At 33.1% G+C, this 60948-nt stretch overlaps 3 protein-coding genes across 3 annotated transcripts in view; all 3 read left to right on the forward strand.

Moving 5' to 3' along the window:
• The window catches only part of LOC147079886 (alpha-tocopherol transfer protein-like), a 7016-nt gene extending 660 nt beyond the window's left edge, over nt 1–6356 (forward strand). The window contains exons 2-6 of the mRNA XM_085948122.1: nt 794–953; nt 2235–2296; nt 3163–3356; nt 5629–5833; nt 6154–6356. Of these exons, the coding sequence (XP_085804248.1) occupies nt 794–953; nt 2235–2296; nt 3163–3356; nt 5629–5833; nt 6154–6356 (824 nt within the window). The remainder of the gene's footprint in view (nt 1–793; nt 954–2234; nt 2297–3162; nt 3357–5628; nt 5834–6153) is intronic.
• Nucleotides 6357–25456: 19100 nt separating this feature from the next.
• Nucleotides 25457–58741, forward strand: blot (solute carrier family member bloated tubules). Its single transcript, XM_085945759.1, has 10 exons — nt 25457–25644; nt 28015–28157; nt 29005–29048; nt 29907–29999; nt 31431–31688; nt 32104–32314; nt 34033–34249; nt 35008–35264; nt 46215–46452; nt 58641–58741. The coding sequence occupies exons 2-10, from the start codon at nt 28065–28067 to the stop codon at nt 58739–58741; spliced, it is 1512 nt and encodes a 503-aa protein (XP_085801885.1). The 5' UTR covers nt 25457–25644; nt 28015–28064.
• A 621-nt stretch (nt 58742–59362) lies between these two features.
• On the forward strand, nt 59363–60235 carry LOC147079888 (uncharacterized). The gene has a single exon (XM_085945768.1). The coding sequence runs from the start codon at nt 59363–59365 to the stop codon at nt 60233–60235; it is 873 nt and encodes a 290-aa protein (XP_085801894.1).
• The last annotated feature ends 713 nt before the right edge of the window (nt 60236–60948 follow it).

Genomic DNA, 60948 nt, shown 5'->3' on the forward strand with positions numbered 1-60948 from the left:
TTACGTATTTGTTTTCATTGAAATAAGACTACAATTAACAGATGGTGTTGGTTAGTTTTTAAAATTCAGATAAACCCTGCGAAATGTAAACCATAATAGGTAATAGTAAAAAAATACACGTCTATTTATAAAATATTTAAAATTATGTAAATAAATCATACATAACTTTGGACATTTTACAGATAAAGTATTTTTATCTACTATCGTTTGGTTTAGGCAGGAATTAATGAATTTAAAAAAAAAACAGTAATATTATGTGTTATAATGTATTCTGCATCCAACGAAAACAAATAAGTATGAATGAAAAAGTGTGCACAATTTTGTCGTAGGTATCTTTCAAAATATACCAAAACTATTATGGTTTGGTTTAGGCAGGGTTTAATTAATTTTTAAAAACACTGAAAATTGTAATCTTAGTTCAATAAAAACAAGTACGTATGACTAACAATGTTTAATGTGCACTACTTGTAGCGGATCTTAACAGCCTACCTCCACCTTTCTCCACTGATAAGTTTGTAATGTGATTCGAAACCAATAAAAGTAAAAAGGCTCTATTCATTTTCATAGCATATAATATTATGTATAGTCAAAAACTGTATGTATCAGATACTGTGTTCCCGTACCTATTCAGTAGTGTGTCATAGAATACGTACATACTGGAAAAGGGTGGTTTGATATATTTTTTTACAATATCGAAATATGTTTTTTAATAAATTTAATATATAATTATTACGATTCCAGTAGCGCATAATATATTATTAACCATAATTTAAAACTGTCTAACCTTACGTAGATTCCAGCTTCTTTCTACGTTTTTTGAGAACGAAAAAATTCAGTGTCCCAATGGCACAGGAAGCCATCGAAAGATATTTACTTCTTCGCCAATCCTTTGGCATTGCCTTCAATCAGCTCGACTACAAGATACCTGCTATGATAGAACTCATCGAACTGGGGTAAAAAGATTTCTTTATTTACTACATATTTACTTATAATATAACATTACATCTACATGCAAGTTTTTTTCTGATATGAAAATAATATTGTATCTAAAAGTAATCATTCAATGTACCTACATAATAAAATAATAAAAAAAAAAATTGTACCTTAAAACTGAAACTCTAATAATTGTAATAATTGTAGTTTATTTATTTTTTTTGATTTAATTTTACAGATTATATTTTAATAAAATAACGTTCTGTTGAGAATGCTAAGAATATAAGACGCTGGTGCTGCATGGTTTTAAAAATAAGTAATTTCAGAACAACTGGAGTATATATATATATATATACTAATTACATAATATAGTCTGACATATTATTGTTTCTATCTTCTTCGTAGAATAATGAAAAACTGACTTCCAGACTTTAAGCTCTAATATATACCTACATAATTTGCTAATCTTTTTAAGTATACGATACCTAATTCAATTCATTTAACATTTTGGGAGATCTAATATTAAATCGGTTTTTAATATTATTAGTTAGCTTTTAAAAATAGTAGATGTCAATATCGTAATTAGCATTGTTAATTATTAATTTTTGGTGGAAAGCTGTTTTCGTGAAATATTAAGAAATTTGTTACTTCTACCGCACATTTTATATTTACATCGACACTGGTTTCATCGATTAAGACTGAACTTTTTAAGAAAACAATATTTTATTGTGTAAACTGTTTCTATCACATTCGCCATATTTAAGAAATAATACACAAAACGTGAATCTATTATAATATATAACCAGCATCTTATACTATTTGTATTAACTGTAATAATTAAAATCAAATAGCAAACGCATTTTATGCCAAAACGCACTCTCGCCGAGACGATCCGAACAAAGCCGAACGCGAGAGTGAAGTAGGTGCGCGCTCGGCCCCCCTCGTACACCAAATCAGGAAACGTCTCACCAAGCGGCTCGGCGAGAGTGTGATCCAGCATTATAAATAATTATATGATAGATACTTCTAAGTGATTTTATGAACTATCATGAATTGAACCACTAAGTAATCGCTGATTTTCTTTAAAATATTTAGTTATTATTACTATCACAATATAACATACGTACAACATTTATTTTTTACTTTTATAATTTAATATAAATAATAATTCTATAAAAAATATGGTAGTTTCATTATACAATACATTTTCATTCGATATAAAATTACAGTAAAAAAAATATTTTCTTCTATTGGTATGTATTGGTATTGGTATTTCTATAACGTGTTATCTTGTGTTTTAGATATTGTTTTGCGAGTCCCATCAGGGATTCTCAAGGTCGCCGAGTTATCATTTACAGACCAGGTAAAGTTTTTGAATTATATAAAAAAATTTTGGACAGAAGCTCGGTAATCAAATCATTCAGTTATTCATTACATTGTAGTTAAACATCTTATATACCATATAGTATTTTTGATGATAGAAGAACTTAGAAATAAACAGTAATTAAACAAAATACATTAATATATATTTACTAACTTTACTTTTAATTTTTATTCGAAATTATTGTATTTTTTTTTTAATAAGGTTGTGAATTTATCCACACGTGTAATTTCCAATGGCTATACGATTATAACAACAGAAATTTTAGAAAATAAAGACTACAATATAAAATAATTTCCACCTGCATCGCGAATTCGAATATCGCATAATATGGAAAATTGGTGTATTGTTTTTACAATGCATGTTGAAATCCAAGCGATGGATTTAGTATATTTAGCAAATAGCTAACACATTTTCCTCTTAAAATATCTTAAAGATAACCTCCACTATATGAAGGCCAATATCTACTCCTCTTTGGAGCGAAAATGGTAATCTATTTTTTTATATTTTTAAAGCATGTCCATTGTTAATCATCATGGATTTACTACTTCTTGCTGAGACTAGTGTATTTTGTAGATTCTAACATTTACATAATATTATTTCTCATATAAAATAGATGACCCGAAAGACGGTCAAGGTGCCACATCTAATTGTGACCAATGCAAATTTAATATATGTGTCTACCTATAAACTTTCGTATCTATCAAGAAGTAATTAAATTTAAAAAGTAAACTACAGAATTTAATTCTCTTATAAATATTAATTATTCTCTATGCATTATTCAATGGTCATATTTGAACACAGTCCACGTCTGGCCGTCATCTGTTTTACAAGACACGGTTTTTCAGGAGTATTTGACCCCTACAAGTACACAAATCAAGACATGTGCAGAGTGCATGGCATCTGTTATGAAACCCTGATGGAAAACGAGGAGAATCAGGTCAGAGGTTTCGTTCATTATGCTGACGGTGGTGGAGTCAGCTTCCCTCATCTCACACTCTTCACACCAAGAGAGGCTGTGAGAATTGTAAAGAATGGAGAGGTAAGCGAATTAATTCGTAATACAAAACATAAATATTTTACAAATTTAACTAATAATTAAGAAAAATGTGTAGTAATTACTTAACTACCGGGTAGTCCCAGAAGTACCTGACCTGGCTTATATATAGCAATTGTTGTTTGAAAATAATGATCATGATAGAAAGTATCAACCTTATAAAGCCTAAGTTTGAAGTTTGATGACGCTACGTTGTTCAGTAATTATTCAGTCAGCCATCAACAATGAACGCTCTCAATAAATTTGTAAACATGGAAAAAATTGGAAAGCTGCGCCCAAGGTGGGTGCCGCGATTACTCACAATGGAACAAAAAGATCATCGTGAGGATGTTTCAATCGAGTGTTTGGCAAAGTTTCACAGCAATAAAGCAGAGTTTTTGCATCTATTCATAACCATGGATGAAACATGAGTCCATCACTTTACACCTGAGACGAAGGAACAGTAAAAAAAATCGACCGAAAGGGGAGAATCGGCTCCAAAGAAGGCGAAAACAGTTCTATCTGCAGGCAAGGTCATGGCGTCAGTTTTTTGGGATGCGCGTAGGGTAATTTTCATTGATTATTTTCAGAAAAGAAAATCAATCAACGGCGTGTATTATGCAAACTTATTGCAGCGTTTCAGTGATGAAATCAAGAAAAAACTACCGCATTTGGCGAAAAAGAAAGTTTCGTTTCATCAGGACTATTCATCAGTTCACACATTCGTTATCGCGATGGCCAAAATCAATGAGTTAAAGTTCGAATTGCTCATTCGCCAGATTTAGCCCCCTCGGACTATTTTCTGTTTCCAAACTTGAAAAAATGGCTCGGTGGTAAAAGATTTCCCAACAATGAAGAGGTGGAGTCTGCGGTTGATGGCTATTTTGAGGAGCTCGATGATTCTCACTATAAACAGGGTATCGAAGCTATCCAACATCGCTGGGAAAAGTGTATCGACCTAAAAGAATACTACGTAGAAAAATAAAAATATATTTTCCCAAATTTTTTGTGTTTTCTTTGTTAGGTCGGGTACTTCTGGGACCACGCTCGTAGGTACTACAGTACAAGTACAAATTTACGAAGAACGTTAACATAGTAATATTTTATTTAATATATATAAGTAGATACGTACAAAATACGATATTTAATATTTCTTCTATTGTATTATTACTTGCAACTTTTCTCTCTTAATTTTAAAACAAATTTATATAACATTTTAAACATTAAGATTTCAATTCGATGAATAAATTTATATAATAATTAATTGAAGAGCTGTTGGTTGAACGTATGTGTACAGGTAATCAAATTTAGTAAATACTTATACGATTATAAATTCTACATAAATGTTTTTAACATTCACAAACGAAGTCTTATTTTAAAACGATATTTGAACGTAGTAACAACAAAAAGTTTATGAAATATTATTATAAACCAATATAAGAAATAATAATATGTATAATATTTTTAATATTATTTCATTCATAAATATGGTGTCAAAACAGGTGCGAAGTATTTTTTTGTAGTTTTTGGTCACTCGTCCCCGTTAAATCATCAGCCTACCTTAATTTAATTAAGTACTTACCTATAATATACAACATAAACGATAGAGAAAATTGTCATTACAAAATGCCATATCTTTTTTTCCGCAATATGAAAGCATTTTTTTTATTTACAGCATTGCACCTCACTGAATGAAATATAACCTCGATACATTTTCATAATACATATTATATAATATGTATTAGTGTACAATTTTTACCAAAGTTGAGTAGATGTTTACTTATGTACAAAACAAATATGTATACCTATAATATGTACAGAACAAAATTGAGTAGGTATATAAAAACGTCTATCGAATGTTGTGCTATAAAGACATTGTACATCCAAATAGGATATAGAGTCAATGCTTCATAACTTTCCACTACGGTTCTGGGATGAAAATGATGCAATGTAATTAATATATGTTTTACATATATTATCTATTTATTTATTTATTACTACATAATAATATTATATTAATACAAGTGAATATCATTTGATCTAATTTTATATGAGGTAATCAGTCAAAGAGGAGTATCAGTATAGTAAAATATGTAGTTATAAAACGTAAACTTAACCTCCATACTTCGAATTTCAATCGATTCAAATCTTTCAACTTCAATTTTCTAAAAACATATTATAAAACTGAAGTCAAAAAATCCATACAAATGACATGACTGCTATGATTTTATAAATGACTGTTATTATATTTTTTTTGTTCAAATTTAAAAATCGGCAGAGAACCATCCCAATGAGACATAAAGAGATCCATGGCATGAACGTCCACCCCACAATCAAGTTCGCGCTGGACTTCGGGATGGCGTTGATATCGGAGAAGATCCGCAAGCGGGTGAAGCTTTACACCTGTGCCAAAGATGTCCAAATCGACAACAGTGTTTTGCCCAAAGAATACGGAGGAACCATGCCCATGGATGAGATGATAAGTAAGTCTTATGCAAATATGCAATATGCAAATAATATTAACATATCCTTTTTATAACGTCATTTTTATCAAAGATTGGCAACCAAATTGCAGTGCTTTGGTTCATTCGTATTAAATCACCAATGTCTTAATTAACTAAAGGAGAATTTATTTATGTCTACACTTCTGTTATTCCTTACATTATCCTGCATTATAAGGTAGAGTAGGTAATTAATACTTCTCGTTGCGGAAAGTATTTCGGAAGTAAAATTGTTGTCTTGGCTGATTGTTTCATCTTAAAACCTCGAATCCCATCTCATGCACATTGTGTTTACTCTTCAGAACTGTGGAAAGAAGAGCTGGTCAAATCCCGTGATGTCCTCCTCTCCAACGACAAGATGAGCGTACGACTGGAACTATTCAGCGAAGCAGCCCGTGAAGGAGCAGTTTCCGCCCTGAGGTCTTTAGACAACCTGTCTTGTGGTGCTGTAGGAGACCCTCTGCGAGGAATCACCGGAAACTTCAGGAAGCTGGAAGTAGACTGATGACAACGTCTCATAGTTTCGAAAACTCTCCTTTCTTATCTTTCGTTGTTCTTGTGATTGCTACTCCCTAGTTATTGGGGCTACGTATTGTAGAATGCACAGCACTAAAATGACAACATAGAAAAATACAAATAACAACTCAATTCCAAATTACGACTTAGTTAGAACATCTTATGTGGTAGAAAAATATATTGGTTCTTGTACTCTACTATCCAAAAATAATTCTGAAATTCAGATTTTTTAATATTGAAATATTCTATTACGGCAGAAGTTTGGTTACCACTCAGTATATTAAGTAATCATAGGTATCGGACGTTCTTTATTTCAACTTATAAAAATTAATAAGATTCGGGAATTGCGTATGTCGTTGGGTTAATGTCTTTTTAACCACGCCAGAATACTACTAGCCTATAAAATTGTATTGACTGCAACGTGGCCAATCAAAATATATAGTATGTACCGTGAGTATAGTATAATAATATATTAATTGAATAAAATATGTGACTAAAACGTCGAATTTCAAAACTTATTTAAATATACCAATATGTATATACATACTGTAGCAAACAAATTTGAATTGACAAAGACTGTTCTAAAACAACCACCATCCATTATTTACTTTATTATTGTTCGGTAAAAATGATTACAAAATTATTGTACGAATATCTTCGCACTGCAGAATAAAAGTCAGGTCAAGTGACAATTAATAATTGTTGGTAAATAAATATCTTTGATAATTTAGAAATTTGGTGTTAAAGCTAAATTCCAATAGAGTGTTCAGTTGGCATTGAATGTCTACTATGAATATTACTATGCTCTCTAATTTTTAAATATTTTTTTTATTAATCGTTAGATATATTATTCAATTGAAGGTACTAGCTGCAAAATCAGTTATTCACAGAACAGATAGTAAATAGAATTCCGATAGGATATATACCAATACAGTAAATTTTGGAGCAGGGCTTTGACTATGTGAGTGTCCTACGAAAATGAACCACGCATTATAGAAGTGCAATAGTGTGTGTAATACACCAATATTAAATGAGCGTTAATGCATAAACCGAATGCAGTTATCAGTATTCGACGTATTACGTATTCTTGACACGTGTTTAAATTTATTCCGTATTCTTCTTTACTCGAGATCGGTTGCCTGCTTCTCTTTACCCGTTAAGTTCTTATTATGAGTTCCCTGCACTTACCTCACAAAACCACTTTCGTATTGGAAATATAATATTAGCTTGCATCTCTTGCATACTATTACATAATAAGATATGCAAATAGCACAATATACTGACATAAAATAAATTCTAATTATCAGAAAAATCCTATTTTGTTATTGTTCAAATGGTTTATAGGTGTATTAATATCGGTCAATAAACGTTGTTGAATTTGCAACCAACTTCAAAGACAAATAAATGTATAACCACAGAACAGATTAATAAATAGAATTCAAATAGGTTGTCAGAACGAAGGACAAGCGTATTCTTGATACGTGTTTAAGATTATCCCATATTCTTCCACACTCGAGATCGGTTGCCTGGTACTCCACATCCGTTAAGTATTTCAATTCCCATTAATTATGTGTTCCCTGTGTACAACTGACTTTTCAACTAATAACTACATTCATTTGAAAGTATATTAAAAATAAATATAAATAATTAAAATATATTGTGATATCTAACGAGGCATATACGTCTTCGAGTGCTTTTTGTCAAATCGCTCGCTTGCCTAATGCACTTACTGCACGTTATATAATAATCTACTTCTATATATTATGCATATAATTTACTTCTACAGATAAAATAAAATCATTATAATGATATAATAAAATATATTTTGAGTAAATTAAATCAACATTCCATTCGACGGTGATATTATAAATCACGTCTCAAAACTTGTATGAGAAACTGTATTTTTTTCTGTGATTTGATAATAAGTTTACTTTAAAGAACAATATTAAATTACTTTTTGACAAAATTTTGAATTAAAACGGTTAATTTTGATGGAATAAATTCATGATTTAAATTACGGGTTATATGCCTTATTCAAACTATTAGTTTTGTAAATTTATTAATAATTAAACATAATTGTTATGGATGCTATTATCAACTAAAATTAATTTACAATGTGATGTTTTACCTTTTTTTAATTTTAGCTAGAATGTAATTATGATTTTAAACATATTTTTTTACTTGTATCGCACATTGTTTAATACATTCAGAGGTAACAACAAGGTAATATTATTATTCAATATTATTGTAGAAGGACGACCTAGATGTTTTCATTATTAATTCACTCTTAGAATAAGTTTTCATGTTATTTTTTGTTACTCATGTTATTTCATTGTGTAGATCAATGACATTAATATGGACGAAGCATCTAGAGAATAAAATGACACTCACTTTGTGTCGGGTCTGCCGGATGGCGAAATTCATATTTTAATATCGGTATCCTACGCTCAAATGAACATTCTGCTTGCAAGCGGTCTGGCGACACCGCTGGGTCTGCCCATACAAAATTTCTGACTGTCAGGTTTCGACTCCACCGTTATTATTGTGTTACAAAATGCCAATGTGCCTAGTTAAAAATTGTAAAAAAATCTACTAAACACTCCAAGAAAGATGGGATATCACTTTGCATGTGTTAGTATCATTTATTATTTATAAAATGCCATTTTAAGATATTGATGAATGTTTATTCAATGCAATTGAATGACAGGAACCATTGGACAGTCAGTCGCCTGTGATTCGCTGCGCTCACTTGCGTCTAATCTCCGAGAAGTCGTAAGTAACCGAGAATCTGTTTCTAACGCAATGAGTCATGACACTAATACGCCATTACAATAAAGGTTATATTACTATAAATTCTCGAAGCTTGTATCGCACAATGGAAACGGATACGTCAATGGTCACGTGACATCTACCTATACATCTGTGAATGACTTTCATGCACAATTTCTCGTGCGCGCCGGGTATGAAGTGAGTCGTCCATTTAATATGTCATTGGTGTAGATAATACAAACATATTTTCATCATCATGCTGAATTATTATTATTAAGCGAGCCGTTCATACCTTATTTGAAAATAAAACTATATTTTTATATTTTAAAAACGGTTTTTATTTATACTTTTTTCTCCGGCGCTATCCCAGGACATACGTAGATTATTAATTATTCATTTGAGAAAACATAACATTGTGGACATACGAAATCAAAATTTAGGACGTTCACAACATGAGATTTACATCGTAACAAATCGTCAGCTGAATGCAGAACTTTTTGTGCAGAGAATATTTTGAGACATATTACTGAAATTATGTACTTATTAATTTTATGGATCATTTTTTAGATGATGAAAAAAATGGTGCTTATTATATTTGTCTATATAAATAATAAATAAATGAAGTAGGCTGTTTAAAAAAAAACTCTCAAATAATAGTAATTAGTAAAAATATAAACAATTACTATATACAGTAAAATAAAATGCACAATACCTACATCATTGAAAATATCTCTAAATCCACAAACAGAGAGCGCATTGACTAGACTTGCATCCCTCGCTAATGGTGCCTGATAGGCTTGACTATAGGAAACGGTCCTGACACGGAATAGTTTATGGCTGCGACCACGTAAGTAATTGACAGGTGTATATAAATTTTAATTCTGTATTACGTCAGGATTGGAAACCATCCTTCGTGGTAACATGCAAAAATGTCTCGAGAGCAGAAGTGAGCTACGAGATTTAAGAGAGTGAAAAGTGAGCATGCCCCGTAGAAAGGCAGTCTGAAAGTAATTGACGAATTATTAAAGAGATTACGCCTAGATCTTGCAAGTCTTGTCGTATGCCTTTAATCCCCCTAAATCGCATTCTTTCCACACTTCGTTTTCCTTCGAGGCACTTGTCTTGTCGGTACGTATTGATTCATACGTTTCACATGTTTCAGATGATGCCAATAATATTGTACACTGAAAGACCTGTAGCTTCTGGGAATCACTATAAACTAGTAATGTCCATGTATCTGATAGTAATCAAACTACTGTATTTCAGTGAGTTTTATTACAGTACTCAAAATACTACTTTTAACGTCTATATGCAACGTCATGACAAAATACTGCCAAGTAACTAAAATTATTTTAAATCGGCTAATTAAAACTGTAACTGAGTATGAATAAAAACATATTATTATAAAATACTAGCTGAAGTACCCGGCTTCGCACAGGGTCGCTTCGTGGATACATTTATCTTAGATATTTAAAAAAATAATAATAATTAATTATCTTTTTAATATTGAAATATCTGTGTAATACAATATAGCAATATGAAAATAATTCTAATTGGAGTAAAGGTCAAACAAAAGAACACTAAATAAAATCGAATCCAAAATATGCAAACGTTATTAATAGTATTAATATGCAGGAAAAAAATCCAAAATTGGATGGAACAAACAAACAGCAGCAAAACCAACGCAGGTGTGCGCACAACAACTGACAAAAGTTTCATCGCAATCGGATTAATGGTATAGGAACGCATACGAATATAAAAGAAGATGGTTGTACTAATTCAGAAACCTTTGCGGGCGTGCGCACAACAACTGAACAAAATTTGATTGCAATCGGATGAATAATATAAGAACGTATACGAATAGAAGAAGATAGAATAGAAAAAAAAATAAGATGAAAATGGTTGTACCAATTCAGAAACCTTTTCGGGCATGAGAACAACACTTGATCAAACTTTCATTTCAATTGGATGAATGGTATAGAAACACATACAAATAGACGAATATGGAATAGAAGAAGAAGAAGAAGATGGTTTACTAATTCAGAATCCTTCGCGGGTTTTTGGCACAATTACTGACGAAAGTTTTATTGCAATCGGATGAATGGAATATTAACGAATACGAATAGAAGAAGGAAAAGAAGAAGATGGTTGTACTAATTCAGAAACCTTTGCGGGTGTGGGTATAACAACTGACGAAAGTTTCGTTGCAATCGGATGAATGGTATAGGAACCATACGAATAAAAGTAGATAGAACGAATAAGAAAAAGAAGAATATGGTTGTACTAATTCAGAAACCTTCGCGGGGGTTGGCACAACCACTGACGAAAGTTTCATCACAATCGGATGAATGGTATAGGAACCATATGAATGAAATAAGATAGAATGAAGAAGAAGAAGAAGAAGATGATTGTAATAATTCAGAAACCTTTGCGGGTGTTACCACAACAACTGATGAAGGTTTCATCGCAATCGGATGAATGGTATTGGAACCATACGAATAAAAGAAAATAGAATGAAGAAGAAAAAGAAGAAGAAGATGATGATTTTTCTAATTCAGAAACCTTCGCGGGTGTGGTATAGGAATGGATACAGGACAGACAGACAGACATTCATTTTTATATATAATATATAGCCTATACTCTTCGCGCCAGTGCAAGCAATAAGTTGACAAAGTTTTATCGTAATCGGATGAACGGTATGGCAGCGCATAAAATACGAACAAACAAGCAAACAAATATTGATTTTTATATATTAGATTTTTATATATAAGTACATTATTATATATTCCGACGTCCTAAATACAAATAGGTATCAATTATTTTCTATAATATAATGTTCACATTCATAATCTAAATTGATCAAAATGCTTGATGAGGTCTGAAGTCCGTTTACTGTAAGCCAGGTGGCAACAGCGGGACTTTTTATAGCCGATTTCGGCAACATAACCTAACCAATAATCCAGTATATCGGTTATTTTCAAAATTTGTTTGCCACTGGCTTCTACTAAATAGACGGGAACCCTTGAATAATTTGTAATTATTACTTTGTGGAGTATTTGTCATCTATCAACTTACATAGACTGGGGGTATACACATGGGACGGCAACCTTGTTGCCACGAAGGGCGCAATACATATTTTGAACATAGCCGGGGGCGCATAATATATAGGTACATACTTTTCTTTAAAGCTGATAACTATTAAAGATCCAAATAGAACTTAAAATCGTCCGAATCCCGAAAACCACAGAAATGTGCATTATTAATGGTATGGATTTCTATAAATTAAACACCATATTAATCAATCAATTAATATTAATAATAAGATACATACTTATTGACATAGATCAATATAAAAAATATATAACTAATATTTCAAGCTTTAAAATAAAAAATACGAATACTAAAAAGGTTAAACAATAAACCATGATTCAAATTTTCAACATTATTATAAATTCAAATTGTTAATATGTATTTTAAAATGGGTGTTCTTATATTTAAATATACTATACATACATATTATATTTATATACGAATTCATGCTACGCAAAAAAAATCAATTGCGACACTTGGCCCCGTAAATCTTCGGCTAACTTATTATTATAGTCATGTACTTACATAATTAGAATTAACGTCCTTAAGCAATTATCTGACTTTAAGTACCTATATCATGGTAGAAAACAGATACTAACTCGCAAGAATATGTCGTAACACAGTATCAAGATATTTTTAATGCACATTGTCCTAAATTAGAATAACAATTCTCTTCGACTAAATTCCAAAACATTTTATCATTAGGAATGTGCTTTTAATATAGTATCAGAGTTTATAGTTTTTGTATATTTATTATTTCCAATTCTAGGTCTAGGTATTACTAATTTCAAAATATGTTGAAATCATACTGGATATAATTAAATGAATTTGTAAAAAAATCTCACTACTTGTTCTAATAACATAAATTCCTCAAATCAAGAAGAAAACTCTTCTATGACAGTAGGTACTTGTCCATAATCTTTATAATATAATGTACAAATAAGGTTTTCTTCTCCCAAATTCTCAATAATATGTTTAAGATTTTTGGGAAATGTGATAATGATTTTTTTATTAGATGATCTTGAGGGCGCGTCAATTATTCTCCGAGGGCGCCGCATTGCCGATCCCTGCTATAAGGAACAAACATCAATGAGTCCAAATTCGGCCCTCTCCATGTACTACTTTAATAATTTTCCACTAATGAAATTCAATAAAACTCTTAATGTTATATTATTGATACCTAATAGAAAGTAAATATAACATTAAAATATTAAGTATGCGCTTAAATTGGTGACCACACAACTAAAATGTGAACGTGTTAAATAAATTCATAACGAATATGTATAAAAAATGTGGCCATTAACAGCGTGCGTAAAAACATTACGTGAATTGCGTATGCTGTTCTACTTAATGGTATATAATTTTTATGCAATGTTTTAACCAATAAAATTGTCAATACACATAATATCTACAGCTTTCACCTAATGAAATATGGTATATATTTAATGTCACATTGGCCAATGTGATTGCAAATATTTAAAGCAGTGTAACCAGAGTACCTATCAATATTGTGATTTAGACGAAAAAGATATTTAAAATTATTACAATATAAAAAGAACTTGTTATATACAACATTTTTAAATTTTGTGGTGAATCATATAAACTTGACTTGACTAGCTCAAACGATCATAGAACACTGAAATGTCATATTGACATTTCATTTTGATTTCATTTAAGTTGCTAGGACCATCGTATAGGAAAATTAATTCAATTCTACTTAAAAATGGCTAAAAGTAAAAAAATGCATTGGCATCGTGTTCTGATTATATTCTAAAAGTTTCAAATGTCTAGCTAGTCGGAAAGTTAGTTAAAAATCGATTGCAAGATTTGTACTGGACAAAGAACCACCGGACAAATAAGAATACGAGCTAAGAAAAACGTAATAATGTTTTACTCCAGGGCTACAAATACTTACCTACGTTTCTTTTTTATAATACCGTGTCTTTCCACTAAGAACAAAATACCAAGTAATGGACACATCCTGTATGAGCTTTTTTTATTTTATTTTATTAGGTATCTGTATCAAAAATATAATGTTTTCCTTTTAATGGGTACTTTTTAACTTTCCAATTGTATTGTTTCCAAAACGTCTTATTTTACTATAATACTTATCTGTATTATTGTACGACAACATCTTCTTGGCTACGCTTCTAGGCGCTGCTGTCTACTAAATAGGAGGAGCTTGTTAGTTTATAATGGAATTCCGGGTAAAAATGGGCGGAGCATGTTAGTTCACAGTTTTCACACGTAACCAAAAAGATGTCGTACAATACATCTGGCATTAAATATTCACATTTTTTCTGTATTAGAGGCATTAAGATGATAGTGTGTCCATTAAGACAACATAACCATTTTTTTTCAACTAAAAGATGCCATCCACATAATATGACGCCACGCTCTAGGGGGTCTGATATAATGTGATGATTTATGAAGAAGAGGGAGGGGGATCAGAGAAAATGTGACGTCATAAGGTAAACAAAAAAATACGGGGATTTAAGGATAAAAACATTTTTTTTCTGTTTTTCAACATTTAAGGGGGGTGTCAAAATGTGACGTAATATAGACAGTGGGGTAAAAGGTTATGTGACGAAATGTGACGATGGGGGGGGGGGGTAAAAATACCCAAAATCGTATGACCGTATGACGTAGATGACCTCTATTATCACACGTAGTGCTGCAACTTGCAGCATATTGCAACCCCGTGTGTATCAGCCCAAAGATTACAAATTATACGGTAAAAAGGCAAACTATGAAATAAATTAAATAAAAACAATATACCTAGTAATTATAATCTATTTATTACAGTATCAATTCATCAAATTAGTTTATAAGTTTGTCTCGTCTGGAAAATTCTAATCTCGCTACCCGATTTGGATCTTTGTCAAAATTAATAAAAGTTCAGCAAATGTTGCGTTGCGACAAAACTGGTGCTTTGTTGTGACGTTACACGCAAAGTTTTCTTTGCCGCTATCTGCGCCATCGCGCTTTGGTCTGAGGAAGACTTAAAATATCCGGATATCTATATATATCATTACCTAATATGGGCATGTTCAGTTAGTCGGTGCTGTTTTAATAGTTAAAATTCAACGCGATGGTAAAGGTGAAGTCAATTGACAGTGCGAATAAACGTGAATACTATTTTAGGCAATGCGTCCTTACGAAAGCAGAGTTGTCCCGTTATGTTCTGAGGAACGTTATAATTTTAATGTAGCATGCCATTGCCGAGCCGACATGCTATTCGCGTTTATTTGAATTTAGCGACCAACGGAGCGTAAATGACATTCAGGGACACAGCATTGCATAATATTATAAAATAATATTTTCTACTGTATCCAAGAAATAAACGTTGGTTATCTTTATATTATAAAGTATTACAACTAGTATATTATATTCTATCATGCTTAGTACTAAGAATTTATTATAGCAACTTAGCAACAGGTTAGTAAACAAAAATAATATACTAATTCTTCTTATTGTGCCTTCCCCTAGCAAAGGTCGGCCACCATCACGGCGATCTTAAATTTTTCATCTGCTACCCGGAACAGTTCAGTGGAGCTGCACTCGTACCAATCACGGAGCTTCTTAAGCCACGAAATGCGGCGCCGTCCTCTGCTACGCTTACCATTGACAAGTTGGGGAATACTGTACTTTGTCCTCTCATAATGAGGCCCTGTAGTTTCCCGGTTTTGATACTACGCAGAGCTTCTCGGTTCTTCCCCATTCACAATATACATAATTATGTCCAAATTTTTATGTTTTTAAAAAATCGAATCTTTTGAAAAGGGTTAAATTAACGTTAGTATAATATTATATGTGTTTGAACGTGACAATACCCTGACATCTGAACACAATAATATAAGATTTGTTCCATTTATGAGTATTTATTTAATTAGGACAAACCTCAGTCATGCGTATGCTCAAAAAAAGACGTTCTATATTTAAACGCCGTCTTTATCTATCAAAAAGTGTAAATATTTTTCTTTTCATGCCGATATTTTGCGATTTTCCCGCGCAAACAAGCATCATGCGAAATCGATACTTTCATATATCAATACCTTTTCTTTCGATCTGACGGCCCCTACTTATACTGAATTATTGACTTCATGAACTACCCTAATAATTGCTCTTCTTTCTTCTTCTTTTATATTACAATCTACATTAAAAACATTCTTAAAAAAATGTTATTCCTTCATTATTCCTTGATGAACCGTAGGTTAACACATAACAGATACGTGATATTTATGCATAAACATGATTGTACTAATTCTTGGTCCCAGGTTCTAATCATGGGTCTGGAAAATACACACATTATTTTTCAACTTGTACTGGAGTCAGAGTATGGTCCTAATAGGTTGAGCAAGTGGCTAACATCCATTTCTCGACAAAACAAAAATCTGTCAATACAAACCTGTACAATGTGGAGGCACAATTGATCCTATAGGATCAGACATGCTCAAAAGAAAGAAGACTAATTAATTCTACTCATTAATATTATTAATACAAGAAGAAATCGTCATTGTATAAAAAAATATTCCTACAACATTATTGTATTATCATTACAATGATAAATAAGTATGTAGGAACCCGGTTATAGAATAATACAGCGTGCACATTTATATACATTTGAAAAAAACTTTATGTAATATCTGTTTACTCCCTGGTTGTATAGTTTTAATCATTCTATAAGTTTTATTTCTTTTTTTTATCTCTGCCACTGACTTTCATTGGGCTTTAGTTTAATCCATAGCCAGACCCGTAATAAGGCTATTCAAAATATTAATTATTATGTGATATCCTATACCTTCATGAAAATAATTCATTTGAAATCTAAGCTAAAATTTAATTGGCCTAAAAATCCTATTGATATAAATTTAAAAAAAAAATGGTTAAACATAATAGTATTCCCCGTAACTAGCTTAATATATCCATATTTATAAATCTACTGTCACGATAAAAGATTTTTGGATTATGAGCATTTCAATAATTATTTTGATAAAACTGAAAATAGTTTAGTCTATTTGCCGTATTTCTAGTAAAATACATTTCAAGAGTTACAAATTAGAGATGGTAAAAATATATTATGTAGAAGAGTAGGTACGAGTACCATGTATCTTTAAAGAAAGTGTGTAATATATAATATGTAAGAATTATTGCTTTGATTTAATTGTATTTAAAAGATATGTTCACATCCCATCAATACAATAAATAAAATGAGCGTATCGCCAAAAATGTTTTTTTAAATTGCATGTCGGTTAAATATGTATTATTATTTATATATAATATTTTACATTATGTTGATATCATATATGTAAAAATGATAGAATCACCAATTTATTTTAAAGAAATAGAGCCCCGAACAAGATGTTAAAGAAAATCTTCTTATAAAAAAACCGGTACAAGTCGGTTTAAGAGAAGTCAGGCGGAAATCGCGCTAATTTTCATAGCCGATTTTGGCAAAATTCACGAATTCAAGAATGAATACCTAACCTAACCTAACCAATAATCCAGTATATCGGCTAATTCTTTTTTTGCCGCTGGCTTCCCTTAAACCGACAAAAACTAAAAAACCTTCGACATATTTGGCCGCAAGTCTATATTAACTTTTGTCATTTTATTGAACAGATTCGTTATAAGGTCTCGAAAGAATTATGGAAAATCTCAAAAATACTAAGAGAGCTGCTTATAATAACAGTATGTAAATATTTTATACATTAGAATATTTTATTCACTACACATTTACATGTGAAAATAAAACTCCGATATTTCGAAATAGTTAAAATACCACAGAGAAAGCAGTTCTCCTCTGGTTGCCCCTGGACTTCCTGAAAGGATTACCCACACAAATAAAGGTCTTGACGCATTTATTTACCGTCCACTCTACTAATCATAGACAGTCTCTTCAAACTGTGCCCACCCCAAAAATAATGTATAAATGGCGTTTGACAAAAAACCAAATCTTTTTCTCTGTCTTGTCCGAGAGATGCACCTAAAACCACTCTTCCCAAACATGCGTCATTGTCTTCAAACACATCAACGATGGTGCACCTATTTCCTGCAATCTCTTCGATGACACGTCGTTGTGATGCTTATATCTGTCACCATGTCAAAAGATAGCTGACTCTTGATGAAAGTCTAGTGAATCACAAAAAAATCGCCACATTCAAAATATCCGTAGAATGTGTGAGTAACATGACTATTGTTTATAAAATGGTTTACAATACGGTGGTCTTTGGACATAACCTGATAACTGCTTTTTTGATCGTTAAGAGTAAAAATTGGGTCACTACAGTATTATCTTTCATTTGGTAATAACCCGATATCTATATTTCATTTGAAATATTGAAAATGCTATTGTAATAATATGATGATATGATTAGTGACGTCCCTAGATAAAATGCCATGGCATCGCCATAATAAAGCCCCGTTTTTACAGTATTTTTATCACCGTGCACGTGTCGTTTCTGGTCACCATGGACGTCAAAGGTCAACGGAAGTAAACTAGATATCGCGAACCCAACAAAAAAATTATAGTCCTGTTAAACCTTTTATGTTAATTAATACATTTGGTTTCCAATCAGTGAGCTGATTTTTTTATGGAAATATATGTTCGATATTTTGTTACTAAGTTTAGGTAGCTATTTCTATAGCCCTTCGAGTAACTGCCGCCCCCATATATGTAAACAAACACAGCGGTTAGTTTGGTCAAAACATGACCAAAAACCTAATCATAGTTTGATCACTGATAAGTGACCTTATTTTCATAATTAGTGGAATAATTATTGATAATCTTATTATTGTCGTATTTTCAGTTATTTATTTTAAATGTTTTTCTCAACGTTAAGCAAAAAAATGAACCGAAATTTATGTGGCCAACTGTGGCCAACAATTATTGTGGCCAACAGTTAACAGGCTATTCCCATACACCACTGAATGAAACAAATATTCTTACTCTGATAATGAATTTTAGTTACGATTCGGTTCTGCGCGAAGCCACGGTATGGTGAGCAGCTCCACGTATCAACTCGTCAGCCCGCATTGGGGTGAATAATTTGATTATTCGCATCCATGTATGGAATCCGAACAACTTCAACACGTTCGTTGATTAATTATTTACCATACGCTTACTTTCAAAATGGACATTTCACCACGTCAATGACAAATTTTCATGTCAATTCTATCAATTTACAGCATTCCATTGAGACATCGCGTGTTGGAATCTAAAAATAAAATAATTAATAGAAAATATTAAACGCAATTAATTTGCTCGGTATCTTCTCCATAATATACAGGGTGCTTGAATAATTATTATAAAGTAAATACCTAAGACCACTCATATTTTAATAAAACATGATAAAAATAATACAATGCTACATTCTTATTTATGTTCTGAATATAAATTTAGTAGGCATTGAATAAATTATAAGTAAACTTTAACATACGAGTCGCTGGAGTCATAACTAATTATGTCATTTTGGAGTTGAATATAAAAAAATGATTCTAATGGCATTAATATATGTAAAGAAACATAGTTGGCTATCAAAAGTCAATTTAAACCATGTGAAAATCGTTGCCAAAGTTGACTGTTAGTGTCATAACTCAAATTTTTCAATGAATAATGTGAGTTCTGTCATCAAGGTTTTTCTAACCAATCAGGGAGCTCTATTTCTCATAGTGACTGTGTGTGTTGCACCCTTTGGAGTATTACATAATAATATTTTTTTTAAATGATGTAAATTGACTCACTCATTAATAATATTCAAGGGAGCTCAATACTTTTCTTTTAATTACAAAAAACAGTTCTCTGATAGTTTTTTGCGATAATCTCAAAACTTTATTGTTGGAATATGTGAGTTATAGGCGTAAAACCCACTTAACGCAGCAAGTAGGGCTCTCGCGCAAAATTTCACAAGTGGCGCGTAAATCATCGAAAATACAACGTAATCAAATACGCCAGCGCACACTGGATTTGACGACGCATTGTGCCCGCCTGCCCCATGAGTCATCGTTGTTTGGCTTTTTTGTGAACACCTACGATTTTTTATTTATTGGTTGAGCAACATGAACATTCACAGAAATATGTAGGTAGGTATATACAATATTTAAGAATAAGTGTGATGGTCACATTAATAAATAGACGTTGAAAGTATTATTACAATATTAAGAATAAACGAATCAGGAGTAAGAGAGTAAAAATCAGAAACAAAATGTATGGAGGTAAATTGACATTGCTACTTCTTCTTAGTCAATTTTCACCCCTTAGTTAGAGCAAGTGGACACCATGCGATGTCACCAAGGATCCTTGCCGCTTGTAAGTCTTTTCAAGAAATACTAGCATCCCGAAGCTCTCAAGAAAAGAAAATCTGATCCTTTTGTACAAAACAAGACGAATTCTTATGCAGTCTCGATTGTCATTTGAATGCCCTCGGTTTTGTTGTCTTTGGAACTAGTACCTATTCGTTATAATTTTATTTAACTTTAGGACAGCCTGTAAGTGATTAGTTTAAACAGTAAGCAGAGTAGCGTTTTAAGCATCGTATGCATTACTCACCTCAGTCTAGCAACAATCACAAACAAGTAACCACCCACACTCAGATTATAAACATATTATTTGTAACAATTGTTATTATATGGTGCTTGCTTCTTCAGTGTACATTTTGTAACCATTAAAATTGGTTAAAAAATAAATGTCAAAATATTACCTGCATAATTAACATTGTTTCGTGTCAACGTGCGGGCGGTGTGCGGTGACCGGTTATGTGATTTCCTAGTGTTATGAAATTGATATTGTTCATATATATATCATCACCCCAATATTACAACTAGATATTATATTTAATTTTGACATTATTGGTAAGTTAAATTTTAAACGTTGTCTCAATGGTGGCTTTACAGTTTACATAAATTATACATATGAGGCGGTCGCTTCGACAGAATATACCAATAATAATAACAAAACCTTTTCTCATAATCTACGTGTAAATCAAAGCATAAAATCCGATAAATATTCAAAATAACTATTGCTTATTTTTTAACACTTAATTACTGTTTATTGTAAATGCAAAATTTTCTAAATGTGTTATAATGCCAGTGCGTTGTCTTCTTCGTTTGTCGTTATCCTCCACTGACTGGAACAGTTGAATTAACCCCTGACAATTCTCTGCTGTTTCTTCCTGCACAGCGCATAATATCTGAGTAGCATCGGCAGATGAAATCCCATGGCATCGGCTATTCATTACAGCAACTGTCTGGACATGAGGATTTGATGTGTGGAATGTAAAAACTTGATCTGTAACCAGCTGTGCCAACAATAAAATAATTGATTATCGTATACACGCAGCATAACCTGGTCACTAATTTTCTGTCACTTTCTAATGACCAGCCTCTCCAGATTGTCGGCGCTCCTTCGAGCAACATGGCAAAATAAATTGAGTCTTGCTCATATTGCCGAGAGCCTATACTGGAAGTCCGGCTTCTTCAAAACAGTGTTCATATATTGTCTGTCACCATAAAAGCATATCCCTATTCCCTTAATGACTTCAAGTTAATTCCAATTTTATACGTAAACTTAATACAGCCTAGATATTTATTATTTAACTGGATTGGGTTAAATTTCTAATAACTTCATTGTATATCGTAATATATCTTTTTAAATGCCAAAATGGTCACAACTAAATATCTAAAAAAAATGTTAATATTTTAGTAGATAACTGTAGATATCTACTTCTCGAATTTTGATAGTAAGAGTTACAAAATATATAATATCTAAATTTTGAAAGCGTTATAATATTTATTTACATTGATTTATGTCACTTGTATTATAAATATAAAGAAATATAATAATATCATAATATTCAATAATTAGTATCGCGAAAGCAACACAAATTAATTTGCTAAAGTTGTATATTGTATTGGGGTGATGATATTGTATGATTATAGTATTATTATTTATTTATTGAGAAAAAGAAAAAGTGTATAGTGTTATAAGAAAAACCAAATTAATACAAACATATAATAATCAGTCACTTCCCACTTATAAGTAATATGTTATAACAAGTTGTTGTTGTAGAAAAGTGGCATCTATAATTAATCTTCTATGCATTGTTTGCATTGCGTCACAAACCCCCAGGATACGGTAAATATTATTATGTATTATAAAATATTAAATTTGATCTACACATCACGTTGATAATATAATATGTAGACCAAGGGGTATCGAACCAGCGGTCTTAAGAACGCACGTGGTTTATTTAATGAATCTAAGCTTTACAAAATAAATCATGTTATGTTTATTTATTATGTTTAAATTGTATTATTTTTATGTTACTTAATCTTAAAATGAAGCAAATAATGTATAAATAAGTTCTTTCCCATAAAAAACTATCACATTTGTTTACGTTAGTTATCACTTACATCGTACCTAGATGGATTATTTCAAAAATAATGAACATCTTGAAGTTTATTAAAAGAGCCCATATTACAGTACCTACCAGTGGTGAGAGGTGGAGGTAGGCTGTTAATATTCGACATAAATAGTGCGCAATAAACTTTGTTAATCATACGTATTTGTTTTCATTGGACTAAGGAGTACAATTTGCAGATGGTGCTGGTTATCTTTTAATATTCAACTAAATCCTGCTTAACCAAACCACAATAGTTTATGTATGCTATGGGTGGTCCGACAAAAATAGTGGACACTTTTTCAGTCATACTTATTTGTTTTCGTTGAAATAAGAATACATATTAATTAGTATTACAAATAGTGTTGGTCAGTTTTTTAAGCCCTGCCTATTATGTATTTTTTTATATTTTAATTTTAGATATTTTATAGACAAACGAATATTTTTTGTCTTCTTTTGTCTTGTATCAGGCACGGCTTAATTGGATTTTAAAAACTAACAAACGATATCTATACATTGGAGTCTTAGCTCATGAAAACAAATACGTTTGACTGACAAAGCTTAGTGTGCACTATTTATGTCGGATCTTAACAGCCTACCTCCGCCCTTCGCCACTGGTAACCACCACCACCACCTACAGCTAACTGTGGCCTTCCGAAATGAAAAGGTTTCCTACCCCTGGTATTAACTATAGGGTACAAAATATAGAGACTGTACCTACTCAGATAATTCAAACTATTGATGTCAGATTAAGTAATAAATGCCACAACTTTATACAAATTTCACAACGCATTCAAAACTAACTTCATTCGCATTGTATAATACTCGTACAAATGTTATTTATGTACGCTCTGAAATTTGTTGCAAAAAACAAAGATTTTGGTCATACCTACATACTGTGAACATATTAATTTGTTGCAGTGACCAAATAATAATTGTCATCAATAACAATGGTTTTGTCATTGATTGGTTTATATTTTTGAATAATCTTGATTGTAATGTATTCTGTATATTGATCTCTCCTGGTTAAAACATTTTTTAAAACCTGAGAGCTAAAAGTGCGGAAGTCACATTTTTATCATTTTTTAGTTAAAAATATGTATTCACGTTCTCTTAATGCTGAAAATTTGGGAGTCTAATGTCACATGGTTTTCAAAATACTTACATCTAAAATGACGGTAGTCCAATTATTATACGTTATAGCTGAAAAGTGGATGTCTAATTTAAGTCAATTATTTTTTGCTTTAAGCCAGCGATACTCAACCTGCGGCCCTTTAAGCTTTTATGTGCGGCCCGAAACACATTTATTATCAGGAACATGATTTTTAATTTTGAAATAAACGCTTGGATACACATTACTTTTGTTTATAATTTTTAAAATCTCAAAAATGTTTTGTAAAAAAGGGGGGTTTCATGATTTTTTTCGTCACACCATTAGTGATGCGGCCCGCGTTACTTTACAAATATATGTATTTGGCCCGAAGAAAAAAAAGGTTGAGTAACATTGCTTTAAGCTATACCTACCTAGCAAAAAGATTAATTGCGAAAGTGCGGAAGTCCAACATACAGAGTTTTAGTCCGAACGCGAGTGAGTATTTTAACTAGATTAGATTAACTATGCTAAAACTGCTCTCCTGCAACATATTGAATATGTGACTTACTAGTCGATCATTCACACCAATCTTACGTTGACATGGTGATAACGTGGCTAACTTCTGAATCAAAACACTGTATTTCAAAATGTGGGGGGAGGGCACCTAAAATATTGTAATCAAACAACGCACCGGGACTTTTTTGATTGACACTACACCACTTTTGGTCATGGTTTCTAACTAAACTGTTAGTAACCTAGGATGATCCACAAATTGAGAAACGCACAGTTTGCTACTGCACCACTACAAGCGCTATAAAAACGGAAAAAGTGATATACTATTATGTAAGGTAAGGACTGAAAAAGTTGAGAGGAAAAGGCTTTCGGAACCGTATGCTATGAAGATGGCGCGTGGTGAGGAAGTCACAACCAATAACTATACAAGTTGCATGATAATTCACCTAACGCATCATACTTTTGGACAGGCCATGTCTCAAGAATGGAAAAAACCCTGCTAGTCTTCTATATACTATAAGGGAAAGTGAGATTCAGAAGAGCAACACTGTGATAGTTGGACTATGTAGAAAGAAACACAAAAGAAGTTCCTGAGGTTAACGCAATGGACAAAGTTTCCGGCAGATAAAGGGATATAGAGATGTTTTCTGGAGTCAGCCAAGACCCACATTGGATTGAACTGCCAGTCATGATGACTATTGTAAACACCAGTGGTAGTCAACCTGGTCCCTACCGCCCGCCCACTAGTGGGCGTTCCATGGTGGGCGGTAGGGGTTTGTAAACCTATGGCAAAATAATGAAAAAATGCCTGTCTTTTATCCAAATATTTATATAATTAAATTTAATTTTATCAGACTTCATGCAGACAGCATATACAAAGTATAAATAAAAAGATAGATTTGACTACAGTAAATCGTTTTATAAAGATTTATTCTGCCAAACTTAGCGAAAGTCTGACATAAAGTAGGTATTTGGTAAGTAATTATTATTATATGCTTTAACTTGCTGTAACTCTTTGCTTCATAAATTTTATAAAGTAAACTTACTTCCCTACTTTATATATCACCATTACTGTGGAACCGGTGGACGATTAGAAAATTGTACTACTAACAGAGATATAAAAGTGGGCAAGTATACACTATCTTTGTTTTCTATTGTTCCATGCCTGCACCTACAGAGGTCTCAGTGGTATCGCTGGCAGGCCACGGCATGCTCTGCGGCAATAGCGACCGGACTATCGAACACGGTGCGACTGCCTCGTGAAGCAGCCAGTCACGGACTCCTGCCATTCCTTACGGCGTACACAATTCTCGGTCTTGTCTGCGGAATTCCACTGGTCTTCCTCAAAATCGGACTCGGTAGATTTGGTGAACAAGGAGCTATAAAAATATGGCGCGCAGTTCCTATTCTAAAAGGTGATTATTTTTTTTAATAACTCAGACCAAAGTATCTACATAAAAAATTTGCTATCCTATAAACTATTACGTTTTTGTAATTATGTGTCGCAATTACTACGAGAGTTTGCTTTTGATTGATTTCAAAAATCTATTTACTCCTATTAATTTTATGACTTGTATTATTATTTTTTTGTATTAGCCAAAGAGATATCAAAAATTTTTCCTGCCCCACAAAATCAATAGTTTTGCCTCAAATTTGTTTGCGTTTTTGCGTCCACATGTTATATATTAAAACAACATATTGTGTGTAATCATAAATAAAATATTTATCATACACGAGATGACACAAGAAATAGCTATCAATGAAAAATTTAAATAGCCAAAAACAATAATATAAAATTACTATTTTAAATTAGAAGTAGCTTTTACATCACCACATAAGTACTTATTTATGCGTGAACCAGGATTTAAATATAACGTGGGCTGCTGCCAAAAGTTTGTAAGTCGATAATTCAGATATTTAGAGTAACCAACGGATTATGTGTCTATATAATAAATGTGTATGCTAGAAAAAAAAATTAAGATCATCCGATATACGTGCACATAAAGCACAAATACATTAGATTAGCATTATGCCTGATTTCAGAGAGCATGTCAAACTTTAAATTCCAATTACTCCATAACATGATTTTGAAACTTACCAACTTTTGGCAGTAACCCCCCCGAATTATGTTCATAACTGCTTCGTATGAAGATAAACATTCTAGCTCTCAAACTGGGCCATTAGAATTTTGGATCCATAGATTTCTGTGTATAAAATAATGTTCATATTATTTCCATTGCAGTGTATCTAACTTGATTTTTAGCCTCACTTGTCCTCGTTCAAACATCATTAATATGGAGAAAGAAGTTACGACTGACTATCTACAGGAAATATATGAAACAATATTTTACATATTATATTTAATAAAGAAACAGTTTAATTAAATATTTTATTTCGTAGATCATTGATACACTAATATTCGTTAAATTCTCATGATATAAATTATTTTCTAATACTTCGCTAAAGCGTTATCTGGAAACATATAAACATTTGGGTATATTAGTTATTTATTTCAATTTATGTATGCTATTTTAAGTTACTGTGATATTATTTTGCACGCTATTTATGGAAAATACACCATCAATTACAAACATATTATTTTACCTACATAATAATACTCGTATATCATATAATTGCTTGGAAACATAAATTAAATTAATACTATAATGATACTATTTCGTTTGCTACTGTGCCGTGACCACCGTCGCTATTTCCGATGAAAGAGTAAAAAAAGAGTAAACACACATTGGTCACACATTCTTGTTTTTCAGTGAATTTGCATATTATATTATTTCATCTGCGGCGAAATACAAAAATTTGAGCATTTGTATAAAAAAAAAACATTTTACACATATTCGGCCCAGGTAGGTAAAAATGGACGTTTTATGGTATTTTCAGAGCATAATCCTGGACATTCCTTAAAAGTTGTAGATTATCTTATTTTATTATTTTGAAACCTTATTGTCCTTTTATATTTATTTTAAACATTTGATGACTGCATAAAGTATTTTATTACATACTATTTTATTACACTTGTCAAATTTGGTATAACAGAGATTATAAAATATAATTTTTTATCGTAAATATTTCACTATAAAATGTTAACATTAATTTTACTAATGGTAAATGCATTTAAAAATTAATAAATCTAAAAATTCTTAACACCGCTGCACATGGATGTACTGAAATATAACTATATTCTAAAACATTAGATCGAGAAGTTTAAATGAATACTATTTTATGTAATAAAAATACTTTATGCAGTCATCAAAAAATGTTTGAAATAAATATAAAGGATAATAAGGCTTCAAAAATATATAAATAGATTATCTAACAACGTTTAAGGAATGTCCAGGATTATACTCTACCATAAAATCTCCATTTTGACCTACGTTGGGCATGTGGGCCCTTAACCGTTCCCCGATTTATCGCTTTCCTCGATCTATCATCTAAATATTATGGTCCCGTCACAAATATTATCCCGATTGACCGTTTTTGATGAATATTTTTCATTTCGTTTAGTAGGGAATAAGTCGCAACTAAAATGCCCCCCCCCCCCCCCCATGAAGAAAACTAGAAGCTGAGAAACTGAAAATAATTCAAGACGTCGAAAAAATCTAGGAGAAAAACGAGTTTCTTTTTATTTATTTTTTTTGTATATCCCGCATTTATCGTTTTTTTCTAGGGTCCCTTGAAAATCGTAGGATCGGGGTTTCACTGTAGTTACATAGCTAAATATTTGTGTTATTTATAATTGTTCTTTATATATTATTATCTTTATATAGGTCTTGGATATGCAAAACTGTTTGCAAGCTTTTTGTTAGCAGTTTGTTGCATGATATATATAAGTCTTGCAACAGCCCTCCTTATTTGGACGGCAAAAGGACCTATCCCACTGGCAGAATGTAGAGAACTTCACAGAGGCGAGGTAAGACAACAAGTGACTTTATATGATTTTTTTCTTATTATTCAACACTGAAACTGAAGATTACTTAAAGAAAACATATTATTTAAAAAAAAAACCTCATAAACCTATTAGTGAAATCCGAGAGAACATGTTGGATCAAGTGAACTCGACTTCACATCTTTCACTTTCCGGGTGAGTACTATATTATTTAAGTTATCGATGTGTCTATAATTCAAGTGAATTATTTATAATAAGTACATTTATCTGAAACTTCAAATTCCGCTAATTGAAATTAATATGCATTTTATACACTCTAACATTCTTACATCTTGTGTATATTATAGAAAAATAAAAATTATTATTTCATTATTCACAAGTAGATACAAGAATAGTAGATGTCATTTACCTTGATTATTTAATTACAAAGCTGATCTTCTGTCAATGTGCGGTATTTGTACCCTAGTTAGGCGTAGTTCTTAGAAATAATTCGCATGCATCGTAGATGAATCAATAGCTACCAAAAAAACGCACCCGGAAAATTAATAACATGTGTTCGAATCCCATTCGGTCCAATCTTTTTTCATGGGTTTTACTAATAGGTAATATTTCTGAAATACAAATTTTTATATTAAGTAGTATTTTTGGTCTCTAATTATGAACGTAATATGTTACATATTGGAGACTAAAAATAATAGTAAATAGCCATATTATGGCTCCCATAAATGCCAATCTGTCACGGGTCAAAATACAGTGTTGTTATGTTACATTTCTCCACATTCGTTATTATAAATTCATTTAAATTTTAATGTAAGTTAATAATTAATTATATTATTACGTGAGTTTGTAGTAATCAACTGTTGTTTTTCAGAATGGATATCAAATTAATGGAACTTCTGGCCAAAAATGTGTCAAGTAAGTATGGATTAATTTTATTTTCATGCCGATCATTGTTTTGCCTAAAGTATCTATCAAGTATCTACCTACCTAACTAAGACGTGTTGTGTAACGTATCAAATTAATTTAAGTACCATTCTACGTCATCACCGATATTTCAGCACTATCATAATTAATGCGACAACCCGGGTTAGGTTCTGGCCATAGATCGGAATACCATGGAGCACCGCGGAGCACTGATGCACCGCTAGCTTGTTGCAAGTGCACCGCGAAAAAAATGTTAAAAGCAGAAAAACCATGAAATAGTGAAAACCGACAAAGATCTAATGTGATTTCGACTTTAACGAAAACATTGCCAAGGGAATTATTTCCGCTATAACAGAACTTTTAACTTTATTGGATGAAAAGATTGCACATTACTATCCTTCCTTAAATATAGAAAATTATGGCTGGATACGAAATCGATTTGCTACGATTGAGTTATAAATTTTTGTACCAAGAAGAAGAATTGGCCATCTGTACGGATTTTTTTTTATTTACCTATTGATATTTTTTGACCGATACTTTGATACTTTTCTTTCAATACTGACATGTATCTGTATTGATACTTTCTTTCGATATGATATCCCTAAGTAGATATATTATAGTCCAATATATATTTTCCCTTGTTTATATTATAGATTATCGTTTTATCAATTTTTCTAATTCAAACTAATCTGTTACCTCCCCATCCGTTCTTTCTTCCTCTGACAGACTGGGACCCTCACTTATTTTTATGTTACATTAATAATTTTAATACTCAATTTTACAAGACAATTATTGTTTTGATTTATTTATTGTAAATATCTAGACTGAAACTTTTTTTTTTATTTCTAGTGAAACATTCCTGAAGCCAGTTTTTGAAGACCCAATGTGGTATGGGATAATTACCGCAATCATGTTTACGTTATGGCTTCTTATACCCCTTTGGTAAATATATTTTTTTAATTAAATATTAACTATTTTATTATATTAATGGATATTGTAATGAACGAAAGTCATAAAAATTAAAATAAGGAATATAGTAATCAGTGTTATCACTCATCACTTCTCATTTAAAATCAATTTCTAGATGTAATAAATCAATATTATTTTGTAAGTAATTTGATAACCTATCGTTATCATGCGCATATTGTAGTTCAGTCCTTCCCAGCCACAGAACAGATTAATAAATATAATTCAGATAGGCTATACCCCATATAGGCCATTTTGAAGCTGGGTTTTGAATGTGTGAGTGTCCTATAAAAATGAAACACGTTATATACGTGTTGCCACCTTCAAGTACACCAATATTGAATGAGCGTCAGTGCATAAACCAAACTCTATGCTCCACAAAGAGCACATGGAAAAATAATTATTATTATTATATGGCCGATTAGTATATCGATATTATTATTATGAAAAATTTACACAATGAAATAAACTTTTTAATTATTATCGACCCATTGCAAAAAAAAATACAATCTACACAGATTTAAAAATACATACTCTTCTGTATCCAGGCAGGTGCGCCCACAGACATATTTCTAAATTCGTATAATAGTCGGCTTGTGTATAGAATAGAACCACTAAAACACTTTTTAGATAATAATTGTTTATATTTATATGACCCATAATTAAATTCCACTGTTGATTTTGGTTAGTACAGTGCCAAAGAACTTAATATCGTCATCATCAGAGGCCCGACAACCTGGTGTGGGTCTTGGCCTCCTCCAACAGCTCATTCCACCTGTCCCTATCCAGTGTGGCTGCTTTCCAATTTGGTACCCTTAAAACGCGGCAGTCATTGGCAGCTCCATCCAACCAGCGAATATTTTGCCTGCCTCTTCTTCTACGCCCGATTGAATTGCCGGACATCACTCTCTTTGCCGGTTCATTGTCATTCATACGGTACACATGACCTAGCCATCGCAGTCTCCCAATCTTAATTGATTGAACTACGCTGCAATCTTCGTATTATAGAGCTCAGTATTATATCTTCTCCTCCAATTGGTGCCGTCCCTGATTTGTACCCTTGAGACCGAAATGAATATAATCATAATAATAAATTATGTGTTAGGTACATCGGCGCGCGCAACTTCGTCACATGCCAAAAATACACTCTGATCTGTTTTCCCAAACGCACGAAAAGATGTATAACTTCAAAAAACACTAAAATTTTGATAAAACAAATTAGGAATTTTTTAACTAATTTAGGTCCTAGACCCTTGAGAGCTACTCATAATTATTCTTGATCAATACAATTTTAAGATGACGTTTGTGGATTCTTGGTGGGAACGAGCGTATATTTTCTTTCTCTTATACAATAGGAACTTTTCTTTTACGTTAAAATTGTTTCATAACGAATTCCTTATTTTTCAGCTTAATCAAGATACCCCAAACATTTCAAACATCTTTGTATATATTAGGAAGTGGATCAATATCGTTGGCTATAGGAGTAATAATATTTGGGGAGTCCAGAAAATTTAAACATATTTTTGATACACCCAATTGGGAGCTCATGATGTCCATGAAAATTTGGTACGCTGCTTTTGTACAACTTCTGTTTTCTACACATCTTGGATTTGGATTCCACATTACTGCAGCAGGAAGCATTTATTGTAAAAGCGATGTTTTATGGTAAGTACTTGTAAAACTCAATTATGTATTTATATATTATTATTATGAGTGCCTGTCTCTGAAGAAGTGGGTGCCCGCCACTTTAGATGCCGCATCTGACAAAAATCACATTTCTGACATATTATGAACGTTCCAGGCAGGGAAGATAAAATTATACTACCTCAATGTTATTAGTATTAACTTACCTAGGGCTTTTTTAACATGTTTTTTTGTTACGAGAATTAAATATTAGCCACTTGTTCAACCAATTAGGTCCATACTCTGACACCAAATATAAATTAAAAAAACAACACGTGTATTTGCCTGATGATTTTAACCTGGAATCCACATTATAAACAGACGCGTAAGCCGCTCAGCCATCGTGGGCGTATTTATAATAGATATATATTTATTTGGTATTTTATTCTGTTTCTAGGAGTTCTGTAACGTTTATGGTGTTGAATTTATTAATCGGTTGGCTAAGTGTAATAGTATGGTTTTGCAAAGAAGATTCGAGTACTAACCGAGAAGCATCTTTTTTAATGATCCTGGTGATGATTTACGATTCTTCAGTCTTCAAGGATGTTAAATCCATATGGCCTACTTTTGCATATTCCCTATTGATGTTCTCTGGCTTGTCCACAGTGGTAAATAAAATATTATTATATAACTATATCTAACTAGGTGTAAATAAAAAAAACTTTTACCCATCACTGATTTAATCAGGATTGTGCCTAAATAGCATATTTATTCATGTCTTCATATAACAATAATGCAGGCACATATTGTACAAGAATTTGCGTACAATTCAATAATACTAGTGACCCTTTGTGTGTACTTGTGAATGGTGGTTTATTCGCGGTTTAAATATAAGTTAAGTGCATGCCCAGCTATGTAAAATTCGACCAGGCAACCCTTTTGTTGGGTGGAAATGTTTCTGGCTATAAACTGAAGCCATTTTTTATTTATCATTCTAAAAATCAAAGAGCCTTCAAAGGAATGGATAAGTTTACTTTACCGCTACATTATTATTGGAATAAAAAGAAATGGGCGACACAATGCCTTTTTCAAGATTGGTTTGACAACTGTTTCATTCCAGAAATAAAGAAATATTGTGATGAAAAAGATATAATGGATGTTAACCACTTGCTCAAACTATTAGATCCATACTCAAGATCCAAATACACATTGAAAAACACTGAAATTTTTTACCAGTCCCCAGATTCCAACGGGGGACCCATGACGATATCGCTCAACCATTGTGGGCGTTATGTAATCAATATACTCGTATCAATACTAAAATAGACATACTTTGCAGAATAGGTTGTCTGATGAAAACCTGAAAAATTATCATTATTTCAATGGAGGTAGAGTTTATTGTTCAACTACTTTCAAATGTAGTTTCGATAGAAAACAGGCCAGACTAAGTTTGTACAGGCAGATTAGTTTACAAGGTACCTACATTTTATTTTTCATCCAGATATTATAACAATGCGTTTGACACACAGTTGGTAGTGTACATCAAATGCTTATTCAAAAATCACTGCAAGTTATTATTCTGAGGCGACATACATTTGTGTGGGCTCTGACCATGGCCCCCACATCCTGAAGCGGGCCCCCAGGCTAGGATCTTTGGCGGGCCCCTCTACCTATCGCTAAGGATAAAGGCAGTGTGACGCTCTACAGTAGCGGTAAAATTAATATATTTTAGTATTTTTTTGTATATTTTATTACCTACATCCATTTGAATTATGGAGTTGTCGGATATCGATACGCAATTAAAAATTGCATTATCCAACCACATAATTTTAAATTATATCATTAATGAAAGTAAATAGCGCCTCAGTTGACTTTTTTTACTATTAGAGCAAATTGGTGATGTGTGTTTATCTCACTTATTTGGTCGACTTGCCACACCGGGCCCTTCCTGAGCCCAGGCCCCCAGGCTAGAGCTCTGTCAGTCCACCTCTGGTGGGAGCCATGGCACTGATCATATACCTCTTTTGAATGATAGTCCACTGCCATCTATAGTTTATTAAATCCATAGAATGCAGTGGACAGTCTTGCATTTACAACATGATAAAACTGTTGGTTGTGTCTAAGTTGAAGAATACCTTCTTCTATATCGATGAAGCCTAAAAATAATATGAAAGTGAAGCAATAAAATGACTCCAATTAATTTTCATACAAACTATGAAGAGATATTGGCACAGTTCATTGATGTCACATAGAAAAATCACAATTATGACAAACGAATTTGCTCACATAAAGCTCTAACAGAAGATGGCTTTCTTCAGATTACGTCCTGAGTTTTGTTTTGGAAAGTCTGTGAAATAAGACATGTTATTGACGTTTATTTTTTTAGTTGGCGTTGATTTACCCGATAATATGGTGTATCCATGCCGAGGCACATTGTAAAAAAAGTACAGTGGGCTGGACCGTTGCCATGACTGGTGTGTTTATATCGCTGACAGTTTTCATTTTCGGACTTGATGTAATTACACTTCTTGATTTCGACGTCATACCCATTTATACAATATTCTTCATGTTTGTCGAGTTGTCTGGACTATTTTTACTTTATGGTGAGTTAGTTATCTACGATTTTTATTTTTAATTAACTGGTACTATGCCTTCAGCGAGTTATCTCGCTGTATAAGGCTGTGATCGACAGGCCGCACATACAAATTTCGCGAGTTATCTCGCCCAACTTAAAAACTCAAATTACTGGCCACTGTCGATTGATTTGCATAATCTATACAATTAAACACAGTGATATCTGTTTGAATAATTATGAAATACTACGCCACAAATTATCAGTATTACAGCAATTGTAGTAAGAGCTTCGCTCTACATTCAAATTGTATCGTTAAAAATCTATGGTGTGTCAGATTCTGCCATAGCAATATCGTGAGGCTTAGATACGGTTAAACTTATAGTTATAGTATAGAAAAGTATTATAGCATGTCCTCGTCCACTAGTGGATTGGTCTTTTAAAATAACATCTATAGTCCACTCTTTGGATGCCCATATACGTAGGGACGTAAAAAAGGTATTGATACATTGATAAAGATACTGTCTTTAGACACGATACCGATACCAGGGATCGATACTTTTTCTTTCGATATGACGTCCTTACATAATATAGGTACCATAATTTATTTACCAATGATGAAAATTATTGAGGACCCCAGCGAACAGTAGGACCCTAAGCCGCCCTCAAAGGAAATAAGTTATTGTTATTGATCTTTCGGTTGAGACAGCCTGATCTTTAACGAGGAAAGATTATTCCATATTTTTTATACTGCGATAAAATTTATTAAAGATTGTACTTATATTTCAGGTTTCAAACTCATCAAACAAGATTTAGAATTCATTATTAACAAACCCATAAGTTACTTTTGGTTTGTTTTTTGGGGACTCATACCGGCTAGTCTCCTGATGTTCACAATATGGAAATGTTCAATTTTTATAAATAAATGGACAAATAAGCAATGGACATTTTGGCTGCTGATATTTTTGATGGTCGTAGCATTGGTGAATGTGGTCATTTGGGCCGCTTGGGTCACGTATCGGAAAGAAGACTATGGGTTAATGCAGGTAACTAATTTATGAACTTCATTATACAAATTTTTTTTCATATTTGACAGGTTATTTACAACAGATGTCTCATTCGATTTTGAAACCTCATAATACACAATGCCTTGAATAACTCACCACACACACACATTACTTTTTTTTGGTGCATTTCAGCTCAAGATGTAGAGAGGGATGTTGCTCCAGGGGTTGACTATTGTCGATTTCGCGTAACATTGTTATAGACGATCCACTTTTCATCATCCGTTACATTACCGTTTACACTAGAGGCAGTGATGCCAACCGTACTATAATTATAGTACAATACTTTAATTTTGATTTCGCGAAAAATTCAAAATACTATAATTCTACGCCAAATATACCAAAATACTATAATTTTAAAGGATTCAAGACGAAAAATGTTCCTGTACTATATATTTTTCAGAAATACTATAATTTTTACGCCATTGTACTATAATCAGCATAGAAAAATATGGCAACACTGACTAGAGGTGAGTTAAAAATACTGTCGCCAGTTTGCGTACTCAAGTCTCAGAATATACTGCCCATACTCAGTACGTGTGGTCCAATACACTTATTCAAAGAAACTTTTTGGAAGTTCGAATGCATGTCGATGAGATCATTGCCGCGACTCGCTAGTTGGTACTGTTGGTAGACTTTAATTTAAGACAATAAATGCGCGCGAGCGAGATAGCATAATACACGTATGTCTAGCTATGATATACTCAACTGTCATTGCTCTCCCTTTCTCCCCAGTTGTAAAGTTGGTATAGAGAAGGGCAGAAATGGTGACATGTTCGTTTTATAGTAATAATATGGAGTTAGTTTAAGGTGAAGCCTTTACTGAGCCTTTTTTAAAGAGGCACCTAGCGGACAAATACGAAGCTTGCAATTTGAGATCTTTTTTTGATTATTTACAATTTCAACTGTTAATTAGTTTTAATTAATTAATAAATATGTATCTGAAAACATTAAAAAGAAAAATATTTTTTTTTGTATATCAAATTTTATTTATGTATGGTCCCAATATTGAAGCTTGATTTGATATAAATAAAAAGGATTTCAAGTTATACACATTTATATTTTTTATAAAAATCGATGTTTTTTAAAATAGATATAAAAAATATTAAAACTATGAATTAGTCAAAATTCTCTTAGGTGATACTTAGAAAACTAGAAATTTTAATAATAAATATGACCATAATATATATGTAATAATAGGGTGCGGTCCAATTCAACAAATTCAGATTTTATTACATTTTTTACAATTGTAAGTTTATCTTTGACTTAAAATGAAAAAAAAAATTTTTATGTTTTCAGATACATATTTATTCATTAATACAATTGAAATTGTAAATTATCAAAAAAATATCTCAAATTGCAAGCTTCGTATTTTTCCGCTAGGTGCCCTCTTTAAAAAAGTCTCAGTGAAGACTTCACTTCGCCTTAAGAGAAACCCAGTTGGATAAAGCTACAGATAGTAGAGTTGCCACTTCATAACTTTGCACTCCAGCTCTATTTTTACATAATGTATTATAATCTATTTATTTATTTATCACTACATATTATATTAATACCAGTGAATATCATTTGATCTAATTTTATGTGAAATAAACAGTCTAATAAAGAGGCGTATCCATAGAACAGACAATAAATAGAATTCCGATAAGCACTCAATACATTACATTTTGATGCAGGGTTTTGAATGTGTGTCCTACAAAAATGAAACATGCATTATGCACGTGCAATAGTGTGTGTAATACACGAACATTAAATAAGCGTCAATTCATAAACCGAGAATAGTTGTCAGTATTCGACGTATGACGTATTCTTGACATGTGTTGAAGTTTATCCCGGATTATTCCTTACTCAAGATCGGTTACCTGCTACTCCTTACCCGTTAGGTATTTCAGTTCCCATTATTTCTGAGTTCCCTGGGCATATCAGTGTAGTAAAAAGTGCAAAGTTAAGCGTATACGCTATCCATAGAACCCAAAGTTAAGGAGTCCAAAAATTTAATTTGAACTCGCTTCACCATAAGGTTGTAAATTGATGTGGCCCAAACAATTGATTCAGTCTCAAGCCGGCTTCTAACTAAGCAATTATAAAGGATTTTTAAAAAAGTAACATCCAAAATAACCCGTGAAGTACGTAAGACGAAGCCTATATATAATTATTTATATTATTATATAAATATTTGTAGCGCCTTTTCACAAATGATAACCATATAGCCAAAAAATCAGTTTACTATCAATCGAAATGCCAAAATCTCTTACAGAGGAATAATAATATAAAATATTGCCTTTTTCAATACCAGTTTGTTACGCCTGCTCCAATGACATTATTAATGGACGACGCACTCAATACAGTAACTAGCAAGTAAATTCGCGCATTCGCATGTATAGGTAGACGTCACGCAATTTCCATTATGTGATATCACGCATCGGGAATTTATAGCAATATGACCTTTATTGTAATGGCGTTAGAGCAATGTTTCTAATCTCAATGTTCATTTGAGCGAACCCGTTCGAACCGAACCATTCGGCAGACCCAACAAAAAGCATCAGGAATTTATAGCAATATCACCTTTATTGTAATGGCGTTAGAACAGATTATGCCATTCGGCAGACCCGACAATAAAGTGAGTGTCATTTTCTTTTCCAGATGATTCGTCCATATTAATGTCATTGGCCTGCTCCAATCTAATATATTATTATTTATTAGTATCTATATCAGTTGGAGTTGACGATAATCGTCCAAGATGATAACTTCCATGAAGGGTTTCAAGTCATCAGCAAAACATTTTTAATAACCATTGCTGTCATTCATAAAAATCGTAAACAGCAATGGCCCCAATTTGCATTCTTATTTCAATGAAAATAAATAAGTATTACTGATTAAGTTTAGTTTGCACTATTTATGTTGGTAATTTTTGAGATTTCAAGCATTTTTGTGATGTGCACCGTAGTCCTATTTTCTTGATTTGTTCTGAATATAATTTTTATTACACTTGCCAGAAAGTGTTTCACTTATTTTCCATCCAATGCGTTTTCTTTGATTCAGCAACTTTTTGTTTCTATTTACTTTCCAACTGCCCGCGTTGTTTTTTGACAACTAGAGCTAGTCTCTACCTGAAACTAGTTAGATTGATCTTCTGGTTGCATAATATTACACCCGGAAGAACTGATAATCAGCTTGAAACTTTCTAAAATCCTTGAAAAGCTTAAAATCATTTAGCGGAGCTTTGACTTCAGCTCAATATTCAGTCGGGCCAATTGCAATTAATTACTGTATATCGAAAATATTGTTCTATAAAGCATTTATTAATGATTAATGAACAGGAGTGACAAGTGTCCAATTCTCATTAACAATCTCGAAAATCATTTTTAGATCACCATCTCGAGGGCACAGTGACACAATCTTTCCCGGCACTTGCTTCTGGTGATTTAACATTGTTTGGCCCATTACATACATATTGCTGATCAGAATAGGGTACCCAACTCACCCACACCTTTTATACTACCATTAAAAAACAATAATACTAGGTAACGTCAAAGATGACACAAAAAATAACCTCACTTTTTCAACGGAGTTTTAACTAACTTTTATAGATCCCATGCAAATATATAATGCACATAGGTATTTTATATAGTTTTCAATCAATTTCAATCTTTTTCAGCTAGTGTCGCCTATCTATACAATAGTGATTGATAAATAATCAAAATCACAAAAAAAGAGCTAGATCACACTAGATAATATACCGTAGACCAGTGTTGCCAACTAAAATTTTCAAACTTCAGTAGTTTTTTTGATTTTTTCTTCAAAATATCAGTAGATTGACAAAAATATATGAAATTCAACGATTGTGTTTAGTGAAAGCGTGCATATTGACATAATCTCACAAATGTATATTGAAAAATCACGTAAAAGTGAATTTTATTCATCACAAATATCATAATCTCCTCTTTTCTTGACCAAAATTTCAGTAGATATGGCAACACTGCCGTAGACATAGACCAGTACCAGTGCTGCCATCTTTTCAAAGTGGAATTATAGTACAGAGCCTCCAAAATTATAGTATTTGGGGAAAAAATATAGTACGCGTTGTTATCTGTTGAAAATGTATAAGTTTTTTATTTCTCAGAAAAAAAATAACGGTACGTCTTCCGACTAAAAATGCCTACCGAAGAATTCAAGAAATTTAATTTTAAACCAAAATCAAGGGATTTTTTAACGTTTTTGGAGTAGTTTTTTCCAAGTTTTCAAAATCTTCTTATATTGCGAAATTCTAGTAGGTACTTTAAACCAATTTATCAAACGGAAATAACGAAATTTTAGTACTTTTCACATATTTCTTCCGGTATTCAAAATTATAGTATTTCGGGCATACTATACTTGTTTTATGTCGTATATAGTACGCGGACCAAAATTGTAGTACAAATACTATAATAAAATTATTATAGTACGGTTTCGCAACACTGACCAGTACTGAGTACTGCCACATACTGCCAACGTGCCATCTGCCATCTCTTGTCGCCATCCGCCGTGTTGTCTTCGGTTGAAAATGCATAGCTACCAAAGAAATTGCACGGTGCCAGAGTCTAATCTTTTTGATACCTACCTAGTAGGTTTTTTGTTTCTCACAAAAATGTACCTAATGAAGAATTTAAGAAACTCCGAAGACTTCTTCTTATTAAGGACCTCTTTCAGTAATGAATTTTACCGGTGAATTAATTTAAGAAAATCTGTTTCAAATCAAAGTCCGGGGATTCTTTATTCCTATCGAAGAACTTTTATTTCGGATCGCTAAATTTTTCTCTATTGCAAAATATTATAGTAGGTACCTAGGTACTTCGCAACAATTTTATAGGACAGAAATATTAAAATTATACCTAAGTACGTGCGTACCTATTTTAGTCGAAATTTTTAATGTAGAATAATTAATTAAATCTTCAAGAAAAAAAACGTAGTCATGTGGTCACGTCACAATTTATTATTCATGCTTGATCGAATGATTTGGTTGGTAGGTATATTATTACAGCAATTTGCTATAAGTTGCTCAATATCCATTTATTCATCTTCATCTTAATATTATAAAAGGCAGTGGCGCTAATCTTTTTAATACATACCAATATTTTTTATGGCCGAAGATTTTGTTAAATTCTATGAAAAATATTTTTTCGCCAAAGGAAGTTCAAGAAATATTTCAATTTTGATTCTGGACGGAATTTTTTAGATATGTTGTGACCAAAGAGAGTGAAGACTCCGTCCAATCTCTTTGTTTTGATTGATCCAAAACTTTATTTTTATTCATCGTGAAAATCAAGCATTTTTGTACTCTAACCAAAGAGATTATTATCTTATTATTACATAGCTTATTTTCTAACGTTATCTGGTATTTTTTTCTGAATGGTTGGCAACACCAAAAAGTCGGTGGCGGTGTTGCTATTATAGTATTTGTACTATAATTTTGGCCCGCTTACTATGTACGATATAAAATTCTGAAAATACTAAAATTTTGAAAATTCGGAGAATAAGTTCGCAACAGGATTTAAATATAGCTAAAGAACTTAAAAACGGACCTGCACAGAAGCACACTTACTTTCGTGCGCATATAGTAGGTGTGTAAACGCTACGTATGCGTATGTGAAAAGTCTGTTTTACACGATACAATAATATATTTATTTCACAGTTTTCAATGAATACTCCATCTCGATCGGGGTATTACAAAAACCTTTACAAATGCAAGCATGAGAAATTATTGTTTTTAATATTGTGACCGAATAATTTTAAAAGTAATGAATAACAGTACAATTATTAAAATGATAGGTAGATATATATTTTTATGGTAAATGATTTTCACGTTTTATAACAACTTTACCAAAAATACCATTTAAAAGACATTTTTGAAAATTATTATAAAAAAATGTGATGGGGTCATCGATATATTTTTAATATGTATACCTACCTACTGTTCACTTCTACTTATGAAGTCATAATTTGTGTTCTCCTAATTATCTAATTAATACAATATACCTGCAGCAATATAATCAGTTAATGTGATTTTAATGATGCATTTCCTTCCAAACTCAATAATTACTCAGTATTAATTAACCCAACTATCATAATAGGTATCTACTAATAATTAAGAGGTGAAATTTATTATTTTAATTTATTTTTCTATTGTTAATTATCGAATTCTACACGTGACTAAAGCGACTTTCTTTTATTACCGAGATCTTGTTGTGGACAGTAGTTTAATAATGTATTCATAATGAAAGTAACTTTGACGATTTTCTACGTCTGATATGGGCCGTTTCATTATTAGACACGTCTCGTGTACTTGCCGACAATTAATAGCCGAATACAACTGAACATCAAAAGGTTCAGATTTATGTTGTCGGACTATAAAAAAAGCTCTCATTAATAAATTAGTTTACGTCCAATTTTGTTTAAAAAAGGTCTCGTTAATCACTCAACGTATAATTTTTTGAAAATGCAGAAAAGTATTGGTCATTCAACAAGTAGGTAGGTACTATATTTTTTGCCGAAATACTATAATTTTTTAGGTTCTGTACTATAATTCCACTTATAAAATATGGCACCACTGTCCCACCCAATATCCATAGAGATAATAGGCATTGGGCGTACAATAGTGCAATTGTCATAATATTATTGTAGAGTCATTCATAGATAATATTATTATATTACGTCGTTAGGTATATTATTAGTCTATGATATACGTCCATCTTTCTTCAAATTGCGAGCGGGTTTTCCTGATCACGTCAATTTAAGTGTAACGAAATCTTCAGTAAATATTTTTTGCGTAGTTGTCATGGAAGATGACGATTATTTAGATGTCGATGATACTTGGTTCGCCCCCGATATCAATTGTGACCCTTTCGATGGCGGTTCGGACTCCATTTTTGATGAAATGTGTGAAGATGTTGAGGAGAGCGATAATGATGATTGTCAAAATATCTGCGAGAACCGAAGGACAGAAAACGAATCTTCTGAATGGCTGGAAATAAAAGCTAATTTCATCGGTACCATTATCGGCCGCGGAGGCAATACTATCCGAAACATCAGAGCGAAGAGCCAGGCCAAGGTCACCATACAAAAAACCCGATATTTGTCTGATCAGCACACGTCCGTTTTGTTAACTGGTACACCGAAGGCAAGGGTTAAAGCCAGAAAGATGATCTTGGCGCTGCCTAACTACGAACCATGTGGAAAAAACGAAAACCATCAGGAGTTCGACTGGGAGAAGGTCGCCGCAGAGTGCCTGAGGCGGCGGGACGAGTTGTGGGCTAAGCTTCCTCCAATTCATAAACAAAATTATACAGAAGATGCAGAAGTAGCCGGAATGTCCGCAGAGGATGTCACTGCTTGGCACCTGGCTACCGATAACATCGTGAATCGCGTGATCACCGACACTCATGCACAAGAGATAATGTCGATACCCAATCCAGTCATCACATTTGAGCAGGCCTTCGCCTCGTACCCCGAGATTTTGGATCAAATTTATAAGCAGAATTTTAAGACTCCATCACCGATCCAGTCGCAAGCCTGGCCTATTCTTCTAAGCGGACAGGATATGATAGGAATCACGCAGACCGGCATCGAGAAGACCCTCGCTTTCATTCTGCCAGCATTTATTCACATCGTAAAGCAACCGATACCCATGGAGGACCGCCTCGGCCCGAACGTCCTCATCCTGACTCCAACGCGAGGGGCTGCCATCCAAATCGAGAGAGAGGTCAATAAATACAATTATAGGGGAATAAAATCCATCTGTCTCTATGAAGAAGGCAGCGGAGAAGATCAGGAAAAGATTAAATCAACAAATATACTCATTGTGACGCCGGGTAGACTCCATGATATGGTTCAGGCTAAAAATATTAACATAATGACAGTCACATACATTGTTTTCCACGAGGCTGACAGAATGCTGGATATGCGATTTGGTCCAAAAATTCGAATCGCTTTGGTTAACATCCGTCCTGACAAACAGAGTATTATGACTTCGGCCACGTGGGCTACCTCTGTGCAACGGTTGGCCAAGAGTTACATGAAAAATCCCGTGCAAGTCATCTTTGGAACACTGGATCTGGCACCCATTCACAGAGTCAAGCAAGATTTGTTGTTCTTCAATGATGACATTGAAAAAAAATTCCACGTTCTGGTGGATTTCTGCAGGACGATGGAAACCAGGTTTAAAATCATAGTGTTCTGCAGCCACCGAGCGACAGCTATTCATATATCCTCAGAGCTGGGTTTGATAGGTATTGAAAATCAATGTATCTACGGCAGCTTAGATCAATGTGAAAGAGAGCAATCCTTAGAAGACATGCAAACGGGCAAAGTTCAAATTCTCATCACCACGGATATTACCAACAGAGGAATTGAAGTTGAAAATGTTACACATATCATCAACTACAATTTACCTCAAAATTTGGAGGAGTACGTACACCGTGTCGAGCGGACAAGATGCTCTGAGAACGCTATCACTTACATTAGCCACTATGACTGGGACAGAGCTAAAGGACTTATCAAGATTCTCAAGGAGGCGGGGCAGGTGATCCCCGATGAGTTGGTCAACATGGCAGAAGGGTTCAAGAGGAAAATGGCTAAAAAGCCTGCCAAGGAAAGACGTAGTCAATTCGAATGGCTATGAAGCCGGAAATCTTAACTGTGGTTCTTCGACCAAATTTTATGTACCTATATAATAATTTATAATAAATAAGTAAACGATAATAATGTGTATTATTAATTCCTGCTTGGTTTTGAGTATCTGTGTACACCTCTACAGAAAAAGTTTAAATGCATTGAATTTTTATAATATTCAATTTCAACACTGAACGAGAGTTGTCCAAGAATTAAAGACCTTTATTATTTTAAAAATCAGGAAAAATTTATTTTTATAAGAAAAGCTTACGAAATTTAATGAAAAATATCCCCACTATTTTTCAATGTCGTCCCCGTTGCGATCAATGCACTTGGTGAGCCGTGGCACAAGTACTTGATTCCCTTGTCCTCAAAAATGTTTTCACCTCTTCCTCGGCATCCTCGTCGGTGTCAAAGCATTTTCCGGCCAAATGTTGCTTCAGATGAAGAAAAAGATTGAAATTACTCGGCACCAGGTCGGCTATGAGCAGGATGACAGAGGACATCCCATTTGAATGAGTCCAAAAGGTTCAAAAAGACCTAAGCGTTTTACACATGATTTTGTTTTTGAACTTCCATCAGCATTTTGGGCACCTATCGAGCACATCTTTGCGTACCCCAAATTTCCCCTCAAAATCGTTTGTATGGTAGACTTACGACATCTGAGACATTGAATTAATGTTCATATTGAATCTAATAAAATTGGAGACCGTATAGTATACGGTTATCTCTTTCCGATAAGAAAGCTCACGGTGAACTGTGGGACAGTGAAATATTCTACATACAATTTACATGTAAACGTATAATATATGGATGACCCTACATTGTAGATATTATTATGTTATAGTCCTTGATGAGGACTTTTCTTTACACATTGCAATAATGTTGTGGTACATAGCTATTCAATTCTAAATTAATATTTTTTTTATAAATTATTCTTCTTCTTCTTCTTTGCCCATATCCGCCCCTTAACTGGAGCATATGGACACCACGCGGCGCCTCCAAGAATCCCTGTCGCTCGCCAGTCTTCTTGCTTCGTTCCAGGTCAAACCAGCATCCCGTAGCTCCGCCGTATACACTCTGTAGATTGTATTTAGCGGCCTTCCAGGACGCCGGAATCCGGTCGGCTTGAAGAACAGGCAAGCCAGGTTAAAGTTCTCTTCTGGCATCCGCAGCACGTGGCCGAGCCAGGTCCAACGTCGCCTCTTCACTTTCAGCGTGATGAGAGGCTGCTTGGTACGTTCTCTTATCTCCTCGTTGCTCCTAAAGTCATACCACCGCACACCCAGTATTCGTCGCAAACATCTGTTTTCGAAGCTCAGTATACGGTTGCTCTGAGCCTTCGTAAGGTGCCATGATTCGCTACCGTAAAGCAGCACCGTCAGAATGCAAGCGTCGAATAGGCGGCATTTGGTTTTGACCGAGTACAATCGTGAGTCCCAGACATTTCGCATCGAGTTGAATGTTGCTCCAGCCATTCCCATTCGGATAGCGAGCTCTTTCTGCAAAATGCCATCTCCCATGATGTGTACCCCCAGGTACTTGAAGCTGTCGACGCTCTCGATGCTCTGTCCATCGCTAATCAGAGGGAAATCTGGATCAGGACAGGTGCTATTGCACAAGACGTTGGTTTTCTTCGCGTTGATTTTCAAACCAACGCGAGAGGAGTTGTTATGCAACCTGTCGATTGTCTCTTGAATGCCCTCGATTGAGTTGTCGAATAGGACAGCATCATCGGCGTATTCCAGGTCGCATAGCTTCACCGTGGGGGTAACAGGTATGCCTCGGTCGGGTGGTATTGACTTCCGTAGTATGAAGTCAAAGAGAATGATAAAGAGAAACGGTGCAAGGACACAACCCTGTCTGACTCCGGTCGAGACCCCGAACCATTCCGTGACAGTGTCTCCAATTCTGACACAGCATTCGCTATTCTCGTGCAGGCTTTTGATTATGGCAATGATCTTGGGAGGGATCCCGTATGCTCCCAGTATCATCCAGAGGGAGGGGCGGTGCGGACTGTCGAAAGCCTTCTCATAATCCACAAAACAGCAGGCCATCGGACTGTTCAACTCATGGCTCTGCTGGAGAAGACATCGAAGGTTGTGGATTTGGTCTGCACACGCTCGACCAGGTAGAAACCCGGCTTGGTTTTTCCTGAGGACGTGCATTATTGGGTCCCTTATTCTCATCAAAATGATGTTTGCCAAAATCTTTCCCGGAACACTGAGTAGGTATTATAGATTAGGTATTATTAATTAAAAAATTACTTTTAATGTCCTCTTCCAGAAACTGACAGCAGCAATAAAACCATCTCGAAAATGGGGACCAGTAGATGCCTTATCCAGACACAAATGGTTGCAGTACAAATCGTCTTTAAAAGGATCAAACTCGTGCCAGATCAACGTAAGCAACAAGGCGAACCAATTGTACTACAAGCAGCCGCACACCTGTCGGAAAATCGACTACCCGACTATGGGATACATCAAGAAAAACTTGAAAGTAAATGAATCAAAATCAAAAAATGGTTTACATAAGAAAAAGAAACATAAAAGGGAAATGTGTAACGAAGAGCCTCACAATTTTTTCTGCGATACAGATCGACATAACATTTACCAATGTGAAGTTAACTACTATGCGCATTCCTGCTGGATGAAACAATATTCTACGTCTGAATTTTAGAATAATTGTGAGCTTACTGCTCAGATGACATTGATATTATACTGCCAAGGGTCTAACCAAATATAAAAGACATATATTCAAAGATGTTGAAGAAACCCTTCTATGGTTTCCCTATCAAAATATCTGAAGCAGGATCTTGTTTATCATTAGTGCCATTTTTCTATATAATATCAACCAACTGCTCCTGTATCACTTCAGTTTGTATGAAAATTAGTAGACATGAGACCCTTTTTTTGCTTCACTTTCATAATATTATGTTTAGGTTTAGAAGAAAGTTATGTTTAACATTTTTGCATATATCGTGCTGAAAAAACTTGGCAAGGAAATGGGACTATTAACTAAGCCAAGATGTAATTTAATATGACTCCTCTAAGCTCACCATCCACAATTAATGATTAGGTCATCAAATCATATATTACAATTTATGCATCGTCCGCACAAACCGATGTCAGCCAAGAATTACCGTATCAAATGATTGATACTACTGTGGTTTACAGTTACAAAGACACTTCAGATCCGCTCAAATAAAACCATAATAAACTCATAAATCAGTTGTATAGTTCCTATATACAATAAGTTCTCCTGATCAGTGCCACGGTCGAGTTAATTCGCCAAAGCATGTATGTCGCGTTAGGCCATGGATGAGTTAACTCGCAAGTTCTTATAAACACCGTAACCTCTTAATTAACTGTTCATGTATATTTTCTAAACAATATTCATGATTTTAGTACGAAAATATTCACGATAAACTCGAGAAACATGTTGATTTATTAAGTTTTTACAAATATTTATCATTCTGTTCCTATTTCATATTTTTTAAAGGATTTATTTTATTCCAAAAATAGCTGGCTTACAAGCTTAGTGTCCACCTAATAAAAGTTGGCTGGCAGTGATAAGGTTAATTCAAAATTGAATGATTCAAAATTGAGCTAATGATATTTTGTTCCACTGGTGGTTTCCCACGCTAATTTATAATCTTGATCAGTTCCTATCAGCCCTAAATTGGTATGCAAAGAGTTTCAAAATCATGACGAATTCCAGACCACATTAAGTTCACGGTAAAGTTTGTTCCAAATGTTGTTAAGTCCACGAGACTATGTTGACTGCCAATCAGAATTGGGTATTAGCAAAAATCAAGATAGCTGCTCAATAGAACTGAGAAACGAAACCGTTAAAGTCATTGGTCATAAAATATTTTAAGTTTGATCAATTAGTTTCAAATTTCGATAAGTCTGTCATTGTTTTTGTAATTACTTCTTTAATGCTATGAAAATGATGCATTGTGTAGTAAATAGTTGTATTATAACAACAAACTATCATAATGTCACTGTATATTATGTTTCTGGCGATTTTGACGGAAATGAGATATTGATACCACGTGATGCGCATTTTTTTTCTCTACCGTATGTATTATAATATGAATTATGGAAAGATCAAACCAAAAATTAAATCACCAAATAAAATCTATATTAAATTAATTCTATGTGAGAGCATCCAAAATCATGCACGGTAATTAATCCTATGTGAGCGTCCGCCATAGATCAGTCTTAAAATAATCTTATGTGAACACAGCATGTGTATACATGATTCAACGTATTCAACGCGGTGCATATAGAATTAATCCTATGTGATAAAAACAAAAAGCTACGATTTTACCATTTAATAATAAATATATTATAAAAAAAAATATGATTACTCAATTTTAATTATTTATGATTAGCATCTTCAAAAAATATTAAAGCATCTACTTATATCATTTATGATTATTGATTATTTTTTAAAACAGTTTTTTTCGATTATCTCAAAATATGACTCAAACCACATAGGAGGTATTTAAAAGACAGCGACGATAAAATAAAACCAATGATAAGTTTTCATAAGATAAGATTTCATTAAAATGGACCCATTGTATATAATATGAACTATACGATTCAAATCAGGCACCATATAATATTATACTGACCTACTTAGTAGTCAAGTAGTTGGTTTTATCAAAAAAATATGAGGGCGCTGGATATCTATGATAGAACAATATAGAGAAAGTTATTCAGGTATCGTATGTGAAGATCACTGGATTTTAAGTGATTCTTTTATTATTTCACATGTGACAGTGGGTGACTCTGAAAGTTATAAAAGAATAGGCTCTGCTTCAATGGACGCGAATGAGGTGGTGTTAGCTTGTAGTAGATAGAACAGAATGGAGACGTTTCTTGAAAGCTGCCAAAACCGACAATATGTTTCACTTCTGATAATGATGACCAAATACTGTTGTTTTAATGGAGTGTTTAAGAATAGATTATGAATGTTACCAATGTGTTCCATAATAATAATGAATTAGCAAAAATAGAATAGCAATCTTAAACGGATGAAAAACCATATCTGTGTGCAAAAGGAAAATAAGTCTTAAAAATTGAAATATAATAATATGCCAAATTAACCAAAACACACCATAATATTATGTGTGAAATGAGAAACTGTAGAAATGTAGCTTACATAACATTATGTACAGAACAGTAACGAAGGGTGGAGGTAGGCTGTTAAGATCCACCATAAATAGTGGTGCACATTAAACATTGTTAGTCATATGTACTTTACTTAGACTACAATTTACAGTGTTGTTGGTTTTTAAAAATCAATTAAACCCTGCCTAAGCCAAACCATAATAGTTTTGGTATATTTTGGGCAATACAAAAAAATTACACACACTTTCTCATTCATACTTTTTTGTTTTTGTTAGATTAAGGATACATATTGCACATATTGTTGGTTAATTTAAAAAATTTATTGAGCCCTGCCTTACCAAACTATAATAGATAAAAAATATTATTATATCTATAAAATATCCAAAGTTATGTATGATTTGATGGCATAATTTTAGATATTTTATAGATACAAGAGTATTTTTTGACTACAATCTAGCTTGGTTTCATAGGAAATATTGAATTCTAAAAACTAACTAACACCAGCTCTAAATTGTAGTCTTATTTCAATGAAAACAAATACGTATGACTGACAAAGTTTAATGTGCACTATTTATGGCGTATCTTAACAACCTACCTCCACCCTTCGCCACTGGTAAAGATTTATGTTCTTTTGCCTCCTGAAAAGTAGTGATTTTAAATTTATCTCTCCTTTCCTTGTTATGTAATCAAATTATATCATTATTATACCTGACATGAACAACTTCAAGAATAATTAAACCAAATAGCGTGTAAATTTAAAAAAAAGATGATAATGGAATCATTGTTTTGCTGTTGCCATTTTTTTTTTGTTATATACATGAAACTGAAAACTTTCTTTTCTAAACTTAATCGTATAATATGTAAATAATCAGACTTTTCAGTCAAAATAAAAACTGATCCACAATTACTAACATTTAGATGACCTGTCTAAATACATATTTGACTTATTTGAGACAAATACATTATTCACAATCCAAAGTTTTTGCATATTTTTCGGCGCATGGTAAAATAATCAATTATAATATTATATTCGTCATCTTTGTTTGCGAGCTTTAGCCTCATTCAATTTGGCACCGCCACAATACTTAGATTTTGGCCGCCCCCTTCCATATCAGCAGATCTTTGTAATCCTTCCCCACACTATCTCAGTAGCAAAGTGTTGATCTTATTCAGTCACAGGACAAGTTTTTAACTAAAAGAACATTTTTTTTAATAATGAAAAGAAACAAGACTTTTTTGAATCCATTTAATAAGAAATTTTACAGTGAATAATTTTAAATATTAAAATTATAAATCAGTAACAGTTGACTCTCCTAAATCATTTTATATGTTGCTTCTCTATCTCTAAACTTAAGAAAGACTGCATTTAAGATTATAATACGAAAAAAAGCATAAAAATATAATATTATCATTATAATACCAATAGGTATACCTAATTCATATATTTAGAAAAATATTACCCATAATCAGCAATGTAAAATAAATCAAAATGTAAATAAAAATATATTGAAGGAATAAAATCATTTTAAAATTTAAGTACATACTATAATCCCATTACAAAAGTTTTCAATATTTTATAATACTTAAAGAGCATTGGTGGAATACAATGTTAAGCTGGGAATAAACAAGAATAAATCATTGAATATTCGTTGAAATGCTTCAGTGCAGGGTTTCCCAATGGCGAGCTGGCGAGCACATACCCCAAACATTTTTAAGTGCGTCGGCTGACAAAATAACATCTTAATTTCGTAACGAATCTGTAAAAATATAGCAAGTATATTTTTTGTCTATTAGGATTTGTTAATATAATTATTATGAGGTAAGTAAATTTTACAATCGATGTCTGGGTATGTATAAATTAAAACACATTCGCGGACATAACGTCTATAAATGTCATATTCTGTTAGATGTGATATAACAGGACGTCCATTGACGACCTCTACTGTGGAATGGAATAGGACACAACGTTTATAGAAATCGCATTTTGGATTAAAACAATATGTTCCCTGTCTACTTGTGTCACAGTGTGAATTAGATAATGTCGTATCTTAAGACTTCATTTCTATATATGTACCTAAATCGAAAAATTAAAAAAAGTAAGTAAAACATTCTTAAAACAATAATTTCAATGTGTCATATCACTAACATTTATTAGCTAGCACGTGTCTGCGAATGTGTTAATGTCGATTAGGTAATGCAAGTTGGTGAAAACGTGAAAAAAAAATTTCATCCTCAAATGGGAAAGTTATGGAATAAAAATTACCCTACAATATCATATTATTTCTTTGCTAAATCTTGTAAATTCTGATATAGTTTTATAATAATATAATATTTTCTTTTGTTTCATACAATAAAAAAAGTGGTCTACTTACGGCTCAATATTGCTTGCTTCTTATTAATCTTCAAAAATCTGTATTAATTGATTAAAAAAATAAATTGGTTATTCGTTTAATTGTAAGTATACTATTTCCACTCTTCAACATTATGGAAGTTTCATTGCAAAAAGAATGTGCCTACCCCTCACTCAGTAATCATAAATGTGCTACTGATCAAAATCCAGTTGGGAACCCATGCTCTTATATTATGAGTGTGAACGACACGGAATTCAGACACCTGTATCGCTTGTTTAAATATTATGTAATGCCCATGTATGTCACCACCCTAAGGTAGGCAAAATGTGCGAACAAAATGCATTCAAGTTACACAAATAATTGCAATGGTGAATGATCTAGGCACATTTAAATATGTACAATTTTGTTTGAGCTATGAAATCAAAACACATTAAATATGGCGCCATCATTAAAATGAATTTAATGTAACAAGTATCTAAAAATATATATTGATTTGATGGCATGGGGGCAAGTTCAATAAAATGCCAACAATGAATAGAGCCAAATTTAAAAATGGCAAAACAACATTGTCTTATAATTTACTAGTAACGTTAAATATAATTGTTTTTTTTTTACACAGCAATAAGGACATTAATTCGATGCTGGCGGGTATATAATACGACTTATACAAGTAATTGTAATTATTATTAGTAATATTGTATATGTAATAAATCACGAATCATCACTCCACTCTCCGCCCTGTGGAGGCCCATAATCTAGGAGTGAAAATGGCAATTTACTTTTTTAAATCACAATATTTTATGGTAGGTACAGATATTGGCAAACTATAGATCAGTAATTTAATTTTTGTTCAAAAACAATACATATTACTTTCTATAAAGATCATGTATGAAAAGCTCAAGTAAGGTAAAATGAGCACTATCTATTGTATCATTTGCTTATTCTTTTTTAGTAGATATTATAAATAGATAGATTTTGTTAGTCATCACTGACCTATAGTTTGACGATATCTCTACAGATTGATTTTTATTTAGGATTTCGTCATTGAGCTGTTTAAAAACATGTGGCAAAATTTTACTACAACAAACTACTTTATAAACACAAAAATTAAGGTACTTTCAAAATATTAAGTCTCTGAATAACTTGATATATAACAGGTAGTGAGGGGCTTGTCACCATTGAATGTTTGTAATAATGCCGACATGATACCTACATACATTGGAGGTATTATGGTCTTATTAAAATTAGACATGTTAGCCTGCTCTCACATCTAATCTCGCCTTGTCTGCCGCACAGCAATAAATCAAACCTTCTAAGAACGTCGATCCGTTGTTGCATATGAAGACTGGGCACATCTACCTAGTGACAGTCACACGTAACCTTCGAAACGTATAGATATTTGGATGTGACGATTAGCGAGCCGGTATAGGAATGACCAATTCGTAGGTGTTCGTATGCGTCCTGGCGTCTTCGACTCGCAGCCTTTTTTTCAAATTAAAAAGTCACATTTGACCAATCTGCAGACCTCCATTTGGCAATGTGTGTTTTGTGATGATGCCACATCGACGTATTAGATTGCAGGTGAGACAAGTTTTGATGGGAGATAGAATATTGACAGTTTTACTACACTATGAAGTCTAATATAAGGGAACGCATAATATAAAAAAGTCGATTTGAAAAAATTGTCACATCATAGATTTAAACAGCTCCAAGACGATTTGTAGATTATTGCAGATTAATTATTTAAATAATGCTTGACATTTTATACCCGCCTATATTGAGGTATTTCTTACACAGGGTTAATTAAAAATTTAAAACATTCTATTTAACGAGTAGTGATTTTTTTATCAAACATTGGGGAACATTTCTTTATAATAAATACAAAGCACATTATAAATATATACCTATATTATAATCAAAACAAATAAATTTAATATTAATGATGAGATGCATCAATATGAAAATGGCATCATGTTAAAACATAAAGTGCTAATTTAAAATTAAACAACTATTGGCTAAGGGCGGCATCATTTAATAGCGACTTATAAATCCCTGAAGCAAGTCCAAATACTTTTGCAAGGTACCTACCATAATAATATAAGTACGGGTGTTATTTTAGCATGGAAAATTATTTAAAATTACTACTAATATTTTTCTTGTGAAAGGCAAAAACTTGTTTATTGCATTCATGTTATTACATAGTATATACATTGATGCAGGTAGATATTGCGAAAGTCTTTTATTAAGGAATTAACCATTACTTCTATATTGTACGGTAGTTTGCAAGATTCAATTATATTATTGCTCAATATATTGCAACATGCAAAATGATTTTGTACCTATATTTTCTTTTGAAAACATTTTATAAATTACCTACATTCAGTTTCTTTAGATCACAAGGTTTACGGTGGAATTATGACAGTTAATAAAAGCAGTGAAATCAGTGTGTTCAACAAAATACCTTTAACTTAATCTAACTTAAATCAATAATAACTAAGGGTCTAATGCATAGAATGTTGACGTTATATAAAATAAACTATTTATGAACCCTATGCATAGATGACAGTTTAGCGAAACAATCAATTCAAATTGTTACCATTTTCGAAATAACAATTTTACTTTGAATTATTAAAATATTTTTATGAAACTGCACAATATAAATTTTATTATTAATTGGATAATTTATCAATATTTTAATTGAATAAATGCACGCACGGCTGATAAAATATTTCTAGCATTTGGACAAAACTACTTGAATTACATATTTGTATTGTAACACTATGTCAGTTGAAGCATGTGTAAAAAGTCTGTTTTCTATAGTTTCAATATGTAATACATTTTTAATACTGCTAATCCTTCATGTTTGCATATCGGTACTCAATAGAATTTCGCTTTGACAGATATAAGTAAATAACATTCAAAACTATATTTATTTGATTTGTTTATAAAACATAATTATGAGAGTTGTGACTGTGGTTAATGCATAAGCCCACTTATTCACATAAGTATATACTATGCATCTGGCCCTAACAATACAAAATAAACCATGTCATGTTATCTTAACTTAAATTAAACACAAATTATAAACTGCAAAATATTTCCTAGGAATAGTGCTACAAATCATGTAGGTATACTCTTTTACAATGGTGATCTAATTTATTTCCTATAAAAATTACATACAATGTGTAATTGATTTGTGTCTAAAAATATCTGCATGGTTAGTGATGAAAATATTCATACAAAATTAAAATCACAGGAGGCCCTCGACTTTCGAACGAACTACTTTTGTACAATTCGCTATTTCGTACATTTGTTAAAATTTAGATTTTTGTTGATAATGCAAAAACTGTGCACTTCCATGCAGTCGCTCCAATCTCCTCCGCTCCCCCTCACCTTCTCAAATACGTAAAAGGGTGGTATTTAACCATCTCTTGACAAGTTTATAAAGAAAACACCTGATTGCTAATACGTTAACTTAATTATACCCATTGATAAATAAATATTTTAAAGTACACTTTTCAATGTTTTTTTTTATATCCCTATACTTTTGAACACATTTTCAGGAACCAATTACATGCGAAAGTCGAGGGCGGCCTGTATTGCAAATTAAATCTAATAAGAACATACCTACGCAATATGACACACTATAGCAATAATTTATTAATTAAGAACAGATTTTGATTTTATTTACTATTAATCATCATTTTTTAATAGTTGCATTACTTTCTCAAATAAATTTATTCAATTAGCCTAATATTTTCTTTATTTATTTGGTTTTAGCATTATAAAAATTGTTATTAATATTGGAAAATTGAAATAAACTATTGAAAACTAAATTTTAAACTGCAGTTAGGTATTTATATCAGCAGTACATACATAGTTAAAGAGTACTAATATTAAATTATTACACAATAATAAAGTGACTAGCTAATTAAAAAAAAGAATATAAGAAAAAATTATAATAATATTATGTATCACTCATATGTACTAAATGGTAGACAAAATGCAACACCAGTGTAAACTAGGTACCTATAATTAAAATTTCTTAGATTCCTACATTTCAATAAAATTAGTATTTTTTAAACTCATTTTTTGTATACGAAAATTAAGTCACGGTATTATTATATTCTTTATATGTGCTCGCCTAGATCAGGGTTTCCTTAACTGAACGAGGCTAGTATAGAGACCGGCAAACTGACGAGTTATGAAAACCGCTGATCTAAAGCAATATAAATGTCAATATCACATTAAAATAACATTTACATTTTCAAGATTTACACTATTTCGATGACTATAGATAATTTATAAGATAAGCTGGCCAAGTTCTGATGAATCTCAAATCGGAAAAAAGCTTATATCAATTGAAAAGAATATAGATTTCTTTAAACATTACCCTTTAAAATTTGTATTAAAACAGAAAATAAAATATAATATTTCACGTCGACGATATTGTTTAGTCTAAAAACATCTATGGAAAGTTTGACGTGTTAACAAAATTTATAATCAAAGTTAATATACCAATGGCTTAGTGGCTTAAGGCCCCGTCCAGGGTGGACGCATTCGGCGGATTGTTGAGCGGCATGCGCAACTCAAACGTATAACCGTATAACCAAAAAGACATTGTCTACGAACATTTTCACATACGGTTATACGTTTGGGTTGTGCACGCCACTCAACACTGCGCCGAACGCGTCCACCCGACGTGACGGGGCCTAAGCGTCGGCCTATAACGTCGTGGGTCCCAGGTTCGAATCCTGGATCTGACAAATACACATATTGTTTTACACAATTTGTGTTTGAATCCAAGTATGGACTTAATAAGTCGGGCAAGTGGCTAACGTCCATTTCTCATAAAAAAAAATCTGTTAATACAAACCTCCACTATGTGGGGGCCCATATGATCTTATTAGGATAAGACATGTTCAAAAAAAAAGTATACTAATCTAGTTTTGTGATAAAAATAAGGTGCCGTCCATAATATAATATGTCACATATAAGAAGGGAGAAAGGGGTCCGATATATTGTACTGATTCGTGACGAAGGGATAAGGGGGATTGTAGAAAATATCACAAAACCAACAAAAAAAATAGACAAATTTTAACTCTAAGAATAAAATATTCGCAAGAACATTATATTGAAATCGATCATTTCCGAAAGATCTGTTTTTTAAAGAATGTGATGTGAATTTTAGGGAGAGGAGGATCAAAAATACCGAAAATCACGTGACATCACTTATGGATGACCGGTAATATCTTAAAATAACAATAACAAAAACGTCGGTTAGATTTGAACATTATAAGACGGGCAGATTAATAGTATTATATATTATTACAAGTCTGATGTAATACATGGTGAAGGATAAGATTAATGAAGCATTCATTTTGTACAAAAATATTTAATTTCAATATAAAATATAAGAAAACAATATTATTATTTCATCTATGCCCAATATGCCTAAAGAAATAGGTATACCATAAGTTAAATTACACGAAAGAATTTTAAATGACACGTATTTTACTGGTAAGTATTTAATGAACATTTTAGCAAGTATTTATAGTGAATGGTGAGTCTGTAGCCAGAAGTCAGAATATTAGGTTTAGTATTAATTAATGTTGCCTGTATAGTATATATTCGAGAGGAAAGATCCTGAAAGAATTTTTGGAACCATAGAAGAATATTTCATTTGGGGAACACGTTACAACTAGCTCTATCGCATGGTTGTGGAGCCAAGAATAACACAATTTTGTTTCTTACTACGGATGGAGGAAACAGCCCCCAAAAATACTAATGACAACTAACATGGAGGGAAGAAGAAAAATTGGAAGACCAAAGTAGAGATAGCTTGATTGCGTCAGTAGAGACACCCAAGATCCACAAAGGATTGTAGATCCAATGATGATGATGTATAATAAATATTAGGTCATGTGTTGGTATCATTTAAAATCTCCAGCGTTGTTACCGTAATAAAATAGTTTAAGACTCAAATGTACCACAATTAAAAATGCGCATTAATGGGATCCTTGAAGAGACCAAATAAAAAATATACGTTTAACAAACCAAATCAAAACAATGCATTAAGCATAATCGATTCAATTACTTACTGATTATTTTATTGTATTATTAAGTGCACAATTATTATAAGGGTTTCCAAAAATTGTGTGTCCTACAATTCCAGATTACGTTATCGACGTTGAAACGCCAGTTAGTTATATATTGACTCAGTTCATTAATACTTGCGACAGATTGTCACATACTCTCCGTTACTAAATTTTATAATTCATCGACAAAATGCTTGCCATTTCATCATATATTTACCAAATACAAATTTAAGAGTCATTTGATGATAGCAAAAAAAATATTGGGGAAAAATCGAATTTGCAACAGCGGCTATCTCGATTTTTAATTTGAAATGATACTGGCAATTTACAATTTGGCCGATAACAGATTGAGTCCTTGTCACATGATAATAATATGGTGTCCCTTCAAGATTCATATGAACGTTTTTACGAGTTTAGTGTCTTATTTTTAATAAAAACTTAAATCTGTAATATTGTCAACCAACAATTGACAGTTTATAATGAAACTGGCAATATTTTTCCTGTTTCAAATAACACAAATTCAGGCTATTAAAAGTATTCCATGACGCCTTGTCAATACGGCACGTGTCACGGTGCGAGTGCGTGTGGACAGCTGAGGTCACATGTACATGGAATGCGCGCGAGTCAAAACGCGACATGTGGACAAGACCTGAGATAGCGAAATACAGTAGTACTTCGATTATGCGGACTTCAATCTGAATGATTTCATTTTCAATATCATTTCATGAGAATCAGAAAAAGGCATGGATGACTGGTGGAATTTCAAAAGAATAGTTAGGTTAGGAAGTAAAGTAAAAAAGATTTTCTGTTTTTTTTAATTATCCAGACAATCTCCATTGTCAATAAGTCCTAATAATTGAGGACCACTGTATTATGTCATGCAGTTTTTCTTTTTTAAACATGCACAAAAAATTGTTAACTAGCAATAAGCAGTTTTTTTTCCCATTATTCTTAATATTGATAACGAAAATAGCTGCTACTGTCATCAGATACACCTTCAAATTAAGTCAGCTTATCAATAAATTTGAGGGTGGAAGTAGTCCGCAGACAGTGCAATGTGTAGATAGCAGTTAAAACCTAAAAATTACAACATTTTAATAATTCAATATTTTTAATAATCAGCAAAACACTGCCGTGAGAACGGACATATGATCACCTCCCGCCGGCTGAAGAAATGCTTAAGTGCCGGGTGTCAGTTGTCCATCACAGGAATGAACGAGTAAACAGTGCATTCCTGTCATTGTGTCGTGTGAAATCCATTGTTGGACTGATAACGTTTGTACCTTAATCAAATTTCGCAGACAAAATCCCAGGAATCTATCCGCAATGTGGGAACAAAACAATAAATTTACCCACGCTGTGGATAGCATTTCCTTTGTCTACTTTCAATATAAAAACAGACGTGGCAATCCAACAAGAACTCAGTACCTTAAATTCGCTCGTCTTAATAACACGCCGCTCGCTTCAACGTTAAAATAACTTTTATCACAAACACTATCGTCGTAATCTAATTTATAAACTTTGTATTATTCAAGCTGTAAATTGAATCTGTAATTTGTGTTAAGGGATAATAAATTTGGGGAATTACTTTTATACGCATCAAAACCTTCTGATTTTATTCATCACCTACCCCTCATCACACCATCCCTTGCAACAGTGGTGACCCGTAAAGTAAAATTCAATTCATTCATTTTCATTTTACAGACTTCGTTTAATTTTTTTATTAACTACTATTTTACTGTGTTTGTGAGAGAATTATTTTTTCGTTGGAGCTCGTTTTCCCGCGCAGTTTTCAACATCCGTTTTCCCGCGTTAATTTTCTTAAATTCACTTGCCTTGTCAAGATGCCCAATGGACAGTTCTCCAGCGGGTATGGCAGCAATGCCGGAGGAGAAACGACAACACCAGCACCAGCCCAGCAGACCACACCTCAGATCAGCCGCGTGGCAGTGAGGATCCCACCATTCTGTCCAGAAGACCCGGAAATGTGGTTCTGCATGGTGGAGCGAAGCTTCGAAGCAGCTGGCGTCACGACTGACGCGACCAAATTTGGATACATCCTGGGAGCTTTGGAATCTCGTTACGCGTCAGAGGTTCGAGACATCATCCTTAACCCACCTCGTGAAGGAGCCTACGAGCACCTCAGGACGGAGCTGACGAGAAGGCTGAGCTCTACCCAGGAGCAGAAGACCAGACGACTACTGGAGCACGAGGAAGTTGGTGATCGCAAACCATCACAGTTCTTGCGCCACCTACGTTCTCTCGCAGGAGCAGCCGTTACTGATGACATCCTACGCACGCTTTGGATGGGTCGCTTACCACATACCATGCAATTGGTACTGGCGACACAGAAGGACGCGGATCTCAACAAGGTTGCAGACCTAGCTGACGCCATGGCAGATTCCACATCAAAGGCATCCATTGCTGAAACCACGATGGAAGACCTGTGCGGCATCAGCAAGCTGGTGATCACCTTGCGGGAGGAAATCTCAACTCTTCGCGAGGAGCTCTCCAAAGAGCTCGCAAGAGGAAACCGACCATCAAGGCCACGTCACCAGTCACGATCAGCCAGCCAAAGGAGGAACCATTCCCGACCGCGAGACCAAAGCCACAGCAAACCTGGCATGTGTTGGTATCATCGTAGATTCGGCCAAGATGCGGAGAAGTGCGTCACACCATGCACCTTCAACAAGGGAAACGCCACGGGCAGTTGCTAAGCGCGGCCAGCGATTACAGCCCTACCTCCAGCCGCCTCTTCGTCACCGACCACGCCACGAAAATACAATTCCTTATCGACACCGGAGCGGACCTTTGCGTTTTCCCACGCACGAAAGTACAGGGGCGCCGACCAAAATCACAGTACGAACTTTCAGCAGCAAACGGATCTGTCATTGCTACTTATGGCAGTATCTCACTGACGCTGAATTTGGGGTTACGAAGAGAATTCACCTGGAAATTCGTGATTGCAGATGTCACCAAGCCCATTATTGGTGTTGACTTCCTAATCCATTTCGGATTATTAGTCGATGTCAAGAATCGCAGACTGTTGGATCAGACGACTCAACTTACAACCTCTGGACGCCACAGCAGCACTGAGATAGCAACTGTCAAAACTGTCGCAGGTAAATCCCTTTATCATGGATTACTGCAGCAGTTTCCGGATCTCACGCGCCCAGATGGAGCTGGTAGAGAAGTCATCCACAACACGAGACATCACATACGAACCACCGAAGGACCTTCTGTAGCTCAACGTCCTAGACGCCTAGCTCCCGACAAACTTCACATCGCCAAAAAGGAATTCGAAACCATGACCAGACTTGGAATAGCACGACCATCTGAAAGTTCTTGGGCGTCACCCCTTCACCTGGTGCCCAAATCTGAAGATCAATGGAGGCCATGTGGTGATTACCGCGGATTAAACGCTCGAACC

Source organism: Rhyacophila brunnea, unplaced genomic scaffold, assembly GCF_057557595.1.
Source record: "Rhyacophila brunnea isolate RB1 unplaced genomic scaffold, BYU_Rbru_1.0 scaffold_1, whole genome shotgun sequence".
NCBI lineage: Eukaryota > Metazoa > Arthropoda > Insecta > Trichoptera > Rhyacophilidae > Rhyacophila > Rhyacophila brunnea.

Excerpts from the sequence above, each read along its gene's own strand:
- LOC147079888 (XM_085945768.1), top strand. The coding sequence starts at position 59,363 with ATGCCCAATGGACAGTTCTCCAGCGGGTATGGCAGCAATGCCGGAGGA.
- blot (XM_085945759.1), top strand. The coding sequence starts at position 28,065 with ATGATATATATAAGTCTTGCAACAGCCCTCCTTATTTGGACGGCAAAA. Across the intron at positions 29,049-29,906 it reads TCTGGCCAAAAATGTGTCAA|TGAAACATTCCTGAAGCCAG; the intron begins GTAAGTATGGAT and ends TTTTATTTCTAG. Across the intron at positions 46,453-58,640 it reads TGAATCAAAATCAAAAAATG|CAAAACACTGCCGTGAGAAC; the intron begins GTTTACATAAGA and ends TTTAATAATCAG.